The sequence below is a fragment of the Macaca mulatta genome, chromosome 3, assembly GCF_049350105.2.
Source record: "Macaca mulatta isolate MMU2019108-1 chromosome 3, T2T-MMU8v2.0, whole genome shotgun sequence".
Lineage (NCBI taxonomy): Eukaryota > Metazoa > Chordata > Mammalia > Primates > Cercopithecidae > Macaca > Macaca mulatta.
Window position 1 is genome coordinate 72,799,247 of NC_133408.1, and position 72,089 is coordinate 72,871,335.

Sequence of the window (72,089 nt, forward strand, 5' to 3'; positions counted from 1 at the left end):
ATTCTCCTGCCTCAGCCTCCCAAGTAGCTGGGACTACAGGCACCTGCCACCATGCTCGGCTAATTTTTTTGTATTTTTAGTAGAGACAGGGTTTCACTGTGTTAGCCAGGATGGTCTTGATCTCCTGACCTCGTGATCCACCCGCCTTGGCCTCCCAAAGTGCTGGGATTACAGGTGTGAGCCACCGTGCCCAGCCTCCCTTAAGAATTTTTTGTAACACTTCTAGCAGTAATGAATTATCTTAGAATCTGCTTTTCTGAAAAAGTTTCGTTTTTCTACTTTACTGATGAAGCTTGGATTGGCAGCATATGAAATTCTTGGTTGAAGTGACTTTTTTTATTTTAGGATGCTGAAAATAGGTTCTCACTTTGTTCTGATGTGTAAGAACATCAGATTTTTTGTTGAAAAATCCACTGTTAGCCTGATGGAGTTCCCATTGTATGTCATCTGACCCTTTCTCTAGCTGCCTTTAAGACTTTTCTTTCTGCTGGGCGTGGTGGCAGACGCCTGTAATTCAAGCACTTTAGGAGGCCAAGGTGGGCAGATGACCTGAGGTCAAGAGTTCATGACCAGCCTGGCCAGCGTGGCAAAATCCCGTCTCTACTAAAAATACAAAAATTAGCTGAGTGTGGTAGCAGGTACCTGTAATCCCAGCTACTCGGGAGGCTGAGGTGGGGGAATTGCTTGAACCTGGGAGGCGGAGGTTGCAGTGAGCCGAGTTGCGCCACTGTCCTCCAGCCTGGGTGATAGAGCAAGACTCTGTCTCAAAAAAATAAAAAATAAAAATAAGAACTTTTTCTTTCACTGTACTCTTGGAAAGTCTGATTGACTTTGTGTCTTATACATGTGATCATCATGTATAGTGTTTTGTCTCCAAAGCTTTATTTAAAGAGTGATTATTTACTTGATATTTTGGTTTCTCTCTGAGGTTGAGGCATTTTTTACTGCATCTACTTCGCCATCTTGTCCCCACTAAAAACATCATAGATATTTTAACAGAGATCGCATTGAATCTATAGATCGCTTTGGGTAGTATGGTCACTTAACAGTATTAATTCTCCCAATCCATGAGCATGGCGTATTTCTCCATTTGTGTGTCCTTTTCACTTTCTTTCATCGTGTTTTGTAGTTTTTCTTGTAGAAGTTTTTCACTTTCGATTAATTTGTTCCTAGATATTTTATTATTTTTTTAGCAGTCATAAACAGGATTTCTTTCTTGATATCTTTTTCAGCTAGTTTGTTATGGGTATATAGAAATATTTCAAATGCTCTTGGCTTTATTTTTATATGTTGATTTTGTATTCTGCAACTTTGCTGAATTCATCAGTTCTAAGAGGTTTTTTTTTGGTGGAGTGGTTAGGTTTTTCAGTATATAAGATGGCGTCATGTGAAAAGAGGGATAATTTGACTCCCTCTCTTTTAATTTGGATGCCCTTTCTTTCTTTTTCTCACCAGTTGCTCTGGCTAGGAGTTCTAATGCTGTGTTGAATAAGAGTGGTCAAAGTGGGTAACTTTGTCTTGTGCTGGTTCTTAGAGGAAAGACTTTCAGCTTTCCTCATTCAGTGTAATGTTAGCTGTGAATTTGCCATATATTGCCTTTATTGTGTGTGCTGAGGGATGTTTCTACTATGCCTAGTTTGTTGAGAGTTGTTACAATGAAGAATGCTGAATTGTATCAAATGCTTTTTCTGTGTCTATTGAGAAAATTGTATGGTTTTTAATCTTCCTTCTGTTGATGTGACACATCCCATTTATTTACTTGTATATGCTGAAACATCTTTGCATCACTGGGATAAATCCCATTTGATCATGGTGTATTATCTTTTTGTGGTGGTGTTGGATTGCTTTTGCTAGTATCTTGAGGTTGTTTGCATCTCTGTTCTTCAGGGATATTGGTCTGTAGTTTTACTTTTGTGTTGTTGTCTACTTTTGGTTTTGGGGTCGTGCTTACCTTGTAGAATAACCTAGGAAGAAATTGGAATAATTTGAGAAAATTGGTGTTAGTTTTTCTTTAAAAGTTTGATATAATTCAGCATTAATGTTATAAAGTTTTGGACCTTTATTGGGAAAGCTTTTGTTGCTGATTTAATATTATTACTTGTTATTTGTCTGCTCAAGTTTTCATTTATCTTCGTTCATTCTTAGTAAGTTATACAGTTCCCGGGATTTATCCATTTTCTCCAGGTGTTCCAATTTGTTGGCATATAGTGTTATGCCCAGACTGTTTGTTCCCCAAAGAAGACCACCAGAGTCCAGAGTCAAAGCCAAGCGGCAAGGATCTTTACTACAAGTTCGAACTTGGTCCCTCCTTTACACAGTATACAAGAGGGCCCTGAACAATGCGAGCGTTTGCTTTTTATAGCCCGAAAGTTGTAGGGGAACAAAGAAATTCTTTTGGCTCCTGCGCTTTCAGTAACCTTGAACGGCTGTCTCCTTATCGGAGACTTTCCAGGTGGTGTTTGTACTGGGCCCAGGGAGTTTGAGAGATATATGGTGGTGGGATGGGAGGACGGGATGTGTTTGTGCTTGGCTCAGGGAGTTTTGAGCCCGGGGCTGAGGAATGTGCCCAGCTCCTTTCATTCCCCCCTTCTTTTCAGGTATCTTTAGAGCCAATCTTGGGTCTTATAAGTCTGATTCTGTTTCAGCATTTACAGGTTGGTATTGGGCTCTGAGGACCATGAGTTGTACGGTGTCAAATCTCTCCCTAACAAATTGTAAAATTCTGTTAACAACACAAGGTCCTACGGTAAGCAGAAATAGTAGACTTAGCAGGGGTCCAAGGAAGGGGGCTAACAGAGAAAACATAGAGGAATTCCACCATTGGTCTGCAGCTGAAGCAAACTGCCGTGTTTTTACTTCAGTGCTTAACTTGCGTAACTGTTGGACCCGGTCCTCTACAAGTCCTGATTCATTTATGTAGAAACAACAGTCTTCTTTTAGAAATATACATGTACCACCTTTTTCTGCAGTGAGTAGGTCTAGGGCCCTCCGGTTTTGCAAGGTTACCTGAGCTAGGGACGTGAGCTGCCGCTGAAGGGAGGCAAGGGACTCAGCCGACTCCTCCATAGTAACGGCAAATTGTTGGTATAACTTGTTACTTTCTATGAGGGTGTGACCTAGGGCTCCCCCTGCCAGTCCGACCGCAATGAAGGATGCGGTGAGGGAGATTCCTGCAATGAGGGGGAGAAATATGGCTCGTGCAGGTCTTGGTCTAGGGTCTGGGTGAATAACAGCACTAGTCCAGTTACCGGTATACCTTAGGAACTCGCCAGCAGTTAGTAGAGTCAACCGGGGAACTAATGTGACAGGGAGACACAGTAGGTTATTAACAGAAGGACTAGGTAGGTTCTTAGATAAGGTTCCATTACACCAGAAGAATATGCCTGATGGAGCATTTAAGGTGATATTAGGGGGCGTTGCAGTGATGCTGCAGAGGCTGGAATTGGTTTCTGAGAAACAGTAGGGAAACTTCTCCTGACTGGGGTTTAGGTATAGGGGCACGTTCAGGATAGGAGCATACGAGTGGTTTCGGAGGTTGTTAGCTTGGGCAAAGGTAGAGGGTCCCTATGGCAGAGGGACAGCTGTTAGCGGTGGACGCCCTAGAGTGGCGCACAGGAAGCAGCCAGACAGGCTATGAAGTCCTGTAAGGTTAGCAAGTTCTAGTCCTTCTTGTAATAACTTTAACCAGGAGAAAGGACGTAAGTCTTGTGTTAGTCTGTTTTCCTGTCGTTGGATATTCCCGTGGACCAGGGGCAGTACTTGTACTAGGCCTCGCCACAGATAGAGGTGACTGCTAGGCCATGTGGAGGAGGGGGAGTAGTATACAGCCCCATGTTGAGGTGTGGTCCAGCGGGAGTTCCAGGGGTCTCTAACTATCCATGTATATGGAAAGTCTCTATCCCGTTTACGATAGAAGGGCCATTTAGGGTCTAACTGTTTTCTCTCTCCCCAATAACGGGGTCTGTGGATGTTACAATAGTTATAAGGACAGCCAGCATTTTGGTGCCACCAATAGTGTTTACAATTGTATTTAGTCTGATCAAACTTAAAGCATATTATTGGTGTCATAGGTTTGGCTATTTGAAAACCAGTAAAATTTAGTAGAATTGGGCTGTTGCACCCTGAGGAAGGGCAATCAGCACTGGCCAATAATTTTCCGGGCTTATGAGGTTGCCCAGGGTGGGTTCGGTTTTCATAAAGCCAGAATCTCCAGACAAAGGGATTATGAGCTGGTTTTGTGATTTCTCTAGCGGCCACTAGGGCGACTAACGTTAGGGTTAGACTACCTAACTGCATGTTTGCAGTGAGCTATGCTGCCGGCGCAGGGTGAGTTTTAAGGGGTTGTTCCTAGCTCTGTCCACAGTCCACGTGTCCGGTGCTTCAGCCGCTGCCGTGATTGGTCCTAGAAGATCGGAGGTTGGGTCCACTGGCTTGACATGGGTGTAGTGGATCCACGATGCGATGCCTTCTACCTTCAGGGCGGTGGGTGTGGTTAGGAGTACCTGGAGTGGTCCTTTCCACCTGGGTTCTAGGGTCTCTTGTCGGTGTCGCTTGACCAGGACCCAGTCTCTCGGCTGGTACGGATGGGGTGTCGGCGGGGGACCGGTCTCATATAGTTCCTTCAGCTTGGGCCAGATTTCTTGATGAATTTTCTGCAAGGCTTGTAGGGAAAACAAGAGTTCAGAGACATTTTCTGTTTCGGACTTGAGCAGATTATCTTTTAGGCCGGGAACTTAGGGTGGGGGTCTGCCATACATAATTTTATAAGGAGTAAGGCCCAGTCTGTAAGGGGTATTACGGGCCCGGAACAGAGCGTAGGGGAGAAGGACTACCTAATTAGCGCCAGTCTCCATAGTCAATTTAGTTAAGGTCTCTTTTAAGGTCCGATTCATTCTCTCTACCTGTCCTGAACTCTGGGGCCTGTAAGCGTAATGTAGTTTTCAATTTGCCCCAAGGATGGAAGCCAAATCCTGACTTACCTTAGCGACGAAGGCCGGCCCATTATCTGACCTTATCTGGACGGGGAAGCCATACCTGGGGAGGATATCTTCCAGGATTTTCTTTGCTACAACCTGAGCAGTTTCTTTCTTGGTGGGGAATGCTTCAGTCCACCCTGAAAAAGTATCTACAAAGACAAGTAAGTACCGATACCCGTATTTTCCTGGCTTTATCTCAGTAAAATCTACTTTCCAGTAGATACCGGGCCTGGTTCCCCTGAGCCTTGTTCCCGTTGCAGCCTGGGATTGGGGATAGGCGTTGTTAAGCTGGCAGACTTTGCAACTTGTCACGATGTTGCTGGCCATCTCGGCTGTATGTCTGAATTTGAGCTTGGAGCGTCTGATCAGGTCTATCATCCGCCGAGCACCCAGGTGGGTGGTTCGGTGGATGTGTTCTAACACTTGTTGTCCTAATTTTTCTGGTAGGATAGTTTGGTCATTAGTATCAGTCCACCACCCATTCTGGATCTGTTTTAGGGGAAGCTTGTCAATCCACTGGAGATCTTGTTCTGAATAATCAGGGAAATATGGCAAGTCCCGGGGGCCCGGGTCAGGGAGCTGGAGTGCAAGGAGTTGACTGGGAGCCTTCGCTACCTTTCTTGTAGTTTGGTCCGCCAGAAAGTTGCCTTGAGCAGTTGGAGTAGTTAGTTTTTGATGCCCTGGGCAATACACAATGGCTAACTTTTCTGGCCTCCATAGGGCTGTTAGCAGGGCTAGGATTTCTTGCTTGTTTTTTATTTTTTTTCCTTCAGCCGTCAGTAACCCCCGCTCCCTGTAAATGGCCCCATGTATATGCGCTGTTGCAAAAGCATATCGGCTGTCTGTATATACCGTCAGCTTTTTCCCCGCCCCTAAGGTAAGAGCTTGGGTGAGCGCTATCAATTCGGCCTTCTGGGCCGATGTCCCCGGGGGCAGGGGTTCCGCCCAGATTACCTTAGTTTCTGAAGTCACTGCTGCTCCAGCGTACCTCTGGCCCTGATGCATGAAGCTGCTCCTATCAGTGAATCAGACGAGGTCGGCGTCAGGAAGTGGGCGATCCTGCAGGTCTTCTCAAACTCCGTGCACCTGAGCTAGTATCTCGGTGCAGTCGTGGAGTGGGGCGTCCAGGTCCGGGTTGGGCAGCAGCGAGGCAGGGTTTAAGGTCGTTGGGGGCAGGAAAGTTATCCCAGGTCTTCATGGAGGGCCTCATCGAACAGGGTAGGAGAGTTTTTGAATCCTTGCAGCAGTCTGGTCCATGTCAGTTGGCCACTTATGCCCTTATCAGGGTCATTCCACTCGAAGGCGAAGAGCTTTTGGCTCTGAGGGGCTAAAGGCAAACTGAAGAAAGCATCTTTTAAATCTAAAACAGTGTACCATTGATGTTTAGGGTTTAGGGTACTCAGGAGGGTATATGGGTTAGGCACAGTTGGATGTATGTCCACAACCCTCTTATTGATTTTTTTTAAGTCTTGTACAGGTCTGTATTTTCCACTATTAGGTTTTCGTACCGGCAACAATGGAGTATTCCAGGGTGAGTGACATGAGCGGAGGACCCCTTGGTCAAGGAGCCGGCGGATATGCGGGGCAATTCCTTTCTTGGCCTCTAGGGGCATCAGGTATTGGCGTACCCGCACGGGGTCTGCCCCAGGTTTAAGTTCAACAAATAAAGCAGGACGGTGTTTTGCTAGTCCTAAGCCCCCCGTTTCCACCCAAGCTTCTGGATATTGCTGGAGCCAGGTTGCTATGTCCTGGTCAGGGGCCGGTTGCTCCTGGTGGAGCCGGTACTCATCTTCTAGGGTTATAGTTAGGACGGACACGGGTTGATTGTGGGAGTTGGTCACGATGGGCCCCTCAGGGAGGAAATGGATCTGTGCTCCCATTTTAGTTAGCAGGTCTCTCCCTAATAGGGGACAGGGGCTTTCAGGGATAACCAGGAAAGAATGGGTTACATTCTTGGCTCCGAGGTTTACTGTTCTTTGTGTTGTCTATGGGTATTTTTTTTTAACTCTTGTGGCCCCTTGTACCCACGAGGACCTGGAGGATAATTTTCCATTAGTTTTAATTAAGACTGAGTGCTGTGCTCCTGTATTGACCAAGAACTGGACCGGGGACCCCTCCACTTGCAAAGTTACCCTAGGTTCGGGGAGGGGATCCGAACCCCGTCTTTCCTAGTCTTCATCTTGAGTGACTAGTACGGGTGTAGACCTAGGGGGTCCCTGTCCTCGTTGTTTCTTTTTGGGGCAGTCTCTTACCCAGTGGCCAGCCTCCTTGCAGTAGGCACATTGGTCTTTTTTCAGATTATCATGCCTGGGGGGCCGCCTGGGTTGGGTGTACTCTGGCTGTAGATGCTCTTTCTGTACTACTGCTGCCAGGACCTTGGTCATTTTTTCAGTGGCCTTAAATTGCCTTTCTTCTGGAGTATCTCTGTTATTGTAAACCCGCTGGGCTATCTGAAGGAGGTCCTGAATCCGCTTTCCTTCCAAGTCTTCTAATTTCTGGAGTTTTCTTTTAATATCTGGGGCTGCCTGATTTACGAATGACATTACAACAGCTGCCTGACTTCCTGGAGCCTCTGGATCTATGGGGGTGTACTGTCTAAAAGCTTCCATTAATCTTTCTAAGTAGGTGGCTGGGCTCTTTGTCTTTTCTTGCAGAATAGAATATACTTTAGCCAAATTAGTGGGCTTGCGAGCAGCTGCCCGGAGACCTGCCATTAGAGTCTGGCGATAAAGGCGTAGCCGTCCCCTACCTTCTGCCGTGTTGTAGTCCCATGCCGGCCTGGTCAGAGGAAAGGTCGTGTTTATGAGGTCGGGGTTGGCAGTTGGTTGACCGTCGTCCCCCGGGACCAGCTTTCTAGCTTCTACCTGTATTTTCTCTCGCTCCTCCGTGGTAAACAAGATTCGGAGGAGCTGCTGACAATCGTCCCAAGTGGGCTGGTGGGTGAACATGACACTATCCAGTAAAGCCAGTAGATCTTTGGGGTTGTCTGAAAACCGAGCACTCTGAGTTTTCCAGTTATACAGATTACTGGTGGAGAATGGCCAGTACTGGAGCCTGGGGATTCCTGTGTCATCTGGGGGTCCTATTTCCCGGAGGGGTAAAGCCACTGTGGAGTCAGGCGGCTGGGGGGGGGCTAGTCCGCGAAGTACGCCTTTGCGTCCGCCCCGCCGGCCCCTCAAAGTTACTTTCCCTTTCAGCAGGCCCGTGAGTGCCGGCTGCCTCCCCTCTGCCTGCTCTCTCCTGCTCTTTTATTCGCGCGCGCTCTCTTTCTCTCTGTCATCCTGTGTCCTTTCTCCTTCACACTCAGTCTCTTTTTCTTTCTGTCTCTCTCTCTGACTCTCCACGTCTGCCGTTTCCTCCCCTTTCTCTTTCCGATTTCCCTTCTCACTTTCTCCCTCTCCCGTCTCTTATGGTCTCTCTCTCACTCATTCTCTCCCTCTCCCCAGTCTCACTTTCTGTGTCTCTTTTTGTAAAGGAATGTGGGTTAGAATCCCTGTAAAGGAAATCTGCGCCGGAAGCCGGGAGCCCGGGGACCGGGGCCGCGGGTGCGGCGCCGGAAGCCGGGAGCCCGGGGACCGGGGCCGCGGGCGCGGCGCCGGAAGCGTGCGCCGGAAGCCGGGAGCCCGGGGACCGGGCCGGGAGCGCGGCGCCGGAAGCCGGGAGCCCGGGGACCGGGGCAATTCAGACAGCGAGCGCACACCCGGGGACTGGGGCAATTCAGACCGTGAGCGCGCACCCGGGGACCGGGGCAATTCAGACAGCGAGCGCGCACCCGGGGACCGGGGTCAGATTCAGACTGCGAGCGCGCACCCGGGGACCGGGGTCAGATTCAGACTGCGAGCGCGCACCCGGGGACTGGGGTCAGATTCAGACTGCGAGCGCGCACCCGGGGACCGGGGTCAGATTCAGACTGCAAGCGCGCACCCGGGGACCGGGGTCAGATTCAGCTGTTGCCCGGATCGCGAACACGCTCCCGGCAACTCAGATCGCAATTTAAATCAGAAGAGAGCCAGGGGACGTCTCCCACCGGTCTCCACTGGCCGTCCTATAGCGCGTCCGCCAGGACTGTGCCAGCCTCAGTTTCAGACCTCGCGAGTCACAGATTCAGATTCAGAACAGACACTCAGACACAGACAGACAAACGGAGATGAGCCAGCTCACCTATCAGTAGATCGATCTTAGCAGATCCGTTGACCAGGGGTCTGGTGGGCTTGGGGAATCCCGGACGGGCCCCCAGATGTTATGCCCAGACTGTTTGTTCCCCAAAGAAGACCACCAGAGTCCAGAGTCAAAGCCAAGCGGCAAGGATCTTTACTACAAGTTCGAACTTGGTCCCTCCTTTACACAGTATACAAGAGGGCCCTGAACAATGCGAGCGTTTGCTTTTTATAGCCCGAAAGTTGTAGGGGAACAAAGAAATTCTTTTGGCTCCTGCGCTTTCAGTAACCTTGAACGGCTGTCTCCTTATTGGAGACTTTCCAGGTGGTGTTTGTACTGGGCCCAGGGAGTTTGAGAGATATATGGTGGTGGGATGGGAGGATGGGATGTGTTTGTGCTAGGCTCAGGGAGTTTTGAGCCCGGGGCTGAGGAATGTGCCCAGCTCCTTTCAATAGTTATTCATAATCGTCTTTCATGACCCCTTGTATTTCCCTGTTATCAATTTTAATATCTCCTTTCTTGTTTCTGATTTTGTTTCCTTGGTTTTTTTCTCTTTTTTTCTTGTGTAATATTAGCAGTTTATCAACTTTGTTTATCTTTTCTAAAACCAACTTGTTACCAAAATCCTTTGTATTTTTATTTTAGGCTCTACTTCATTGAGTTCTCTTCCTTTATCTTTTTTTTTCCTTCTACTAAGTTTGCATTTGATTTGTTCTGGCTTTTTTTTTATTCCTTTGGGTGCATTTTTAGGGTGTTTATTTGAAGTCTTTTTAATTTTAGATGTGTTAGTTACTGTAAACTTCCGTTAACAGCTTTTGCATTTTTTCACAGGTTTTGATGTGGTGTTGTTTCCATTTGCATTTGTTTCAAAAAATTGATTTTTTTCTTAATTTATTCATTGACTCTGGTCATTCAGGAGTATGTTAGTCTGATATGGATTCCCTTTTATCTGACTTGGTGTTTTCCTCTTGCTTTTTTTAGAATTCTTTCTTTGTCTTTGACTTTTGACATTTGACTGTGATGTGACTAGAAGACCCTTTTAAATTGAATTTATTTGGGCTCTTTTGAATATCTTTATCTAGATGTTTATATTTCTCACAAGACATGGAAATTTTTCGGCTATTATTTCATTAAATGGATTTTCTATGCTTTTCCCCATCTTTTGTCCTTCTGAACCCCAGCATTCAAAAAAATTTTTGCCTCATCGTGTCCCTTACGTCATGTAAGCTTTCTTCATCCCTTTTTTTTTTTTGAGACAGAGTCTTGCTCTGTTGCGCAATCTTGGCTCACTGCAACCTCCGCCTCCTGGATTCAAGGGATTCTCTTGCCTCAGCCTCCCGAGTTGCTGGGAATACAGGCACGTGCCACCACACCTGGCTATTTTTTGTATTTTTACTAGAGACAGGGTTTCACCATATTGGTCATGATGGTCTTGATCTCTTGACCTAGTGATCCACCTGCCTTGGCCTCCCAAAGTGCTGGGATTACAGGTGTGAGCCACTGCACCCAGCCTCTTCATTCTTTTTCGATTTTTGTTTTTCTGGCTTGGTATAAAGATCTGTCTTCAGGTTCAGAAATTCTGTCTTCTGATTGATCTACTCTACTGCTCAGCTTCTCAGGCATTTATTTTATTTATTGAATTCTCAGTTCCTGGATTTCTGTTTGCTTCTTTTTAATGCTATCTATGTCTCTGTTCAATTTCTTATTTAGATCATGAATTGTTTTCCTGATTCCTTTGTATTATCTATGTGTGTTATTTTGTGTCTCACTATGTTTCCTTAAGATCATTACTTTGAATTCATTTGTAGGCATTTTGTAGACTTCCTTTTCTTTGGGATCTGTTACTGAAGAATTACTGTGTTCCTTTGGAGTTGTCATATTTCAGTGCTTCTCTTCCTGTTTTTCATGTTTCTTGTGTTTTTAAGTTTGTATCTGTGCAGCCGTGGAAATAGTCACTTTTTCCATGTTCGGGGCCGGCTTTCATAGGGAAAGACACTTTTTTTGTAGCTGAATCTATATTGTTGGTTGAGTATGGTGTTTTGGTATTGAGTATGGTAGTGGTGACTGTATGGTGGGCACATTGGTGTAGTCTCTGTTTGCTTATGCTTTGAAAAAAGCTGTAATCAATGTCAGCAGTTTCCGTAAGTTCCTCAGTGGCTCAGGCTGCTACTTGGGGGAGGCTGTGGTGAGGCCTCGATAGGCATGGGGAGTTCAGCAGTCTGGTCCTCAGGCATTTTGGTGGCATGCATGGGTACTAGTACTGGCAGTACCAGGCCAGGCATGCCAGTCCTTGGTAGCAGTGGGTTGCCTTGGTGGGTTGGTCCTGGGGCCTCCAGGTAGTGGGTGCTGGGATAGGAGGTGGCAGTGGCATGACAGTCCTAAGGACCCTGGGTGGAACTTGTGTTACCTACAATGACAATAGCAGTGAGGGGCCAGATCCTGGGTAGCATGAACGAGCACTGGTAATGGTGACAGCAGTGTGGCTGGGCGTTTTCCTGGGCCCCTGTGTGGCACATTGGGGTGGGTTTCTACAGCCATGGGTGGGGCAAGTTTGTTTATGGGTTCACTGAGTGCACATGCAGGAGCCTTTGTCAGTGGCTGGTGGGGGAGCCCTGTCCTCAGGCTCTGGAGGCATGTGTGGGTGCCAGTGGGGCAATGGAATTGTTCTCAGGCCCATGGACAGTGTGTATGGACACTTACAGAAATAGGGATGCCAATCCTCAGGCCCCCAGAATACAGGCACTTGTGGTGATAGTGGCCGATGGGGCAGGCCTGTCTTCAGGCCCCAGAATGCACGTAGGCCTGGGGGGGATGGGCTCATCCTTCAGGCCCTGGACGGCATATGTAGGCAGTGGCAGCAATAGTGGCAGTGGCAAGCAAGGTGACCTTGTCTTCAGGCTCCCGAATATGGCTCACACAGGCACTGCCCCTGGTGGGTTGGGCAGGCTGGCTTTCAGGATTTAGGATGGTGCACATGTAACAGTCAGTCCTCAGGCCTCCTGAAGGTATGCACGGGTGTGCAGCAGTGCTGCCCCTGGAGGGGACAGGGTTACTGTTGGTGGCAGTGGCCTCAGTCAGGTGGCTCTCAGGCTCTGGGAGCACACACTTACGATTCCTTTGTCCTAGAGTAGCTTTTCTGGTGTAGGGTGCTGCAAGGTTAGGGTTTTGGGGACCCAGCCACACCAGCTGTTGTGGGTCCAGCTGGTGCATGATGCCACAAGTCCTCTCTGTGAATACTGTGAAATGTCACCGGGGCTCCACTGAATGTGGAGATGCAGCAGCTGTTGGGTCTCTGGGCAGGATGTAGTCTGGTTGGGGGGGGGTGGGTTGGGCTCTTAAACAGATGCTGATTTAGGTGCTGCAGCTTGAGTCTTAGGGTGAGTGGGACAGGCTTCCAGTAACAGTCTCTTTGAAGCCCTTTCAGCGTTCATTCTTACTCTTCTCTAGGTCCTTTCAGCTTCTACCTAGCTCCTGGCCCAACGGTATCCTGCCGTGTTTTAGTAGTATCTATTAATGGCAGTAACCCATAGTTAGTGTCAGTATCTCTATGTTACCTATTGCCGTGTAATACATCACCTTAAAATTCAGTGTCTCCAGACAGCATCTATTTTGTTCACTATTTGCAGTTTTAGGAAAGGCTCAGTGGGGCCAGCTCACTTTCTCTGGTATCAGATGAGGTGACTTCAAACTCTCCAGTTTGAAGAATCATTGAAAATATTAAAGTCCTGTTGATTTGCCTGTGTGGCAGTTGAAGCTGGCTTTTGGCTGGGAAGTGAAGCTGGGGCAGTCAGCTGGAACACCTACATGAGGATTCATCATGTGGCTCAGTCTTCCTCACAATATGGTGGCTGGATTCTAAGAACAAGCTTCCCTGGAGAGAAAGTCAGGTGAAAGCTTTATTATAATACATTTTCTTATCCAGCGTTAGAAGTCACACCCAGTTCTGCCATATGATGTTCACTAGAAACCAGTTACCAATGCCAGCTTGTATTCAGGAGAGGGAATTTCATGGGAGACATGTCCAACAATTAGTAGTGGTGCGACTCCACTTACCTTTTTTAAATAAAATATTCATTCCATCTAAAGGAAAAATTATTCTTTCCAATTCAGTAGCATTGAAATTTTAGCAAGATCTTTTGTTATCATTGTTTAGTATGGCGCCCTTACTTTGTGTAAAGTAACAGAGGATTATTATAAGATCGTGCTATTGAATTCAGACATTTTTGTTCAGAAAAATTGTATGGATCATCATGCTGCTGAACTTTTATACTAGGAGATATAATTGCTGCTTAACCCCAAGAATCATTACTCCTTGAAATGTAATTCAAGTTAGCATAAAACATTTATAGTTCAGAAAAAGGCGTATAACATTGGAATCCACATTTACAGGATTTACAAATTAGAGTCTTATTTTCAAAGTTTTATTTTGGGAGCCATGTATTGACTGAGACCTAAATCATTCAATATGATTTCCCTGAAACCTCTTTGGAAATTATGGAGAATGACAATGTAGGGGAAAGAGTAAAAGTCTTTGTAGTAAGGGGTGACATAGAGGCATTATAATAGAAAAAGAAGTGTAAATGTTGTATGGCACAAATGATGACAGTAAAGAATATATTTTTGTGACTCCTAGTGGTTTTAACTTTCTTTTTGATTTTGTGAATAACTCAAGGGTCCAAATATTATGAATCTACTACAGTATATATAACATTTTATTGCAGCTGAATTTCTTTCAAAAGTGGTTATTGGTTTTGTGTTAGACCATTCTCGGCCTTCCTCCTTCATTACCAAACTATTTTATTTCACTCATGCAGGATGATCTTCCAGAAGCATGGAAAACCACATCTTCAAAATGTCTACATCTGGATGCAGAGAATGAAGTTCTTCAACAGACGTTAAACAATATAGAAGAAATAATGAAGACAATACAGAATATGAAAACAATGCAGAAGAAATATGAAAACAATAAAGGAGAATTGTGAAACACTACAGAAGAACAATAGGCAGTTAGCACAGGGAGTATTAAACCTCAAAAGTTATATGGAAAGAAATATGTTAGAACAGGGTAAAGCTGAACAATATAAATGAGAGACAAAAGAAAGAGCAAGACAGGAGATTGTAGAAAAGTTAAGTCAATCTCTTCTTGCAGGTTGTTGTGTTTACCTGTAATGTGCTTTCATTCATTTCACTGCAAATTATATTTTGGATATACACATTGTATGTGTTTTCCCTACTTACCTTTATAGCAATTTGTTTGGTAGATTTTAAGAAGGATGGTAGTAGCTGTTTCTTCCTTTAAATAATTTTAGTTCCCATCATTATTATAACTAAGTTGATCTGCCATAATAATGATTCTTACTAGAGGATCCTTTGATTACTAAGACCAATTGGCATAAAACAAGATGAAGAGAGAAATAAAACATTTGTGATTTAGAAATTAAACCATATTCTTGGATTGTTCTTAAGTTATATTGTTCAAATTTTTAAATTTAAAATTCATTATATTATGCTTTGGAATATCACATTATATAAGTACTACCATAAGAATGACTCAGTTTTTTTTTTTTTTTTTTTTTTTTTTTTTTTTTGAGACGGAGTCTCGCTCTGTCGCCCAGGCTGGAGTGCAGTGGCCGGATCTCAGCTCACTGCAAGCTCCGCCTCCCGGGTTTACGCCATTCTCCTGCCTTAGCCTCCCGAGTAGCTGGGACTACAGGCGCCCGCCACCTCGCCCGGCTAGTTTTTTTGTATTTTTAGTAGAGACGGGGTTTCACCGGGTTAGCTAGGATGGTCTCGATCTCCTGACCTTGTGATCCGCCCGTCTCGGCCTCCCAAAGTGCTGGGATTACAGGCTTGAGCCACCGCGCCCGGCCAGTTTTTTTTTACAATTCAGATTAAGTTGTGAATTCAGTTGATACTCATGATAAATGTATTAAACTTTAGCTTCTTTTTAAAAAATACCTAAAATCACTCTCTGAACCACTGACTGAAAACTAAATGAAGCAAATACACAATAATTATTCAACTGATAATTACTATTAAAATGTCTCTTTTAAATGCTCGTTTTAGACAAAAGCAGCATCTCAAGAAGAGTTAGAGCAGTTAAGAGAAGACAGTGTTACTTCACTAAAAAGTCAGATGAAACTCAGAGTTAAAGATCTGGAAGCCAAACTCTCCAAAATGAAAACTTCACAAGCAGACTTTAATAACAGTGAATTGGTGAACTATAAGCAGCTGTATCTGGAAGAATTAAAAATTAGTGGATCCGTTCAGGCGCAGTGGCTCACATCTGTAGTCCTAGCACTTTGGGAGGCTGAGGCAGGCGGATTATGAGGTCAGGCATTTGAGACCAGTCTGGCCAACGTAGTGAAACCCCATCTGTACTAAAAATACAAAAAAATTAGCTAGGCGTGGTGGCGGGCACCTGTAATCCCAGCTACTTGGGAGGTTGAGGCCAGAGAATTGCTTGAAGCCAGGAGGCAGAGGTTGCTGTGAGCCAAGATCGCTGCAGTCCAATCCAGGCAACAGTGCGAGAATCAGTCTCAAAAAAAAAAAAAAAGTTAGAGGATCCTTGTCAGGTGAACTAAATAAGTCAAGACACAGAATCACTGAAAATAAATGAAGCTCATTAATTTGCCTTCAAAACATAACTTTTTGTGAGACAGGTTTCTGAGATTCGTGGGAAGTCAAAGCTAACTAGATTCAACAATTTTCAAAAGTGATGTTAGTAGATGAACTTACCTTTAAAATGTTAGTCCGGGACAGTTCATGTGTCTCCCCTGTTTTGAGGTTTTATCTGGCATTTTTTCCTTAATATTTCTCATGTGGTTAACCTGATCTATTAGGTTTTCAGCTAAGTATTTTTTATCTTTATAATTTAGACAGTGATAGTATCATAAAATTGTTAGTCATCATTCCCCTAAATAGAAATATCAACAAATGTAATTATTTTCTGAAAGATGACAAAGCAAGAGTCAAGTAGTACTACTATTCTGGGCACATTCTGGCACTCAGTAAATTTCCTTTCCTTGGTTGTGATCTATCTTGGGTATTATCATTAGAGGGTGCCTTGAGACAACAAATACTGTATAGTTTTTCCACTCCACATAAAGGCATACTTCTGAAATAGGGAATGATTAACATTAGGCAGAAGGGAAGTATAATCCACAAAGTGGTGAAAAATAACACCTTGGTCAGCCTGAGGGGGTGTGTGGAAGACAGAAAGGGCAGGCCCCACCTCTGATGTCTGGGCCACAGTGTTAGGAGCTAATTGCCTTTGGAGCTGCTTTAGTTGTCTTTGATCTCAGCTATCTCATTCTCCCCCAGGAGTTGTTGCTCTGTGATATGGTTTGGCTGTGTCCCCACCAAAATCTCTACAGTTCCTGTAATCCCCATGTGTCGTGGGAGGGACCCAGTGGGAGGTAACTGAATCATGGGAGCGGTTCCCCTGCCCCAGCTGTTCTCCTGATAGTGAGTGAATTCCCCTGAGATCTGATGGTTTTGTAAGGGGCTTTTCCCACTTTTCTCGGCACTTCTCTCTCCTGCTGCCCTGTGAATCAGTGACTTCCACCATGATTGTAAGTTTCCTGAGGCCTCCCGAGCCATGCAGAACTGTGAGTCAATTAAACTTCTTTTCTTTATAAATTACCCAGTCTTGGGTATTTCTTTTTTCTCCGTATTGAAAACGGAGTAATACACTCTGAATAATTCCTCAGTGGCAAACCCTTAATTTTTCCCAGACAATGGGTTAAATGTAAAAGGCTGGTGAAAATGATTGCTCAGCAATGTCTTTGAGGGATAGTTTTCTAAAATCTCACTGGTTTACTAAATACAAGTATTTCTAGCTTTTTTGAACTTTTTTATCGTATAATTTAAGAAGTACAACGTGATGTTTTGATATGTTTATATGCACAGTGACATGGTTATTATAGTCAAGAAAATGAACATATTCATCACTTCACATAGTTGCCCTTTAAATGCAAGCATTTTTAATGGCATCCCTAAGAAGCTCATAGGTAGAGCCATTCCAGAAAGCAGGAAGTGTTATCTGTTAAGCCATACATTATTGAAAGCCTTTTCCCTCCTCTCCCTATTTTGAATTACTTGTTTGCTATAAAATCCCCCTAGAAATATTCGTACTTCTTCAGAACAATTTAAAAACTATAATTGCATACAGTAGGCATGCTCTAACACATTTTTGGAGTTAAAACATGACTTATGGTATATTCCACTTACTCTTATGGCAACTTTTAAAATGCTGCAAGTCATTTAGGAAAAAAATGAAATACTAAGCATTTGTCTTTTGCAATCTTCACAGAACTAATGACATGCTAGCAAACGTCAGCACCCTACTTCCTGTGGAGAAAGAGCAGACCAGATCTTTAGTCACTGTTCATATTAGGAGGCCAGTCTTAGAGTCACTGTGTGCCGGAAATCTTAATGATAGTTTGGGTCTCAACAAAAACCATATTCCAAGAGAAAACTTAAGGATCTCTGCCTCAAGCTCACAACACAGAGAACTGTTTGTTGAAGGTCAGTTATATTATCTTTTATCCTTTGGCTTTCAGATTTCTGATATAATTCTTGCATTTTATTTGGAGAGCTGTTTGTCTTATGCATGAAAGTAGAGGTCATAATTATCTGTGTTAATAGAAAGAGGAAACAAATTTTTTTTTCTTTTTTTTTTTTTGAGATGAAGCCGTGCTCTGTTGCCCAGGCTGGAGTGCAGTGACGCGATCTCGGCTCAGTGCAACCTCCACCTCTAGGGTTCAAACGATTCTCATGCCTCAGCCTCCTTAGTAGCTGGGGTTACAGGCACCCACCACCACACCCGGCTAATTTTTTTGTATTTTTAGAAAAGGCAGGGTTTCACCGTGTTAGCCAGGATGGTTTCAAACTCCTGACCTCATGATCCGCCCACCTTGGCCTCCCAAAGTGCTGGGATTACAAGCATGAGCCACAGCACACGGCCAAAACCAGAGATTTTACAGTTATATTGAAGTCCCTGGAACTGTCATTTGCCAGAGATACCCATTTAACTTTATTCAGTAATTGTAACTGAACTGACACATTTTAATTTGTGTTGAAAACTCCATTTAAGTTACATTTTAGAAATGGAATGTTATTGCCTAACAGCTAAAGGTATACTTTGGGATGCTTACTTTGTAGTTGATTTTAGTTTGGGGTTTATAACACCTTTAAAGTTTTCCTGCACCATCTCAAGTTTTCTACCTCAAAAATGTGAATGAATGGTATCCAAAATTTAACCACATGCAATGTTCATTATTTAAAGGAATCCAAGATAATATTTTTATGAATTACATGAACCTGTATTACTAAAAAAGATTAATTTCTATTTTTTTAAGTTAAGCTTTGTGTCTTTCTTACAAGTGTATCCTTAATTGCTATTGTATTTACATTTTACTTCCAATTATGTGGTCAATGTTAGAATAAGTGTGATGTGGTGCTGAGAAGAATATATTCTGTTGATTTGGGGTGGAGAGTTCTGTAGATGTCTATTAGGTACACTTGGTCCAGAGCTAGTTCAAGTCCTGAATATCCTTGCTAATTTTCTGTCTCACTGATCTGTTAATAGTGACATTGGGGTGTTAAAGTCTCCCACTATTATTGTGTGGGAATCTAAGTCTCTTTGTAGGTCTCTAAGAACTTGCTTTATGAATCTGGGTGCTCCTGTATTGGTTGCATATATATTTAGGATATTTAGCTCTTCCTGTTGCATTGATCCCTTTACCATTATGTAACACCTTTCTTTGTCTTTTTTGATCTTTGCTGGTTTAAAGTCTGTTTTATCAGAGACTAAGATTGCAACCCCTGCTTTTTTTTGCTTTCCATTTGCTTGGTAAATATTCCTCCATCCCTTTATTTTGAACCTATGTGCGTCTTTGCACGTGAGATGGGTCTCCTGAATATGGCACACCAATGGGTCTTGACTCTTTATCCAATTTGCCAGTCTGTGTCTTTTAATTGGGGCATTTAGCCCATTTACATTTAAGTTAATATTGTTATGTGTGAATTTGATCCTGTCATTATGATGCCAGCTGGTTATTTTGCCTGTTAATTGATGCAGTTTCTTCATAGCATTGATGGTCTTTACAATTTGGCATGTTTTTGCAGTGGCTTGTACCAGTTGTTCCTATCCATGTTTAGTGCTTCCTTCAGGAGCTCTTGTAAGGCAGGCCTGGTGGTGACAAAATCTCTCAGCATTTGCTTGTCTGCAAAGGATTTTATTTCTCCTTCGTTTATGAAGCTTAGTCTGGCTGGATATAAAATCCGGGTTGAAAATTCTTTTCTTTAAGAATGTTGAATATTGGCCCCCACTCTTCTCTGGCTTAGAGGATTTCTGCAGAGAGATCCTCAGTTAGTCTGATGGGCTTCCCTTTGTGGGTAACCCAGCCTTTCTCTCTGGCTGCCCTTAACATTTTTTCCTTCATTTCAACCTTGGTGAATCTGACGGTTATGTGTCTTGGGGTTGCTCTTCTCGAGGAGTACCTTTGTGGTCTCTGTATTACCTGAATTTGAATGTTGGCCTGTCTTGCTAGGTTGGGGAAGTTCTCCTGGATAATATCCTGAAGAGTGATTTCCAACTTGGTTCCATTCTCCCTGTCACTTTCAGGTACACCAGCCAAACTTAGGTTTGATCTTTTCACATAGTCCCATATTTCTTGGAGGCTTTTTTTCATTCCTTTTCATTCTTTTTTCTCTAATCTTGTCTTCACACTTTATTTCATTAAGTTGATCTTCAATCTCTGATATCCTTTCTTCTGCTTGATTGATTTGGCTATTGATACTTGTGTATGCTTCACGAAGTTCTTGTGCTATGTTATTCAGCTCCATCAGGTCATTTATGTTCTTCTCTAAACTGGTTATTCTAGTTAGCAATTTCTCTAACCTTTTTCCAAGGTTCTTAGCTTCCTTGCATTAGGTTAGAACATGCTCCTTCAGCTCAAAGGAGTGTGTTATTACCCACCTTGTGAAGCCTACTTCTGTCAATTCATCAAACTCGTTCTCCGTCTGGTTTTGTTCCCTTGCTGGTCAGGAGTTGTGATCCTTTGGAGGAGAAGAGGTGTTCCAGTTTTTGGAATTTTCAGCCTTTTTGCACTGGTTTTTCTCATCTTCATGGATTTATCTACCTTTGGTCTTTGATGTTGGTGACCTTTGAATGGGGTTTTTGTGTAGATGTTCTTTTTGTTGATGTTGATGCTATTTCTTTCTGTTTGTTGGTTTTCCTTCTAACAGTCAGGCCCCTCTGCTGCAGGTCTGCTGGAGTTTGCTGGAGGTCCACTCCAGACCCTGTTTGCCTGGGTATCACCAGTGGAGGCTGCAGAACAGCAAAGGTTGCTACCTGTTGCTTCCTCTGGAAGCTTCATCCCAGAGGAGCACCCACCAGATGCCAGCTAGAGCTTTCCTGTATGAGGTGTCTGTTGACCCCTGTTGGGAGATGTCTTCCTATTTGGCCATCTTCAGAAGCATTTTTTACAGTACAACTTTATGGCATTAAGCACATTCACAATGTTGTCACATTCACTGTCATATTCTGATTTTTTCCCGTCTTTTTAAAAATTTCATTTTATTTTAAATTTCAGGATATGTGTGCAGGACATGCAGGTTTGTTATGTAGGTAAACGTGTGCCATGGTTGGTTTGCTACACTTATCAGCTTATCACCTAGGTATTAAGCTCCACATGAATTAGCTATTAATTTTTATGCTCTCCCTCCCCCTGCTCCCCTGATAGGTCCCAGTGTATAGTGTTCTCCTCCCTGTGTCCATGTATTCTTATTGTTCAGCTCCCACTTATAAGTGAGAACATGTGGTATTTGGTTATCTGTTCCTGTGTTAGTTTGCTGAGAATAATGACTTCCAGCTCTATCCATGTCCCTGCAGAGGACATGATCTCACTCCTTATAATGGCTGCATAGTATTCCGTGGTGTATATGTACATTTTCTTAACCAGTTAATCATTGGTGGGCACTTAGGTTGATTCTGTGTCATTGCAATTGTGAATAGTGCTGCAGTGAACATACACGTGCATGTATCTTTATAATAGAATGATTTATATTCCTTTGGGTATATACCCAGTAATGGGATTGTTGGGTCAAATGATATTTCTGGTTCTGGGTCTTTGAGGAATTGCCACACTGTCTTTCATAATGGTTGAACTAATTTACATTCCCACCAACAGTGTAAAAGTGTTCCTATTTCTCCACAGCCTCACCAGCATCTGTTGTTTATTGACTTTTTAATACTCACCATTCTGACTGGCATGAGATGGTATCTCATTGTGGTTTTGATCTGCGTTTTTCTAATGATCAGTGATGTTGAGCTTTTTTTCATATGGTTGTTGGCTGTATGAATATCTTCTTTTGAAAAATGTCCATTCATTTCCTTTGCCCACTTTTTAACAAGGTTGTTTGTCAATTTGTTTACATTTCCTTGTGGATGCTGGATATTAGACCTTTGTCTCAGATGGATAGATTGCAAAAGTTTTCTCCCATTCGGTAGATTGTCTCTTCACATTGATGATAGTTTCTTTTCCTGTTCAGAAGTATTTTAGTTTAATTAGATCCCATTTGTCAATTTTTGTTTTTGTTGCAATTGCTTTTGATGTTTTCCTCATGAAATCTTTGTCCATGTCTATGTCCTGAATGATCTTGCCTAGATTTCTTCTAGGGTTTTTATAGTTTGGGGTTTTACATTTAAGTCTTTAATCCATCTTGAGTTAATTTTTCTATAAGGTGTAAGGAATGGGGTCCAGTTTTTCTGCATCGGGCTAGCCAGTTTTCCCAGAACAATTTATGAAATAGGGAATCCTTTTCCTATTGCTGGTTTGTGGAAGATTTGTGGAAGATCAGAGGGTTGCAAATGTGCAGTCTTATTTCTGAGTTCTCCATTCTGTTTCATTGGTCTATGTGTCCTTTTTTGTACTAGTACCATGTTGTTTTGATTACTGTAGCTTGGTAGTATAGTTTGAAGTCAGGTAGCATGACGCCTACAGCTTGTTTTTTTTGTTTTGTTTTGTTTTGTTTTTGTTTTTTGTTTTATTAGGATCGTGTTGGCTATATTGGCTTTTTTTGGTTCCATATGAATTTTAAAGTGGTTTTTTCCAATTCTGTGAAGAATGTCAATGGTAGTTTAATGGGAATAGCATTGAATCTATAAATTACTTTGCTCAGTATGGCCATGTTCAGGATATTGATGCTTCCTATCCATAAGCATGAAATATTTTTCCATTTGTTTGTGTCCTCTTTGATTTCCTTGAGTAGCAGTTCGTAGTTCTCCTTGAAGAAGTCCTTTACTTCCTTGTTAGTTGTATTCCTAGGTATTTTATTCTCTTTGTAGAAATTGTGAATGGGAGTTCATTCATGATCTGACTCTCTGCTTCTCTATTGTTGGTGAATGCATATGCTTGTGATATTTGCACATTGATTTTGTATCCTGAGACTTTGCTGAAGTTGCTTTTCAGCTTACGAAGTTTTTGGACTGAGACAATGGCATTTTCTAGATATAGGATTATGTCATCTGCAGACAGAGACAATTTGACTTCCTGTCTTTCTATTCAAATACTATTTCTTTCTTTCTTTTGCATTTATTGCTTTGTACTGCCCTGACCAGAATTTCCAATACTATGTTGAATAGGAATGGTGAGAGAGGGCATCCTTTCCTTGTGCTGGTGTTCAAGGGGAATGCTTTCAGCTTTTGCCCATTCAGTGTGCTATTGGTTGTGGGTTTATAATAAATGGCTTTTATTATTTTGAAGTATGCTCCATCAATACCTAGTTTATTGAGAGTTTTTAACGTAAATGTTGAATTTTATTGAAGGTCTTTTCTGTATCTATTGAGATAATAATATGGGTTTTGTCTTTAGTTCTGTTTATGTGATGAATTATGTTTATGTGTATTCATTTGCATATGTTGAACCAGCCTTGCATCCCAGGGATGAAGCTGACTTGATTGTGGTGGATAAGCTTTTTGATGTGCTGCTGGATTCGGTTTGCCGGTATTTTATTGAGAATTTTGGCATTGCTGTTTATCAGGGGTATTTGCCTGAAGTTTTCTTTTTTTGTTGTATCTCTGCCAAGTTTTGGTATCAGGATGATACTGCCTCATAGAATGAGTTAAGGAGGAGTCTCTCCTTTTCAATTTTTTAGAATAGTTTCAATAGAAATGGTACCAGCTCTTTTTTGTGCCTGTAGTAGAATTCAGCTGTTAATCCGTTTGGTTCTGAGCTTCTTTTTGTTGGTAGGCTACTTATTTCCACCTCAGTTTCAGAACTTGCTATTGGTCTATTCAGGAGTTTTATTTCATTCTGGTTTAGTTTTGGGACAGTGTATGTCTCTAGGAATTTATCCATTTCTTCTAAATTTTCTAGTTGATTTGCATAGATGTGTTTATAGTATTCTCTGACCTTTGCTTGTTTTCTTCTCGGCTCAGTGGTGACATCCCCTTTATCTTTTTTATTGTACTTATTTGATTCTTCTCTCTTTTCTTCTTTATTAATCTGGCTAGTGGTCTGTTTTATTAATTTTTTCAAAACACCAGCTCCTGGATTCAATACATTTTTTAAGGATTTTTTGTTTCCCTATCTCTTTCAGTTCTGCTCTGATCTTGGTTATTTCTTGTCTTCTACTAGCTTTGGGGTATGTTTGCTCTTAGTTCTCTAGTTCTTTTAATTGTGATGCTGGGGTGTCGATTTGAGAACTTTCTGCCTTTCTGATGTGGGCATTTAGTTCTATAAATTTCCCTCTTAACACTGTTTTAGCTGTGTCCCAAAGATTCTGGTATGCTGTCTCTTTGTTCTCATTGATTTCAAAGAACTTCTTGATTTCTGCCTTCATTTCATTATTTCCCCTGGAGTCATTCAGGAGCAGGTTGTTTGATTTATATGTAGTTGTGTAGTTTTGAGTGAGTTTCTTATGTGAGTTCTAATTTGATTGTGCTACAGTCTCAGAGACGTTATGATTTCAGCTCTTTTGAATTTGCTAAGGAGTGTTCTAGTTTCAATTATATTATCAATTTCACAATAAGTGCCAAGTGGTGCCGAGAAGAATGTATATTCTGTTGCCCTTGGGTGGAGAGTTCTGTAGATATCCATCAGGTTCACTTGCTCCAGAGCTAAGTTAAAGTCTTGAATATTCTTGTTAATTTTCTGTCTTGATGATCTAATATTGACATTGAGGTATTAAAGTCTCCCACTATTATTGTGTGAGAGTCTAAGTCTCCTTGTAGGCCTCTCATATGAATCTGGATTCTCCTGTATTGGGTACATATATATTTAAGATAGTTAGCTCTTCTTGTTGAATTGATCCCTTAACCATTATGTAATGCCCTTCTTTGTCTTTTTTGATCTTGTTGGTTTAAAGTCTGTTACATGAGAAACTAGGATTGCAACCTCTGCTTTTCTATTTTTTTAATTTGCTTTGTAAATTTTTCTCCATTTCGTTGTTTTGAGCCTATGTGTGTCTTTGCATGAGATATATCTCTTGTGTACGGCACACTGATGTGTCTTAACACTTCATCTAGGTTGCCATTCTGTGTCTTTTAACTGGGGCATTTAGCCCATTTGCACTTAAAGTTAATATTGTTATGTGTGAATTTGATTCTGTCATCATGATGCTAGCTGGTAATTTTGCAGACTTGTTAATGTTATTGCTTCATAGTGTCATTGGTCCCTGTGCTTCAGTGTGTTTTTACAGTGGCTGCTACTGGTTTTTCCTTTCCATATTTAGTGCTTCCTTCAGGAGCTCTTGCAAGGCAGACCTGGTGGTGACAAATTCCCTCAGCATTTGCTTGTATGAAAAATATTTTTTTAATCCTTCACTTATGAAGCTTAGTTTGGTCAGATATGAAATTCTGGGTTGGAGATTTTTTTCTTTAAGAATGTTAAATATTGGTCTCCAATCTTTTTTTTTTTTTTTTTTTTTGAGATGGAGTCTTGCTCTGTTGCCAGTCTGGAGTACAGTGGCGTGATCTCAGCTCACTGCAACCTCTGCCTTCTGGGTTCAAGCGATTCTCCTGCCTCAGCCTCCCGAGTAGCTGGGACTACAGGTGTTCACCACCATGCCCAGCTAACTTTTTGTATCTTAGTAGAGACAGGGTTTCACCATGTTGTCCAGGATGGTCTCAATCTCCTGACCTCATGATCCGCCCACCTCGGCCTCCCAAAGTGCTGGGATTACAGGCTTGAGCAATTGTGCCTCGCTGGCCTCTAATCCCTTCTGGCTTGTAGGTTTCTGCTGAGAGATCTGCTGTTAGTCTGATGGGCTCCCCTTTGTAGTTGACCTGGCCTTTCTCTCTGGCTGCTCTTAACATTTTTTTCTTTATTTCAACCTGGAAGAATCTGATGATTATGTGTTTTGGGATTGATCTTCTCATGGAGTATCTTACTGGGGTTCTCTGGATTTCCTAAATTTAAATGTTGGCCTCGCTTGCTTGGGGAAATTCTCCTGGATGGTATCCTGAAGTATGTTTTCCAACTTGGTTCCGTTCTCCCTGTCTCTTTCAGGTATCCCAATCAGTTGTAGGTTTGGTCTTTTTACATAATCCCATAGTCCTCAGAGGTCTTGTTTGTTCCTTATCATTCTTTTTTCTCTAATCTTCTCTGCCTGTCCTATTTCAGCAAAATGGTCTTCAGGCTCTCAAATTCTTTCCTCTGCTTGGTCTATTCTATTCTATTATTGATACTTGTGTTGCATTGTGAAGTTCTCACGTTGTGTTTTTCAGCTCCATCAGGTTGTTTACGTTCCTCTCCAAACTGGTTATTCTGGTTAGCAGCTCCTGTAATGTTTTATCGTGGTTCTTAGCGTTTTTGCATTAGGTTAGAATATGCTCTTTTAGCTCAGTGAAGTTCATTATTAACCACTTTCGGAAGCCTACTTCTGTCAATTCATCCATCTCAACCTCTACCCAGTTCTGTGCCCTTGTTGGAGTGGTGGTGTAATCATTTGGAGGAAAAGAGGCATTCTGGCTTTTTGAGTTTTTAACATTTTTTTGTTGATTCTTTTTCATCTTCATGAGTTTATCTAGCTTTGATCTTTGTGGCTGCTGACCTTCAGTTGGAGTTTTTTGGGGGACTTTTGTGTTGATGCTGTTGTTGTTGTTTTTGTTTTTCTTTTAATAGTCAGGCCCCTCTTCCATAGGGCTGCTGTGATTTGCTGGGGGTCCACTCCAGACCCTGTTCACCTGGGTCCCTCCCACAGCTGGAGGTGTCACTAGTGGAGGCTGCAGAACAGCAAAGATAACTACCTGCCCCTTCCTCTGGGATCTCTGTCCCAGCGGTGCACCTACCTGATGCCAGTGGGAATGCTGTTGTGTAAGGTGTCTGACAACCCCTGCTGGGGGTCTCACCTAGTCAAGAGGCATGGGACCAGGGACCTGCTTAAGGAAGCACTCTGGCTGCCCCTTGTTGGAAAAGCTGCACTACACTGGGGAGAATCCCACTCATCTGTACTGCCCAGATTCCTCAGAGCCAGCAGGCGGAAATACGAAATCTGTTGATCCATGGAGACCATGGCTGCCCCTCCCCGCAAGGCTCAGTACCAGGGAGGTCAGAGTTCTGTCCCTAAACCCCTGGCTGGAGCTGCTAAAATTCTGCAGGGAGGCCCCACTGTGTAAGGAGGGATGGATCAGAGTCTGGCCTAAAGAGGTAGTCTGGCCACAATCTGCCACAGCTGCTGTGCTGCATTGTGGGGAATTCCTCCTGGGTCCAAACTACCCCATCTCCCAGCACCAGCAGGGGAAAATGGCAGACTGGAGCTGCAGTGATGGCTGTCACCCCTCCTCTGAGGGAGCTCAGTCATCTTCAGTAGCACGGCAGGTGCCGTGATAATGGCCACCCCTTCATTATTATTGTATGGTTCAAAACTAAACCCTGCTAGGTCTGGGTCTCTATCACTCCACTCCTGTGTTTGACACCGCAAAAGTCGATTTAGTATCCCCCTGTCACTGAGCCACCTCAGGAGGACACAGAGTAAGATGTTAACCTCCACCGTAATGGTTCTCAAAGGGCGTAGTGGCGTTTCCTGAGTTAGGAAAAGTAGGGGAGTGATATTTTGCCCCAGACAAATGGAGTTTCTTACACACACACTCCTCTCCTGTTCTCTGCAGTGTGAAAGCCTCAGCCTATGGGAGGGATTGTGAAATGAAGTTTTTAAGCCCTAGACCATAGATGTCATCAGCTCTGACAAGATGAGAGTTTTCTGCCTTTGAATGAAGCAATAGAATGGGGTGCGTTTGAACAGATTTGCTGAAGCAAATCAATTTGGGAGCCTAGGCTAGGAGTTTTCTCTTACTTGGTGAGCTAGGCCCCATTCTACAGAAAATCTTTCAGAAGAGAAGCATAATTTGGTATTTTGGGCAAATGGTCACAGTGGCAAGGTTATGTGAGGAAGAGATGAGACTTGTTCTGGAAGTACCTTCTCACATACCTCTGGGTCTTTCCCTCATGACTTTGGCCTGAGAGGGGGACAGGGAAGGGGTGATGGTGGGAGAACCTCTGCTTTGGTCATTTGGGGATATACACCCTTTCTCCATGAGAAAGCTTAATTTATTCTTTTTTTTTTGAGACGGAGTCTCGCTCTGCCACCCAGGCTGGAGTGCAGTGGCCGGATCTCAGCTCACTGCAAGCTCCGCCTCCCAGGTTCACGCCATTCTCCTGCCTCAGCCTCCCGAGTAGCTGGGATTACAGGCGCCCGCCACCTCACCCAGCTACTTTTTTTTTTGTATTTTTAGTAGAGACAGGGTTTCACCGTGTTAGCCAGGATGGTCTCGATCTCCTGACCTCGTGATCTGCCCGTCTCGGCCTCCCAAAGTTCTGGGATTACAGGCTTGAGCCACTGCACGTGACCAAGAAAGCTTAATTTATTCTAAGAAAATTATGTGACTTCTAAGGCACCAGTACTTTTGTTCTACTTTAGCATAGATGCACCATGCATTTCACTCACGCATGGCAGCAGCCTGCTGGAATGATTTCATCTGCCTCTTCACCACCAAAAATTGGCAGATAGACAAACATGAACAAACCCAATAGAAGGCACCCTGGAATGACAAGTTGTTTTGGCAAAATAAGTGGTGAAGGGATAGAGAGGCTGTCAAATTGTGTATATTCAATTATTATTCTGTTTTTAAACATTTTTAGGGTTGCCAATTATTTTGTCTTACACTTATTGCTGCAAGAAGTATCTTGGTTTATGTATTTTTGTGTAGTAATGTTTTTAATTATTTATTTTTGATTTTATAAAATTGTGGTGAAATACACATAAAATGCACTGTCTTCAATTACAATGTTATGCCACCATCACCACCATCTGCATTCCTCTTTTCACCTTGTAAAGCCAAAAAATTGTAAGCATTGAATAATAACGCCCCATTCTTCCAACTCTTTCCTCCTTGTCCCCACCCACTCCCTGGCAACCACTATTTTTCTTTCTGTCTCTATCATTTTGACGTCTCTAAAAATTTCACAGCATTTTTCCTGTGGTTTAAAAAAATAAAAAAGACCAAAAAATCCCATAAATTTTACCATGTGTTAAAAAATGATTCTATGACCCTTTTAAAACGTGGCAAGGAAGACTTTATTCAGAGCCATTCTGATAGGTACAGGGATCACTGTATGTGAGTCTTACAATGGGGAAGAGAGATGGGGCTCTCTCCAAATTCAGCATGGGCAGTTGGAAATTGATAGCTGCCATTAAGGAATGGGGGGTGGGTACAGTGGATGGAGAATGACAAAGAGTAAACATCAGTAGTGAAGGGGAGGCAAACTGTTGGACCCTGTCACACCAGATGAATGAATCATGCTTGTCCCCAAAATAGGGCCCAGTTGGTGAAGTAAAGTAGGTCCATCATGGCGATATGAATTGTGCTTGTGTGTAATTCAGGAACCTAAGGAAAGCTCTGAGGCCCTAGACCATGCATGTGGTCTTGGGCCAAAAGCAATGTTAGCTTTCTATCTAGCTGTGGGGTCACTAAGACTAGGCTAAGAACTGTATGGCCACGTAAGCCAAAAAATACCCCATCTCTCTTGTTCTTAGAAGCTCAGAGAGGTAGTGACCAAATAGGACTTGAAATAAAAGAACTACCACGTCCCATAGGCTTTTGGCTTTCTTATTTGACGTGAAACAGCCAGTCAATTCTCTCTTTGCTCTCCTAGGGCAGGAGGAGGATTTCTCTCAAATGGCAAAGGATGAAATGGCCTTCACATCTGAAGTCAAATAAACAGCTACATCTTTTACACGACTGAGAAAACAACACTCAGTGAGATCTCAGTGTTTTGAAGTCACTGATCTCAAGAAACGGTATAGCATAATTGGTCAGTCTAAAGTGCTTCACCCATACATGACACACAAGCAAAGATAAAATGGCAAATAAATATATATATACATACATAAATGCATATATTTTTGTGTATGAAGAAATAGGTACCATATATGAATATACACAACACATAAATGAATAAAATTAAAATAGAATTATTTATATATATAGTGTTATAGAGTGGTCTGCCAGTTGGTGGTGGTATTTCTCCATACAAGAGAAATAAAAACATATTTTTTCATAAATATATATTTAAAAATAAACATAGATATTACCTATAATGACAGATATATACATAATAAACGTATATGTGTATATAAAATATATGTATAAGATACGTATAGTGCAGAGAAATACACAGACACACTGAAACGCACACAGATGCACTTACATCTAAACTAGATGCCATAAGGTTGTCTCATCACCTATTGGCAATAAAAGAAGCCAGAAAGACACAGGAGTCTTTCCATGCAGGTTTCATGTGACCCTACACTAATGGCATACACCAGGCCAGAGACTTAAACCAGATCCAGCCCAAGCAGCATCACCCAACAGTGGGAAAACTGTCCGCTTCTAGACAACCTCTTGATCAGGATAGGTGCCCTTCTTTGGGACATCTGAGGTGGGTGCATCCAGTGGTGTCCCAGTATGACACTTCACTCTGTGAAGGAAAAGCTTTTCACAGAGAGTTGGAAAGGCTAGATCGAGACCCGAGGATGTGCTGGGATGAGATGATATCAAGCCAGAGCAACCCCAGGCCAGGGTTGAACTGAAATGCGAGACACTGGGAGCTTTTCAGAGCCAGGAAAATGGCCGCAGAAGCCAAAGGCTTGAGTAATTCTATTCTGGCTGTTCCCAGCTGATTCTAGAGAACCCTACAGGGTAGTACTAAAGAATCTCTGAATCAGAGACACCTGAAAAGCCAGGTGTCTGAGGCCTCCTCCACAAGTTTCAGAAGCAAGAAATATAGATGTCTGGCTTGACAAACACTTCTGGATGCTAAAGTAGCTGTTAGAAAAAGAAAACTAGGTTAGAGGCAGACTGTTGGACCCTGCCACCCCAGGTGAATGAATGATGCCTGTGCTCAAACTAGAGTAGGTGAGATGAGTCCATCACGGCAGGTAAGAACTGCGCATGCACAAGCCAGAAAGCTACAGAGGGCCTGGAGTTTCTGAGCCAGGCATGCAGCCCTGGTTCAGAAGCGCTGGTCAGTGTCCGACCAACCTTTAGGTCCTCAAGGGTATTCTGAGAAGTGTATGGCCATATAAGCCAAAAAACTTCTGCATCTTTTCTGTTCTTTTTTTTTTTCAACAAACCAGTGTTTATTGAGCACCTACTATGTGCCAGGCACCATTCTAGACCCCCCAGAAGAGAAAAAGACAAAACACAAGATAGAAACAGCAAACACAAATTCTGAGGGAGAGGAAAGGAGCAGTTGAGTAAGACAACTAAGGGGAACTGAGAAGCCTGGGGTGATGGGGGGCCTTTGCCTTAGGCCTCTTCTTCAGCCTCCTTACTGAAATCCTCCTTCTCTTCTGTGGTAGCGTCCTGGTACTGCTGATACTCAGTGATGAGGTCGTTCATGTTGCTGTCAGCCTCAGTGAACTCCATCTCGTCCATGCCCTCGCCTGTGTACCAGTGGAGGAAGGCCTTCTGGTGGAACATGGCAGTGAACTGCTCCAAGATGCGCTTGAAGAGCTCCTGGATGCCAGTGCTGTTACTGATGAAGGTGACAGCCATCTTGAGGCCATGAGGTGGCTGTCACAGACAGCTGTCTTGATGTTGTTGGGGATCCATTCCACAAAGTAGCTGCTGTTCTTGTTCTGCATATTGAGCATCTGCTCATCGACCTCCTTCATGGACATCTGACCACGGGAGACAGCAGCCATGGTGAGGTATCGGCCGTGGCGGGAGTCACAGGCAGCCATCATGTTTTTGGCATCGAAGACCTGCTGGGTGAGTTTGGGCACTGTGAGAGCTTGTTACTACTGGCTTCCATGGCTGGTGAAAGGGGCAAAGGCAGGCATAAAGAAATCGAGACATGGGAAGGGAACCATATTGACTGCCAACTTGTGGAGGTCAGCACTGAGCTGGCCAGGGAAGTGGAGGCAGGCAGTGACACCTCTCATGGTGGCTGAGACGAGGTAGTTCAGATCCCAGTCGGTTGGCGTGGTCAGCTTCAGAGTGTGGAAGCAGATATCCTAGAGGGCCTCGTTGTCAATGCAATAGGTCTCATCGGTGTTCTCTACCAACTGATGAATGGAGAATTGTAGGGCTCGACCGCAGTGTCATATACCTTGTAGGAAGGTACCACACTGAAGGTGTTCATGAAGCAGTCAGGATACTCTCCTTGGATCTTGCTGATAAGGAGAGTGCCGATTCCAGAGCCTGTGTCCCAGCCAAGTGAGTGGGTCAGCTGGAAGCCCTGCAGGCAGTCACAGCTCTCCGCCTCCTTCCATACCACATCCAGGAACGAATAAACCAGCTTGGTTCCCTGTGTGTAGTGGCCTTTGGCCCAGTTGTTGCCTGCCCCAGACAGATCAAAAAGAAAGTTGTCTGGTCTAAAGATCTGGCCAAAATGACCTGAGTAAACAGGTTCTAGATCCCAGGTTCTAGATCCACCAGGATGGCACGAGGAACATATTTGCCACCTGTGGCTTCATTGTAGTACACGGAGATGCGGTCCAGCTGCAGGTCGCTGTCCCTGTGGTAGGTGCTGGTGGGTCGATGCCATGTTCATCACTGATCACCTCCCAGAACCTGGCACCGATCTGGTTGCCACAGTGACTGGCTTGGATGTGCACAATTTCCCTCATGGTTAAAATTTAATTTTTTTGCTCGCCACAAGGTGTGTATGGAGCAAGAAAATATGTAATTTTTTTCTCTGCTAGTCGCAGGCTGAAAGGATGGAATGCGCCCCAGAGGCTGGAGCAGTGAGGTGCGAGCACCGTGGCAGGAAGGCTCTGAGAGCTTTTCTGTTCTTAAAATCTCAGAGAGACGGTGTCCAAATAGGACTTGAATGGAAGACTGCCTAATATTGCCAGGTTCCATAGACATTTGGTTCCTTCGTTTGCCCTGAAACAGTCAGCCAACTTTCTCTGCTCCCTCCTATAGGAGAAGTGAACTTTTTCTAAATGCCAAGGGAAGAGATGGCCCTGACACGTGAAGTCCAATGTGTAGCCGCATCTTCCCACTTAGACCAGAAAAAGCCTCAGTAGGATCTCGGGGTTTTGGAATCGGTAGTCTCAGGAAACAATGTAACACAATCGATCAATCTGGAATGTTTAAGCATACAGGGCACAAGTAAAACCATAACTGGAAATTAATATATACATACACATAAATGCATACATTTTAAATGAAATAGGAAACATTTACAAATATATCATCAACATATAAATAAATAGAAATCAAAATACAAATATTTATACATACAACATTGTAGCACTGTCTGCCAGTTTGTGGTGGTGCCTTTGCATGCAAGCAAGAAAAAATTCATATAGATTATAAATAATAAAATATAGATCTTATATGTAATAACACAAAAATATACATTTATGCATACATACATAAATACATATTTGTATAAATATGCATGTAATAAACATAATGCAAACACACACACAGACACACACACACACACAGTTGCGCTTATAGTTATACTAAAGGCCATAGGGCTAGCTTTTCACCTACTGGCAGGGAAGGGAACCAAAAAGGCAACAGTAATCTTTCCCTGCAATTTCTATGTGACCCTACACCTACAGCAAGCACTAAGCCAGAGAATTTTAATCAGAGCAGCCCAAATTCTGTCACCTTCCACTGGGAGAGTTGTTTACTTTCACAGATGTGTCGATCGGGGTAGGTGCTTTTCCTTAGAACACCTAAGGTAAGTGTGTAAAATGATGTCCCTGTATATCTGGGTAGAGAAAGGTCTTTCTGCAAAGAGGAAGAAAGGCTAGATCTGAGCCTTCAGGATGCCCTGGGGTCAGTGTGAGTATTGGTGAGATAAGATGGTACTGGGCTGGAAAAACAGGTAGGCTAGGGTAGGACCAGCTCCTCTAATACCCTCCAATATGTCCCATGAGGTGAGACAAGATAGTATCTCCTGTGAATGGTCCCAGAATAATGGGATAGCTAAATATTCACCTCCAATTTTTTTCTCCCTCTGAAAAAATAACGTGGTTACTGGAAAACACTGTGTGTATCACTGTGCAGTTTGGGGAAAGGAGCAACTTGGTCAAAGTGAAATCATTCCTCGTACACTTATGTGTGGCTATTGGTCTGTAGTTTGAGAAGACATCTCAGATTCACTCCCAAGTTCTGGGATATTTACAAAGGTATCCTAGTCTGTGGAAAATTGTTAGTTGAATTTTTATGGAAGCAAGTAGAGTGAGATAGTTTCTATTCTAACAACTTGCTGACATCACCGTCTCTGGTAACAAATATCTTTAAAGAAGCATATTGAAACACGTTATTACATACTGTACAGCTTGGTAAACACTTAAATTTACTGAATACAGTTAACAACACATCTTTTAAGTAGCATTCTTAGATTTTTCTTTCAACATATAAGCACCTCACTACGTATATTACATACGTTAGATCCACTCATTAAAATAAAAGCTTTTTGCCATAGAATGTTTCTTACCCAAAATGCAATGGTAAGAAATATCTTTAAAAAAATATGCTTGGCTGGCCATGGTAGGGTGGCTCCCACCCGTAATCCTAACACTTTGGGAGACCGAGGTGGGGCAGATCACCTCAGGTCAGAAATTTCAGACCAGCCTGGCCAACATGGTGAAACCCCATCTCTATTAAAAATACAAAAATTAGCGGGGTGTAGTGGCAGTCACCTATAGTCCCATCTATAGGAGGCTGAGGCAGGAGAATTGCTTGAATCCAGGAGGCAGAGGCTGCAGCTAGCCATGATCGCACACTGCACTCCCACCTGGGTGACAGAGTGAGACTCTGTCTCAAAAAAAAAAAATGCTTAAACGCTTTACACATATATGATAGCTTATTAAACACTTAAATTCCCTGAATTAATCCAGTTAACAACATATATTTTAAGTGACATTATCAGTTTTATCTTCTGAACACGTGCCTGCAAACCTAGTGAGTAGGTGTATGTAGTGAAATATTCGATGTACTCTCTAATATAACACTCTTCACAAGAAAGATTTTTAAATGTATAATTTTAAAAATCTATAAATAAGAATGTTTAAGAACTTCGTTACATACTTTACAATTTGGTAAACACTTGCATTTAATTAATACTTACATTCATTGAATTAACACTATTATCAACTAATCAGTAACATTTTTAGAATCATCTTTTAAGCATATGCTTATAAACATTTTACAGTGAGCCACATTCACTCACTGATGTAACAATTTTCAGAACAAAGCTTTTAAAATGTGTGGAAAGAGGCCGGGCACCGTGGCTCACACCTGTAATCCCAGCACTTCGGGAGGCTGAGGCAGGAAGATCACCTGAGGTCAGGAGTTCGAGACTAGCCTGGCCAATATGGTGAAACCCCGTTTCTACTAAAAGTACAAAGAAGATTAGCTGGGCCTGATGGCACCTACCTGTAGTCCCAGCTACTCAGGAGGCTGAGGCAGGAGAATCGCTTGAACCTGGAGGGCAGAGGAACTTGCAGTGAGCCAAGATTGCACCATTGCACTCCTGCCTGGGTGGCGGAGTGAGACTCCATCTCAATATATATGTGTGTGTATATATATATATATATATAAATGTGTGGTAAGAAAAATCTTTAAAGAACCATGTTTAAACACTTTATTACATACATTCCAGTTTGGTAATACTTGCTTGCATTCACTGAATTAACATAGTCACCAACTCATTTTATCAATAACATACTTAGGTCATCTTTTAGGCGTGTGTCTACTAACTATTCCCTGCATAGTATTATATCCACTCACTGAAATAACACTCTTCATTACAAAGCTCTTAAAATGAATAACAAAAGCATCATTTAAAACATGTTTAAACACATTATTGCATGCTTTATCATGTGGTAAGCACTTACATTCAATGAGTTAACATAGTTACCAACTCATCTAATAAATAGCATTATTAGAATTATCTTTAATGTAAGTGTCTACAACCTCACACTACATATCCACTTACTAAAAGAACACTCTTCACAACAAAGATTTTAAGATGTATAGTAAGGAACTTCTTTAAAGAAACATATTTAAACATTTTATTATATATTTGCAATTGGGTAAACACTTGAAATCACTAAATTAATACATTTACAAATTCATTTTATCAACAACATCTTAGAAATATCTTTTAAGGGCCGGGTGCGGTGGCTCACGCCTGTAATCCCAGCACTTTGGGAGGCCAAGGCAGGTGGATCATGAGGTCGGGAGATCGAGACCAACCTGGCTAACACGGTGAAACCCCATCTCTATTAAAAAATACGAAAAAATTAGCCAGGCGTGGTGGCGGGCGCCTGTAGTCCCAGCTACTCGGGAGGCTGAGGCAGGAGAATGGCATGAACCCGGGAGGCGGAGCTTGCAGTGAGCCGAGATCACGCCACTGCACTCCAGCCTGGGTGACAGAGCAAGACTCCATCTCAATTAAAAAAAAAAAAGAAATATATTTTAAGTGTGTGTCTTACAAGTACCTTACTACATGTTACTTATATAACACCCTTCACAGTAAAGCTTTCAAAATTCATAAGGACAGTGACATCACCAAAAAGGCTGAGTAGAAGCAAGCTGGTTTCCACTTCCTGACTGACAGAAAACCTTAAACAAATTCAAAGATTATCATCAGCAATATCACAGAACTCAAATATGCAAATAAGATAGTTACTGAAGTAATGGAGAAGTGAAAAAATCCATGCAGATATAAAAGAGTAAGACTTTTATATTCCTGACATCCTAGCACACATCTGCCGGACACCAAGTGTGCAGAAAATTTTTCGCCTATTAAAGCTTACTAGACCAAAATAAAAAAAAAAAAAGGTGAAGAAAAAGAAGATTCAGGAAGACAACAGCTTTCCCGCCATCTTGGGATTCCAGACAGAAGACACCCACAAGAAGTATAGCCAGTGCCTTAAGGGAGGAAAAACTCCTGAGGACACCCAGAAACAAAGAGATTAGGTAACAGGTATCCCCAGCCTGGGAAATGTAGCTATTTAGCCAAAGGAGATGCCAAATCACAGTGGCTGTTCGGTAACACCATGCTGTAGGAGCTATGTTTCATAGGTTCTCAGATAACAAATCCCTAGCTAGCCTTGCCAAGCTTCCCTGGTATTCCCTTTAGGACCTCCCTCATCTGGCACAAGAGGTGCTCTGAATGGTTGCTAGAGCTGAGGCAAACCTGGGATTAAGGTGCCATCTAGTGCCAAAAAGGAGGTAGTGACACAGCAAAAAGGATATTCAAGGTAAATTGCAAACTCTCTCTAACAAACACACCCAATACAAAATAAAACAAGCCAGACAGAGAAGATTTGAATGAATAATACTTTAATGCAGACACATAGATGTACATTCATAAGAGAAAACAGCAGACAAAAAAACCATAATCTTCCCAAGTGGACAAAGCAAGAAGCCACTGGCCAACACTAACTAAACAGTGATAGTTAGTCTCTCTGATCAAGAATCCAAAATAGTAATTTTTTTTTTGAGATGAAGTCTTGCTCTTGTCACCCAGGTTAGAGTGCAATGGCATGATCTCGGCTCACTGCAACCTCTGCCTCCTGGGTTCAAGTGATTCTCCTCCCTCAGCCTCCCAAGTACCTGGGTTTACAGGCACCTGCCACCACACCCAGCTAACTTTTGTATATTTTTAGTAGGGACGGGGTTTCACCATGTTAGCAAGGCTGGTCTCGAACTCCTGACCTCATGATATGCCCACCTCAGCCTCCCAAAGTGCTGGGATTATGGCGTGAGCCACTGCGCCCAGCCCCAAAAATAATATTTTTAAGGAAACTCAGTGATACACAAAATAATACAGAAAAGCAATTCAGAAATGTATCAGAGAAATTTGAGGAAAAGATTGAAATTATTTTTTAAAAACATCAAAGGGAAATCCTAAGACTAAGAAGTATATCGGCTGAACAAAAATTCATGAGAGGCTCTCAATGGCAGATAAATCAAGCAGAGAAAGAAATCAGTGAGCTTAAAGACAAGCTGATGGAAAATACACAGTCAGATGAGATAAAAGAAAAGAATGAAAAGTAGTAAAGAATGCCTATAAGATATAGATAATCACATCGAAATAGTAAATCTAAGAATTACTGATATTCAAGAGGAAGCTGAGCAAAAGCAAGGAATAGAAAGTTTATTCAAAGAGGCAGGGTGCAGTGGCTCATGCCTGTAATCCCAGCATTTTGGGAGGCTGAGACAGGTGGATCACTGAAGGTCAGGAGTTCAAGACCAGCCTGACTAACGTGGTGAAACCTTGTCTCTACTAAAATTACAAAAATTAACCAGGTGTAGTGGTGTGCAGCTGTAATCCCAGCCACTTAGGAGGCTGAGGCAAAATAATTGCTTGAACTTGGGAGTCAGAGGTTGCAGTGAGCTGAGATCATTCCTCTGCACTCCAACCTGGGTGACAGAGTGAGACTCCTTCTCAAAAAAGAAAAAGAGGAAAAAAAATGAAAGTCTGTTCAAAGAAATAATAACAGAAAACTTTCCAAAATTTGGGAAAGATATAAATCTCCAAGTATAAGAAGGTCAGAGATCACCAGACAGAGTAAAGCCAAATAAGATTACCCTAGGACATAGGATAATAAAACCCTCAAAGGCCTAAGACAAATAAAATACTAAAAGCAGCAAGGGAAAATAAGTGAATAATATAAAAGAGCTCCAAATGACTGGCAACAGACTTCTAAATGGCAACTGTCCAACCCAGGAGAGAGTGGGAGTATATGTAAAGTACTGAAAGACTAAAATTGTCAACTGCGAATACTGTACCCAGCAAAGCTATCCTTCAAACACGAAGGGGAGATAGTCTTTCTCAGACAAACAAAAGTTAAGAGAATGCATCCCATCAGACCCCTCTGACAAGAAATGCCAAAGAAACTTCTTCAGTCTGAAAGAGAAAAACACAAATGTGCAAAAAAGAAAACATCTAAAGTTATAAAAACCAGTGGTAATAATAAGCCCACAGACAAACTCAAAATTTTGTAATTGTAACTGTAGTATGCAGTCCACTTATCATTTTAGTATAATGACTAAAAGACAAATCTATCAAAAACAAAAGTATCTACAGAACCTGTTAAGAGAGAAGAAATACAAAGATACGTAAAGTGACATAATAAAATTCAAAATGTGGGGAAGTGTAGAGCTTTCTTAGTTTTTTTCTTTGTTTATATTATTTTGTGATTAAAGTCATCACTTTAAGATATTTTTGTAATCTTCATAATCACAAAACAAAATGTTCTAATAAATACACTTAAAATAAAAAGCAACAAATTAAAACACAGTACCATAGAAAGTTAACCACAAAGAAGAGACAGTGAGAAAGAGAGGAGTTACAAAACAACAAAGATACAAGTCACAAAATGACAATAGTACTTATTTATCAGTACTTATTTATCAAAAGAATGAACTCATTTCTTCAATTGAAAGACACCGAGTGGATGAATGAATAAAGAAACAAGATTCATATACACACTGCCTACAATGAACCCATTTCATCAGTAAAGACACGTAGAAACTGAAAATGACAGGATGAGAAAAAATTCCATGCGAATGGAAACCAAAAAAGAGCAGGAGTGGCAATACTTATATCATATAAAATAGACCACAAGTAAAATGTAAAAAGATAAAGAAGGTCACTATGTAATGATAAAGGGGTCAATTTCGAACACCCCAGTGGAGAAGCTGAGGTCAACATCATATTTTAAGTATTTAAGGTGGATACAAAACTATTTCAGCAATACAGACAATTAAGTGTGTTGTTGTGGACGATGATGCTGTTGGTAAAACAAGTCTCCTGATATCCTACACAACAAACAAATTTCCATCGGAACATGTGCTGACTGTTTTTGACAATTATGCAGTCAGTTATGATTGGTGGAGACCCATATACTCTTGGGCTTTTTGATACTGCAGAGCAAGAGCATTATGACAGATTACTACTACTGAGTTATCCACAGACAGATGTATTTCTAGTCTGTTTTTCAGTGGTCTCTCCACCTTCATTTGAAAATGCGAAAGAAAAGTGGGTGCCTGATAACTCGCCACTGTCCAAAGACTCCTTTTTTGCTTGTTGGGATCCAAATTGGCCACAGAGATGACCCCCCTACTATTGAGAAACTTTCCAAGAACAAACAGAAGCCTATCACTCCAGAGACTGCTGAAAAGTTGGTCCGTGACCTGAAGGCTGTAAGGTATGTGGAGTGTTCCGCACTCACACAGAAAGGCCTAAAGAATGTATTTGACGAAGCAATATTGGCTGCCCTGGAGCCTCCAGAACCAAAGAAGAGCCGCAGGTGTGTGCTGCTATGAACATCTCTCCAGAGCCCTTTCTGCCCAGCTGGTGCTGGCATCATACTAAAAGCAGTGTTTAAATCAAACTAAAGATTAAAAATTAAAATTCATTTTTGCAATAATGGCAAATGCCCTGCACCTACCCACATACACTCACGTGAGATAAGGCCTTTAGGTATGGCCCCTTCCCCCTCCCAGGACTAGGTGACTTTGAGTAATTGTGTATTGTCAGAAAAGTGATTAGTACTAGTTTTTGTTTTGTAGCTTGAAAAAATAATTTTTTGTTTGTTTAAAAGCAAGGTATACAGACTAACGAATTGTTGAAGCTGCTCCCTGGTTCCACTCTGGAGAGTAATCTGGGACATCTTAGTGTTTTGAGTTTTTTTTTTTTCTCCTCTTTTTTTCGAGGATTGTGTGTGGGGTTTGTTTTTAGTCTTGTTTTTTAAAATTCATTAACCAGTGGATAGCCCTTAAGGGGAGGAGGATGGATTGATTCCACCTTCCACTTCCTAGATCTAGTTTAGAAAACATGTTCCTCATCTGGTGCTCTTAGGAAGGAGTAGAGTAAATGCCTCATTTAGTAACATGTGGCTTTTTGAAAGCTGCCTTTTCTCCCCACCCTGGAGTAGATCCAGTATTGGATGAAACTCATGAAAGTGGGTGGAGCTTGTCTTGCCCCTTCTCTTTTCTAGGACACACTATATGTGATTGTGACTTTCAAGGACATTTGTTTGCCATTTGCTGATTTTTTGGGGAAGTTAATTTCTAACTTCTCTCACTGATAAATGAAGAAAAGTATTGCACCTTTGAAATACACCAAATGAATTGAGTTTGTAATTAAAAAAAATTTTTGGCCGGGCGCGGTGGCTCACGCCTGTAATCCCAGCACTTTGGGAGGCCGAGGCGGGCGGATCACAAGGTCAGGAGATCGAGACCACGGTGAAACCCCGTCTCTACTAAAAATTACAAAAAATTAGCCGGGCGCGGTTGTGGGCGCCTGTAGTCCCAGCTACTCGGGAGGCTGAGGCAGGAGAATGGCGTGAACCCGGGAGGCGGAGCTTGCAGTGAGCCGAGATCGCGCCACTGCACTCCAGCCTGGGCTGGGCGACAGAGCGAGACTCCGTCTCAAAAAAAAAAAAAAAAATTTTTTTTCCCTGTCTAAAAAATGGAGTCAATCTAGCAAGAAAATATAACAATTATAAATATATACTCAAGAGCACCCGAGTACATAAAGCAAACATTAATAGATCTAAACAGAGAGAAAACTGCAATATATTAATAGTAGGGTACTTCAACACTCTGAGGAAAGAACAGCTCATTCTGACAGTAAATCAACAACCACCACAAAATTGGAGTTAAGCTACACACTTGACCAAATGAGCCTGACATTTATAGAACATGTCAGTCAGTAGCTTCAGAGTACATATAATTCTCATTAACATGTGAAACATTCTCCAGGCCTATATATTAGGCTACAAAATAATCCTCAACAAATGCAAAAAAAGTCAAAATTATATCTTTTTTTTTAACCACAAAAGAAAAAAACTTGACAACAATAACGAGGAACCTTGGAAACTACACAAACACATGGAAATTAAAGAACATGCTTCTGAATATTCAGTGGTTCAGTAAAGAAGAAGAAAATTTTAAAATGTTTGGAAACAAAAATAGAAATGCAATATACAAAAAAACTGAAGAATACAACAAAAGCAGTGATGAGAGGGAAGTTTATTGCAATAAGTGCTTACATTTAAAAAAAACAGAAAAGTTTTATATAAACAACATAACAATATACTAAAGTAACTAGAAAAGCAAAAACAAACTAAATCCAAATTTGGTAGAAGCAAAGAAATAATAAAGATGAGAGGAAAAATCAGTAAAATTGAGACTAAGAAGGTATACAAATGACCAACCAAACAAAAAGTTGAGGATTTGAACAGATAAAAGAGACAAATCTTTAGCTAGACTAAAAAAGGATAGAAGACCCAAAGAAATAAAATCAGAAATGAAAAAGGAGACATAACAACTGATATCACAAAAATGCAAATAATTATTAAAAACTATTCTGAACAACTGTATAGCCACAAACTGGAAGACCTGGAAGAAGTGCGTAAATTCCTGCACACAAACAACCTACCAAGACTGATCCATGAAGAAATAGAAAATATGAAAAAAACCAGTCAGAGTAATGAGATTTAAGGCATTATAACAAGTCCCCCATCATCAAAAAGCCAAGGATCTGGCTTCAATGATGAATTCTACCAAACGCTTAAAAAGGAACTGATAACAATTCTATTCAAATTCTTTAAAAAAAAAATTAAAAAGAGGCCGGGCACGGTGGCTTACGCCTGTAATCCTGGCACTTTGGGAGGCCGAGGCAGGTGGATCATGAGGTCAGGAGATCAAGACCATCCTGGCTAACACAGTGAAATCCCGTCTCTACTAAAAAAAAAAAAAAAAATACAAAAAATTAGCCAGGAGTGGTGGCCTGTAGTCCCAGCGACTTGGGAGTCTGAGGCAGGAGAATGGCATGAACCCAGGGGCTGGAGCTTGCAGTGAGCTGAGATCACACCACTGCACTCCAGCCTGAGCAACAGAGCAAGACTCCGTCTCAAAAAAAAAAAAAAAAAAAATTAAAAAGGAGGGAATACTTCCAAACACATTCTGTGAGATAGCATTTGCCTGATACTAACCCCAGATAAGGATATAACAATAGCAAACTACAGGCGGGACAATATCTTCAACGAACATAGACAAAAATGTGCTCAACAAAATACTAGAAAATCCTCACTCAATCCATATTGAAAAGATCATTCACCATGATTAAATAGGATTCATCCCAGGATGCAAGCATGATTCAACATACATGAATCAATAAAATCTCATATATCACATTAACAGAACCAAAACCAAAACCATATTATTATTTTAATTGATGTTTAAAAAGCATTCGACTTCATAGTAAAATAAATAGAGTGTACAGTAAATACAGTATAATTAAAATCCAACTTTATAGTAAAACATTCAACAAACTGTGTAGAGAAGAAATGTACTTCAATGAAATAAAAGACTAAATATGACAAACCCACATCTAACTGCAAACTGGAAAGAATTGGAACTGTTTTCTCTAAGTTTTGGAACAAAACAAGGATACCCACTTTCACCACTTTTATTCAATATAATATTAGAAGTCCTATCAGACCAATCAAGCAAAAGAAAGAGAAATAAAGGGCATGTAAATTGGAAAGCAAGAAGTCAAATTATCCTCGTTCTCAAACAACATGATCTTGTATTTAGAAAACGCAAATATTCTACAAAAAAATTGGTTAGAACTGACAAATGAATCAGTAAAGTTAGGGATACAAAATCAACATATAAAAATCAGTAGCATTTATGTATGCAACAATGAATACTCTTAAAAAGAAATAGGCTGGAGGTGGTGTGGTGGCTCACGCCTATCATCCCAGCACTTTGGGAAGTCGAGGCGGGCAGATGGTTTTTAAAAATATTTTAAAGGAGTATCTTTAAACACTTTATTACATATATTATGGTCTGCTTGCCACTTATACTCACTGAATTCACATTGTTAGCATCAGTTTTAAGAAAATTATTAGAATCATTTTAAATGTATCTACAAACACTTCATACATAATATGCATAACTGACATAACCCTCTTCACAACAAAGAAGTAACATATATAAGAAAAAGTTTTTATTAAGGAAGTATGTTTAAACACATACATACTTTAGACATTGGTAAACACTTTTATTGATTGAATTAATACTATTTATTAATGCAACTCATAAGTAACATTCTTAAAATTATCTTTTAAACATAGGTGTAGTCACACTTCATATATTACATTGATTCATTGAAGTAACACTTTTTTATTATTATTATACTTTAAGTTCTGGGATACATGTGCAGAACGTGCAGGTTTGTTACATAGGTATACACGTGCCATGGTGGTTTGCTGCACCCATCAACCTGTCATCTACATTAGGTGTTTCTCCTAATGCTATCCCTCGCCTTGGCCCCCACTCATCGACAGCCCTGGTGTGTGGTGTTCCCCTCCCTGGGTCTATGTGTTCTCATTGTTCAACTCCCACTTATGAGTGAGAGCATGCAGTGTTTGGTTTTCTGTTCTTGTGTTAGTTTGCTGAAAATGGTGGTTACAAAGCCTGTAAGCCTCATGCTACAAAATATCTTTGAAGTAAGTATGTTTTGGATATCACTACAGATATTATAACTTGGTAACCATTTACAATGAGTGAATTAACACTGTTAACAATACAGCTAATAAGTAATATTGTTAGATTTATTAAATGTGTCTATAAAATCTTTACTTTACACATACATGCATTCACTAATATACTACTACTTGCAGTGAAGCCTTACATAGTAAGATACATCTTTCAAACAAATAACTTCAAACCCTTTATTACATACATCAGAGTATAGGGTCAAACTGAAATAATCAAAAAGTTCAGAGTCTAGTTAAAAGAGAACTTATTCAAGTATAAAGATTAAGGATCAGCCAAGCATGGTACCTCATGCGTATAATCCCAGCACTTTGAAAGGCCAAGGTGAGTGGATTTCCTGAGCTCAGGAGTTCAAGACCAGTCTGGGCAACATAGCAAGACCCTGTCTCAACAGAGAATACAATAATTATCCTGGCATAGTGGCTCAGGCCTGTGGCCAGAGACATTTGGAAGACTGAGGTGGGAGGATCACTTAAGCCTGGGAGGCAGGTCATACCACTGCACTCCAGCCTGTGTGACAGAGTAAGACGTTGTCTCAAAAAAAGGATTAAAGATGGTCACCCAGGAGCCTAGATTCAAGTTGCCCTTAATTTACATTCTGATTAGTAGTCCTTACAACTGGATTTTTTTTAAAGAAGTGGCAGGCGGCCAGGCGCGGTGAATCACACATGTAATCCCAGCACTTTGGGAGGCTAGGTGGGCAGATCATAAAGTCAAGAGATTGAGACCATTCTAGCCAACATGGGAAACCCCATCTTTACTAAAAATACAAAAATTAGCTGGGCGTGATGGCGCATGCCTATAGTCCCAGCTACTTGTGAGGCTGAGGCAGGAGAATAGCTTGAACCCAGGAGACTGAGGTTGCAGTGAGCAGAGATTGTACCACTGCACTCCAGCCTGGCAACACAGTGAGACTCCGTCTCCGAAAGAAAGAAAGAAAGAAAGAGAGACAGAGAGACAGAGAGACAGAAAGAAAGAAAGAAAGAGAGAGAGAGAGAGAGAGAGAGAGAGAAAGAAAGAAAAAGAAAGAAAGAAAGAGAGAGAGAGAGGAAGGAAGGAAGAAAGAAAGAAAGAAAGGAAAAGAAGTGGCAGGCTTGGTGTGGTGGTTCATGCCTATAACCCCACTATATTGAGAGGCCAAGGTGAAAGGACTGCTTGAGACCAGGAGTTCATAACCAGTCTTAGCAACATAGTGAGACCCCATCTCTACAAAAATAATGATTAGGGCTAGAATCTCAACACAGGTGTTCTACAATTTTCTTCTGAAACATAATTTTGCTCTCCCAAGTTCTCCGTTTCTACCAAAGATAAATTTTAGTAGTACCAAGTTATTTGTAAAATAAGTTTTATAGTCTTACTATACTTGTCTTATTATTTGCATAAAGTACAGCAAGAATAGTGATCCGCCATAAAGGTTCTCGTAAGTTGGCTTTGCTGGTACTTTTTCATAAGGAATATCAGATTAGACTTTTAAAAGCCTCTTGGGGCTAGAAGGCCAAGCCAAGGATTCACCATCGGACTGTGCCTGCAATGCCTGTATGAATTGGGTAAACTCTTCTCAATGTCCCGAAGTATTCTGAGGTTCATGGACCTGTCAGAAGGTGGCATTTTAACTTACCATAAGGTCACAAACTTTGTAAGGAAACTGTACAGACAAAGTATTGGGCCAGTCTTTCCAAGGGCCCTTTTATCAGTTTGGTAAAACCAACCTCCACTCCTTAAAGCAATCTAGTCATATCTGAAAATATGCCTTTCCAGTCCAAGCTTTGGTAAAATTATCAGTGTCTCCAATGTGTCCTCTTATAAAAGAAAACATTATTGATGAACTTAGGCAAATAACTACGTCGTTATAAATTAAAAATACTTAGATAGTTTCCAAATTCTGGAAAAACCAGATAAAGAGAAATATAAATGTTTCAATTTTGCTCACAAAAATATGCTTTATTCAATTTTCATAAGCTATAAATAGCCCCCAAAAAAATTGACTGTAGAAAACAAAACATCTTATTTACCAAAAACATACTCAAGTCATGTATACTAAGAGGCATTTGAGTTACTTTCTATTTTTCTGATAAGATGTTTAGTTTAAGCACCTACTTTTTCTTTAAGCCAATTAATTAGAGTTCTTTCATATATTTTGGTGGTAAAATATAACATACACATGACACATATAGACATACAGACTCACAGACAGGAGATTTTATAGCTTTATTAGGTTTCTCATTTTCCCGTTTTCAAATGATTTCTCTCCCCAATTTAAACTGCCAAGCCCTAAACAATTGTTAGCTAGGCAATCCTAAATTTGCACTTCTAATAGGATGGTTCCTTAAGTGAAAATTTACATCCCAAAGGCACACAACCTAAATCTAAGCAGTGTTATTCGTGAGACAAGAAGAACACAGGTAAAGGCTCTGTCAAAACAAGATTGACAGGGAAAGTATCTTAAACATAGGTAAGGCTTGCTATGTAAATATTAAGCAAATGTCTTTTCTATCTTAAAAGTTTCTAGTGGTTTGAATGCAGGAGAAAGATGCCTTTACAAATAGAAATTTTCTTTATAGATGTAAATTTATTTTACAAAGAGTTTCAAAATAACTAGGTAAACTCCAGCAGTCATGTTTTGGAGACCAATATGGTTAGAGAGATGGTCTTTTCAACTTAACCTGTTTCTTGATTAGATTGTTGACTTCAGGGTGGATCCCCTTAATGAATAAGGCAACAAAAGCGTGCCCTATGCCTTGACTCAGGATATATGACTCTGAAAAAGCAGCTAGCCTACTTTACTTGTGAAATTATCTTTTATAAACACTGTAACCAGCTTTTTTTTTAAAGGTAACTTTTCTAGTAACTCATCAAAACCAATAAACCTTACCTAATGTTGTGACTTAACCAAGGAAGGTTGAACTAGAAATCTCCAAAGAGGTGAAAAGCAATCCTCTGAAGATCCACAATCAAACCAGAGGCAGCTAGAAGAAAGAAAAGTCTCACTAGCTACAAATGCAATGACCTGTATTTCTGTCCAGCTGTGTTTTCTAGGATCTCAGTTTCCCAGCTGAGTGCTTACACCTGAAGACCAAAAAGACTGGCGTGTCCCATAGTTGGAAAGAGAGGAAATCACAAGATGTCCACAGAAGAAAGGAGAATCAACAAATGGGTACCCCCTGTGAAAGGAAAATATCTTGGGCCCCTTCAAACTGGGAACTCTTCAGGACAAATCGGCCTCCCATTCTATTCAAAGTCATCCTTCTGCTCACAGAGGTAGATGCATATTCTGATTAGCTCCTTTGGAAAGACTTATCAGAAACTCAAAAGAATGCAACCATTTGTCTGTCACCTACCTGTGACCTGGAAGCCCCCAGCATTGGGGGTTCCTTGCTTTGAACCCTCCCTACCTTTGGGAGGGAACTAATATACTTCTTACATACATTGATGTCCCATGTCTCCCTAAAATGTATAAAACCAAGCTTTGCCCTGACCACCTTGGGCACATGTTGTTAAGACTTCGAGACTATGTCATGGGCTCATCCTCAACCTTAGCAAAATAAACTTTCTAAAATAACTGAGACATGTCTCAGATTTTCAGGGTTCACATTTTGGTAGCCACGGGGGGATTGTGAATGGAGATGCCCCTGACTTTTGACAAATCTCCTATTGGTGCTTGGTACCAGCATGAGCTAACATTATGGCTCAAACCAAAAAGACAGTTTGCTGAAGTCTGAGAGCACCCCCTCCAGAGAAGCCCTGATCTCCCAAAATTTGGTCAGGATCTAAAGTGTATTTTGCTGTACAACTCCTCTTTTCCTTGGAGGTTTACTTGCTTCCAACACAAGTAAGGCAAGTTTTTCCTGCTTCCATAATGATGAAAGGCAGGTAACTCCTTTGTGGAGTTTGAGCTCACTTCCAACAGGGAAGATGAGTTTGTTTTTTCTGCTTCTAGGATGGTAGAGAGTAGTCTTCAGCCTGAGACCCATCCCTAGGTAAGTAACTGAATTGGGGTTTGTCTTGGCCAAAGTTAAGATAACAACCAGCTAGTCTTAATTTCTCCTTACGATTAGAGCACTCAGTGATCAATTGTTGGGTTCCTTTCTTGTTTGTTCCCTTCTGAAGTTGTTTAAGGATCCTAATTCTAGTTCAGAGATGCGTTCTAAAGGGTCATCTATTGCTTTTTCTCCCAAATTTAATCTTAATTTGGTTTTTCTGTGTGACTTTGCATGAGGAACTGAATTGTTGTTGCCATATGTTAATGAAACTGAGTTTTCTCAGCTGTGAAAAGGAAGGGCATTTTTGCCCCTCCCAGCCAAAAGGCACCCCTGGGCCTCATGGGAGTGTCTGAGGGGTTGATCCCCCATGACATGCAGTGGCCCTGCAGGGAAATCCCTCCAAAAACTTAATTTTAAAAATGACTCATCCAGGAAACACATATGAGGGCTGATCACTTGGCATTTTGAGCCCTCTCTGAGGTCACAGACCTTTGGAGAGAGAAACTGAGGCACATAAAAGGGTGGAAACAACTCAGTGGTGACACAGTGTAGAGTCCTGCCCACAAGCAGCACATGTCAATCCACCACACAGAAACCTTGACCACAGCTCAGTTCCTCCTTTTAAGAAAAAAAGCAGGCCGGGCGCGGTGGCTCAAGCCTGTAATCCCAGCACTTTGGGAGGCCGAGACGGGCGGATCACGAGGTCAGGAGATCGAGACCATCCTGGCTAACACGGTGAAACCCCGTCTCTACTAAAAAATACAAAAAACTAGCCGGGCGAGGTGGCGGGCGCCTGTAGTCCCAGCTACTTGGGAGGCTGAGGCAGGAGAATGGTCTAAACCTGGGAGGCGGAGCTTGCAATGAGCTGAGATCCGGACACTGCACCCCAGCCTGGGCGACAGAGCAAGACTCTGTCTCAAAAAAAAAAAAAAAAAAAAAAAGCAAGAAACAAGTGAAGAAAAAACAAGGAGAAGGACCTCCTTTTGAGCACTCTGTAGATTTAATGGCACCTCTGCTTGCCAAAGTTTATGGAAATAATATGGTCTTTGTGCACATTTACATTAAGGAAAAATAGCCCTAAAGTAGACCTGCAAACTAGAGCGTTCGTAAGTTCCCCTTTTCTCTATTTCTTCTTTTCTGCCGCTCTAAATCTGCTGTTATTTTTCTATTAAGATAAAAACCACTGTTTAGATCCAACAAGTTTTTTATTTTTTTGTAAGCCGGTAAATTTGTATTTATCTCATGGCTAAAAGTTCTGAAGTAAAAGCTATAGGATTTTTGTGTGTGTGTTTGTATATATTTTAAAGGACTTTATAATTCCTATAATCCAACCTTTTTCTCTTTGTATTTTATAAAGTAAATGTTGCTATTTGACTTTCACCTGAGTTGCTTCCTTTAATATGCATATTTAAGGCTATTTAGCTGACAATTGCCCAGGGTTGTAAAACAGGTTATCAAGAATCTAAAAGTCTAATATAGGAAAAAAAGGTTTTTATGAATCTATAAAAACATTAACATACCTAACCTATGTATTTATGTGTTGTGTACACAATGTTTCACTACTAAAAATATATAAAAGAGTTCTAATTGGCTTACAAAAAATAAAAGCACTTAAATCAGATACTAAGAAAGAAAACGTTATACAAGTTCATATAACTTAATTAAAATATTTAATAAATAAGCTAGCTGTAAAATTATTGGTAAAGTAATATTAGAAATGTCTTGGCCGGGCACGGTGGCTCAAGCCTGTAATCCCAGCACTTTAGGAGGCTGAGACCGGCGGATCACTAGGTCAGGAGATCGAGACTATCCTGGCTAACATGGTGAAACCCCGTCTCTACTAAAAAATACAAAAAACTAGCCAGGCGAGGTGGCGGGCACCTGTGGTCCCAGCTACTCTGGAGGCTGAGGCAGAAGAATGATGTAAACCCAAGAGGCGGAGCTTGCAGTGAGCTGAGATCCAGCCACTGTACTCCAGCCTTGACGACAGAGCCAGACTCCGTCTCAAAAAAAAAAAAAAAAAAGAAATGTCTTAAGAATTGCCAGCATACATTTTTGTTTGCATTTATTAATCAAGCAGTTTCATACTTATCCCAGCGAAATACTGTAAGGTGTCAAAAATGTGGCATAGGGGTTACAAAACTATAAACCTGGCCCAAAAGAGAATGATCTTTGCTTGTGTAATGTCTTTTTTTTTTTTTTTTTTTTTGAGATGGAGTCTCACTCTGTTGCCCAGGCTGGAGTGCAGTGGTGTGATCTTGGCTCACTGCAACTTCTGCCTCCTGGGTTCAAGCAATTCTGCCTCAGCCTCCCAAGTAGCTGGGACTACAGGTGCCCACCACCACACCTGGCTAATTTTTTGTATTTTTAGTAGAGATGGGTTTCCACTGTGTTAACCAGGATGATCTTGATTGGTTGTGTAATTTTTAATAAATAAGACATCAGTATAGGTTTAATGAATATAGCTGCATCTTAAATTTAGTAAGATTACCATAACTTCCAATCTTGTGGCTTTAGGCAATCTAGTCCACAGGCAACAAGGAGGTTTGTTTTGGGAAAGGACTGTTACCATCTTTGTTTCAAAGCTATAAACTAAGTTCCTCCCAAAGTTAGTTCAGCCGATGCCCAAGAATGAACAAGGAAAGCTTGAAGGTTAAGAGCAAGATAGAGTCAGTTAGGTCAAATCTTTTTTCACTGTCTCAGTTATAATTTTGCAATGGTGGTTTCATAACTTTGAATCATGACCATCACAGTTTTCATAAATAATCTACATAAACAATTAAAATTAAGTAATTATGTAAATGTAATGGGATAAATACTTGTAGCCAAACCAGTCATAATTTGGAATATAAAGCTATACTGAATTAAATAACAGATATTTCATTATTTGGGTATTTCTCAATAAATATATACTGTAGGAAAACATTGTTGCAAAAAAAAAAAGTGTGTCTTTTAAAAAAAATGTGAACAAGTTTTGTCTCATTCAAAGCTTATTTAAAGGTTATGTATAAAACAAAAGGAACCAAAAAAAAAAAGAAATATAAAGAAAGTTATAAAAATAAAGAACTATTTTGTGGTAAGAAAGCTTTAAGAGAAATAATTTTATATGAAAAACAATCTTGTATGGTAAATTTAGTCCTAAAATAAAATGACTGGTTGTTTAAGAAGGAGGAATGTTCAGACAAACCAGAAAGTCCAAGCATGTCATGAACAGTTGGTGCAAGTCACAGTAAGAGGATTTATGTTTAAAAAAAAAAACTTTGGCGCCAGGCGTGGTGGCTCACTCCTGTAATCCCAGCACTTTGGGAGGCCGAGGCAGGTGGATCACAAGGTCAGGAGACCAAGACCATCCTGGCTAACACAGTGAAACCCCGTCTCTACTAAAAATACAAAAACAAAACTAGCCAGGTGTGGTGGTGGGCACCTGTAGTCCCAGCTACTCGGGAGGCTGAGGCAGGAGAATGGCATGAACCCAGGAGGCAGAGCTTGCAGTGAGCCGAGATCGAGTCACTGCACTCCAGCTTGGGTGACAGAGTGAGACTCCGTCTCAAAAAAAAATAAAAAAAGAACTTTGATATGATCAAATTGTCATATTTAAGTTTTGATTTCCTTAGAAAAAGAATTGAGAGAAAAATATTTTTTAATAAAGGTTATTACATCTATGTATCTTCCTGTATGTGCTTTTAAAGTCCTTGTGACATTAAGTTACAGGGCTTTGATTCCTAGGTCTAAAAGGGACATCAAGTCCTGCTAAATCTTAAACATTGACACCAATCAAAGCCTCATTTCAGGCTGCATAGAAGATGCCAATAAAAAGAAATTGCATTCCTGAGACACAGGGCAATAAATTAAAGCTATTGAACTCCTTGAGGCCCAGGGACTATTACAGAAGAGGTGGGCATATAAGACTGTAAGGGTCAATTTTAAAAGATAAAAAAGTTCAGTTTCTCTATAAATTAATTATTAATTTCAAAGACACACTGATACAAGACCAGCATATGGGCCCCTGTGTGGGATTAACAAGGTTTTTTTGAAGCACTAACCAACTCCTTAATAAACATTACAAAAGGCTTATGGGGCCGGGCATGGTGGCTCATGCCTGTAATCCCAGCACTTTGGGAGGACAAGGAGAGTGGATCATGAGGTCAGGAGTTTGAGACCAGCCTGACCAACATGGTAAAAACCTGTCTCCACTAGAAATAAAAAAATAAGCCAGGCATAGTGGCATGCTTCTATAATCCCAGCTACTCAGGAGGCTGAGGCAGGAGAATCGCTTGAACGTGGGAAGTGGAGGTTGCAGTGAGCCATGATCACGCCACTGCACTACAGCCTGGGCAACAGAGCGAGACTCTGTCTCAAAATAATAATAATAATAATAATTTTAAAAGGCTTATGGAAGCTATATCTTATGGTCAAGAATAAATTTTTTTTTGAGATGGAGTCTCACTCTGTTGCCCAGGCTGGAGTGCAGTGGTGTGATCTTGGCTCACTGCAAGCTCTGCCTCCTGGGTTCACACCATTCTCCTGCCTCAGCCTCCCAAGCAGCTGGGACTACAGGTGCCCGTGACCATGCCCAGGTAATTTTTTGCATTCTTAGTAGAGATGAGGTTTCACTGTGTTAGCCAGGATGGTCTCGATCTCCTGACCTTGTGATCCACCTGCCTCACCCTCCCAAAGTGCTGGGATTACAGACGTAACCCATTGTGCTCGGTCAAGATTAAAATTTTATAGATTGTTTACAAAATTTTGAAAAACAAATTTAACTGGCTTGTAGCTATTATTATTAAGGCTTATTTGGAAAATTAAGTCTCCTCTCTCAAAGAATAAAGGTTTTCACCTTTAAAAAAAAAACTTTGAGTTATCACTTTGGTTAAATAAATGACTTATTTTACAAAGACCTGTGGTCCTGTCTTGTGATATCAAGTGTTTAAAACCTTTGATATTTGACAAAATTTCCAACATCAACTTATAAATTATGTCTTTTTCTGACCTAATTAGTCCTTTAACATATTGGGTTCCCTAAAGTCCAAAAAATAGCATAGTTTGATTTATTTGGTACAAAAATTATACAGGAAGCATTGTCAAATATGAAATGGTGTTGGGTTTTCTTTGGGCTTTATTTGTATAAATATGTTATTGGTATCTGTCCCAAAATTATGGGAAACTCCTATAATTCTGATATAACTTAGAGTACATTATCAGTAATTATAATAATTGTTATGTTAAAATTATTGGGTGCCACAGAGGTAACAAATTTCCTCATCAATTGTGTCTTTGACTATGGCTGCCCTAAAACTTTTGTCATCTGTAGACAATTGTTGTCTTGTTTTGGTCCTCTTTAGAAGATGGTTTTATAATCAAATATAAAACTCTAACAGGTGCTCTTGAATGCAAGTTTCTGATAACTTTGGAGACTGTAACATCAGAATAGAGGAAAAACTTTCAGGACTCATGGAGTACTAAAATGTTCATGAATATCAAGCAGAACAGGAATTAACTGCATGGACTGAACTAATCTTCTTGACTTCTTGCTTAAAATATTTGCTGACCCTTTGTTTTGTTTTTCAGTGTCTTGAAACTTTTCTTTTCAGCTATTGACATCTTTTAACAATTCAGTATACTCCTATGAACAAAATTTGGAGCATATTTCTTTCTCTCTACCTGATTTCTCTAGAATTTGGAAATGATTTGTGAGTATTTTTAACTTATGGCAATACAGTTATTTGCATAAGTATAGTAAGAATCTGTTTCATTTTAACAGGACACAATTGGAGAAACTGGTTATTTTACCAAGGCTTTTACTGGAATGGTGTGCTTTCCTTTAAGGAATCAAACTTGACTTATGGAGCCAATAAAGCCCCTGGAAAAACTGGCCTCATATTGAGAGGTGACAATGTGCTAGCAGCCCTCACTCTCAGTGCCTCCTTGGCCTCGGAGTCCACTTTGGCGGTGCTTGAGGAGCCCTTCAGCCTGCCACGGCACCGTGGGAGCCCCTCTCTGGGCTGGCTGAGGCCAGAGCCTCCTCCCTCTGCTTGCCGGGAGGTGTGGAAGGAGAGGCGTGGGTGGGAACAGGGACTGCACTCATGGGCCGGTGTGAGTTCCAGCGGGCACGGGCGTGGGCGCGGGCTCAGCGGGCCCTGCACACAGAGTGGCTGGCCAGCACCGCTGACCCAGGGCAGTGAGGGGCTTAGCACCCAAGCCAGCAGCTGCGGAGGTTGGGCCGGGTCCCCCAGCAGTGCCAGCCTACCAGCACCGCACTCAAATTCTTCCTGGGCCTTAGCTGCTTCCCTGTGGGGCAGGGCTTGGGACCTGCAGCCCGCCATGTCTGAGCTCCTCCCCCTGCAGTGGGCTCCTGCGCATCCTGAACCTCCCCCACGGGCGCTGCCCCATGCTCCGTGGCACCCGGTCCCATCGACAGCCAAAGGGCTGAGGAGTGCAGGCGTGGCTTGGGACTCGCGGGCAGCTCCGCCTGCAGCCCTGTTGCAGGATCCACTGGGTGAAGCCAGCTGGGCTCCTGAACTGGATGGGGACTTGGAAAACTTTTATATCTAGCCAGGAGATCATATGTGCACCAATCAGCACTCTGTGTCTAGCTCAGGGTTTGTAGATACACCAGTCAGTACCCTGTATCTAGCTAACCTAGTGGAGACTTGGAGGACTAGCACTCTGTGACTCTGTGTCTAGCTCAAGGACTGTAAACGCACCAATCAGCACTCTGTGTCTAGCTCAGGGTTTGTAAATACACCGATCAGTACTCTGTGTCTAGCTCAAGGTTTGTAAATACACCAATTGGTACTCTGTATCTAGCTAACTCTGTATCTAGCTAACTAGCACTGTGTGACTCTGTGTCTAGCTCAAGGATTGTAAGCCCACCAATCAGCACTCTGTCAAAACGGACCAATCAGCTCTCTGTAAAGTGGACCAATCAACTCTCTGTAAAATGGACCAATCAGCAGGATGTGGGTGGGACCAGATAAGGGGAAAAAAGCAGGCTCCTGGAGCCAGCAGTGGCAACCTGCTTGGGTCCCTTTCCACACTGTGGAAGCTTTGTTCTTTTGCTGTTTGTAATAAATCTTGCTGCTGCTCACTCTTTGGGTCCACGCTGTGTTATGAGCTGTAACACTCACTGCGAAGGTCTGCAGCTTCACTCCTGACAGCGAGACCATGAACCCACCATAAGGAAGAAGCTCCAGACACATCTGAACATCTGAAGGAACAAACTCTGGATGCACCATCTTTAAGAAATGTAACACTCACTGCGAGGGTCCGCAGCTTCATTTTTGAAGTCAGTGAGACCAAGAACCCACCGATTCTCGACACAATATTTTGTGTACACAGTCCCTGTACAGGATTTTTGTTTGTTTGTTTGTTTTTTGAGACGGAGTCTCGCTCTGTTGCCCAGGCTGGAGTGCAGTGGCAAGATCTCGGCTCACTGCAAGCTCTGCCTCCCGGGTTCAGGCCATTCTCCTGCCTCAGCCTCCCAAGTAGCTGGGACTACAGGCACCCACCACAACACCCGGCTAATTTTTTTTGTATTTTTAGTAGAGACGGGGTTTCACCATGTTAGCCAGGAAGGTCTCGATCTCCTCACCTCGTGATCCACCCACCTCGGCCTCCCAAAGTGCTGGGATTACAGGCATGAGCCACCGCACCCGGCCAAGGATTTCTAACCTGTGTTAGTAAAGAATATCACTTTCTGACAGGCCCGGAAGCACCAGGATTATCTTAGGACCTCAAGAGGAGAGAAAATTCACCAACTCGTACATATTTGATGACACAAATCTGTGGCTGGCTCAGCTTTAAAAAGTCTTATCTGAGATTCCTCCTGTGGAAGAAGTTCCATCAAAGCCAATTTAAAAGCCTATATAAAAAAATATTATTCTTGATGTACTGTATACAAATAATTAGGCCTAGTAAAGCAAACCAGTCCTACCATGATTTATCTTTAGTACAAATAGGAAATTGGAGAGAGAAAAATTGTGTTTCAAAACTGTAGGATACCTGTTCTTAGATTCTAGTTTTGCCTAATGTTTTTTCAATTTTTTTAATTTTCTACATAACTGAATTTTTTATTTTCTAGAACTGAATTCTAATTTTTCTTTCTTTCTTTCTTTTTTTCTGAGATGGAGTCTCACTCTATTGCCCAGGCTGGAGTGCAGTGGCACAATCTCAGCTCACTGCAAGCTCTGCCTCCTGGGTTCACGCCATTCTCCTGTCTCAGCCTCCCGAGTAGCTGGGACTACAGGCCCACGCCACCACACCTGGCTAATTTTTTGTATTTTTAGTAGAGACGAGGTTTCACTGTGTTAGCGAGGATGGTCTCAATCTCCTGACCTCATGATCCGCCCACCTCGGCCTCCTGAAGTGCTGGGATTACAGGCGTGAGCCACTGCACCCAGCTGAATTCTAATTTTTCTTGGCTACAAGTCTTCAAAATAATGTTATCAATTTTTTTGCTTCTTTTTTTTCCCCAGGTTTTCTTAATTTGGACTAAAACTAAGCTATGCTTTCTTAAAGCCCTGCGAACTGAAGCCAGACAACTTAAACTTCAGAAGAAAATAACAGCAATTCATTTACATACATAAGCCACTTTCATACCTGCGTACTAATGTATAGACTTTCAGAGTAATGTGGCCTATATTATTTTTCCAGAATTGTTCTTTTGTTTGATGTTGCTTTTCTCACTTCCTCTCCCATTTTCTCTTCATAGGACAGGAGACTTCAACATGCTAAAAATGAGCTTTTAAGACCTACCCCTCTAGTAATAAACCACCCTACCCATGAGTGACCAGATGAAACCTGAGACCAGAGACTCATTTGCTTGTAAAATACTTTCTCCAAAAGATGTTAAAAAAAGAAAAGGGGAGAAATGTGAAAGGAAAATATCTTGGTCCTCTTCAAGCTGGAAACCACTCAAGGCAAATCTGCCTCCCATTCTATTCAAAGTCATCCCTCTGCTTGCAGAGATAGATGCATATTCTGATGGGCTCCTTTGGGTAGACGTATCAGAAACTCAAAAGAATGAAACCATTTGTCTCTCACCTACCTGTGACCTGGAAGCCTCTGGTGTGGGGGACTTGCTTTGAGTTGTCCCCAACTTTCTGGACACAAATAATGTACTTCTTACATCTATTAACACCTCATGTCTCTTTAAAATGTATAAAAAAGCAAGCTGTGGCTGGGCATGGTGGCTTACACCTGTAATCCCAACACTTTGGGAGGTTGAGGCAGTCAGATCATTTGAGGTCAGGAGTTTAAGACCAGCCTGGCCAACATGGTGAAACCCTGTTTCTACTAAAAATACAAAAATTAGCTGGGCATGGTGGCACAAGCCTGTAATCTCAGCTACTTGGGAGGCTGAGGCAGGAGAATTGCTTGAACCCAGGAGGCAGAGGTTGCAGTGAGCCCAAACCACACCACTGCACTCCAGCCTGGGTGACAGAGTAAGACTCCATCTCAACAAAAGGAAAAAAAAAAAAAGCCACAAGCTGTGCCCCGATCACCTTGGGCACATGTTGTCAGGACTTCCTCAGACTGTGTCACGGGCACATCTTCAACCTTGGCAAAATAAACTTTCTGAATTAACTGAGACCTGTCACAGATTTCCTGAGTTCATCCCCCAAAGGGTAAAGAGTCATACAAATAATGTAAGACAAGTGGCATTGATCCCCTGACCAGGAATCAAACCTGGGCTGAAGTCGTAAAAACACAACATCTTTGCCACTGTGCCACAGGGTGGTGTGTAAACTCAACAGGGGTCCAAAGTAGGCAGCTTGAACTTTTAAAGGACTTTATAACTTTTTTAGATTAGATTTTTGCTCTTTAATTTTGTCAAGAGAATTTCTGAGGCTAGCCATGACACTATTATGTCTTTCTTTTAATTTGATCTTCCCTAAATACAAATAAGGGGATTGTTTAGAATGAGATGTCTAAAATCTTGTCTTTTTTTTTTTTTTTTTTTTTTTTTTTTTTTGAGACGGAGTCTCACGCTGTTGCCCAGGCTGGAGTGCAGTGGCGCGATCTCGGCTCACTGCAAGCTCCGCCTCCTGGGTTCACGCCATTCTCCTGCCTCAGCCTCCTGAGTAGCTAGGACTACAGGCGCCCGCCACTGCGCCCGGCTAATTTTTTGTATTTTTAGTAGAGACAGGGTTTCACTGTGGTCTCGATCTCCTGACCTTGTGATCCGCCCGCCTCGGCCTCCCAAAGTGCTGGGATTACAGGCTTGAGCCACCGCGCCCGGCCCATAATCTTGTCTTAATTTAGGAGTCATTCTAATGTAAAGGATCCATTTCTTGGTCACTGATATTAGAATTTCTAGTGGTGTATTTAGTCCAATAGCAACTCAATATCTCATTCTCACCAAGAAAGTACACCAGAGTCACTACATCCAAGATGAGTCATACAAGTCCTTTTTTACATATTAATAGGAAATTTTGCAAGGAAAAAGAGATGAACAGTGATTTTTCCTTTGATTAGATTCCACAGAGAGACTGGGAACCTGACTACTGAGAAATTCTTACCCTTTCTGCTGGCTTCTCTGGTTCTGGGTTTTATTCACTATGAATTCAATCAGAGCAGCTTTGGCATCTTGCTCACAGTGCCAAGCTGTAGCAGCCAAGAGATGCATTCTCTTACCCTCTGAAGTTTATGCTGAAAAAACCAACTGACAAAATATTAATAATCTTTTGTTATCCTCTTGCAAAAAAATTACTTATTTAGAACCTTCTTGTTAGAAGCTTCTAAGTACATTGAAAATAGCTCTCTTGGTTATTCTGTTTTATTTTAGCCAGCTTTTTCTTCCTGAACATACCAACAAATCAGTTTAGGCATTTCAAAGGTACCCTATTTTGGCCATTGTAACTTGGGTTCTCCATGAGTTATGCAGGAGAGTTTTTTCTAAATATATACATGAAGAGCCACTGCTGTCTGTGAATCCAGCTGGAGTTTTTAAAGGTGAATCACTCCTTTAGAAATACATTTCCCCATAATTTTGATTTTCTTTTTGAATGACCAAAAAAGCCTAGTCGGAGGAATTTTGGTCACTCAAGAAGAAAGTTTTGATTTGTCAATTGAACTTGTTACAGGTAGTTAGATAGGCATGAGCGGGGCAGAAGGCTCTTTTCCCCCTACCTACTAGAAATGTCATGTGATGGTTCAACAGTCATCACACTGCCTCTCTAAAAATGATAACTCAGCAGATAGTGCCACGGAGAGTCAATCTCTTGATGATCCACAGTTGTTAACTTTAAAGTATTAATTGAATGCAGATGCCAGGGAGAAGCAACTTCCTAGGCATGTGCATTAAGAGACAAAATGGTAAAATATGACCTTCCTGGGAAGCCCCACCAGAAAAGGGATGAACATGCGTACAACTTCCTAAACACACTGCACACGCTCAATTCCCAAGGGTAAGGAGAGCACTGCATGCGGCAGCCTACCTTAAGAGAAGAATCATAGGAAAGAGGTGAGCCTATAAAGTCATAGAATCAAGGATAAAAAGCACTTCTTCAAGTCACCCGCTTGGGTCTCTTTCAAAGTGTTCCTTCTTTACTGTTCTAAAAGCCTTTTTAAATAAACTCCCACTCCTCTGAAACGCACCTCAGTCTCTTCTGCCTTATGCCCCTCAGTTGAATTCTTTCTTTTGAGGAGGCAAGAATTGAGTTGCTGCAGACCTGTATGGATTCACTGCCAATAACTTGGACACCTTCCACTAGTAACAAACTGAGTTTCAGAATCTGGCCAGTTTTACAGATTACTTCTTGGTTTTTGTTTTGTTTGTTTGCTTTTGTTCTTGTTTGCATGTTTGTTTTTGGTTAAGCTACAAAGATTTCAGTTTCTCCTTTGGAAAAAATTTGTTTTCTCCTTGACCAAATTTTAAACAAAAGATTGCAAGCTCTAACAAGTAAGGCAAACAAAACCTTAACCTCAGAGAAAAGTGAAAATCACAAATCTTCAGTCCACAGAATCTCTAGAGAATAATAAGAAAACTTCTACCTTAAAGTCTTAAAATAGATCTTCAGTTTCAGCCCCATCAAGTGTGGAATTGGATTTGAATAAAGTCTGGATCTCAATCCAAAAATCAGAGAGGGTCACACTCCAAGAAGAGACGCCTTAAAAGAGACCAGGGAGGCTCAGCAAGGTAGGATAAATAAAAATGTGTTTGTGCTGGTACCAAGTTCTTGATTGTTGGTGAAACGGAGGAATCTCTGGAAGTTCACTTTGGACCCTTTTGTGGTTACCAAAATGTTAACCTAAAATAATCTAGAACGTTTATTTTATTCAAGTTGTTTTTTCAAGAGAGTTTATTCAAGCACAAAGCTTCAGGATAGCTACTGTGGGGTATAGATTCAAGTTGATTGAATGATTTAAAATTCAAATCATAATTTGTATGATACAAATTACACACTCCAATTAGCAATAGTTACAAGGGAATTTTTGAGGGAAAGAAAGGCAGCTCCCAAATTTTTAAATGTGTTTTTATTTATTTTTTATTTTTTTTGAAATGACCTCTGTTGCCCAGGCTGGAGTGCAGTGGTGTGATCTTGGCTCACTGTAACCTCTGCTTCACAGGTTCAGGCAATTCTTCTGCTTCAGCCTCCCAAGTAGCTGGGACTGCAGGCTCACGCCACCATACCTGGCTAATTTTTGTATTATTAGTAGAGACAGGGTTTCACCATATTGGCAAGGCTGGTCTCAAAATCCTGACCTCATGATCCGCCCATCTCGGCCTCCCAAAGTGCTGGGATTACAGGTGTGAGCCACCATGCCGGACCAGCCTCCAAATTGTTTACCAAAAATAACATAATTTTTTGATTGGCTGTACATTGTTCTTTGTATCAAAATTTTCGGGAATATGAGTATAGTGGGTGGGTCAGCTAGTAAGGAGCAAAAATGCCTTTAAACAGTTGTCCCTGGGCATGGGTGTTAGGGATACAACTGAAGCCCCATACTCATGTCTCTCTGGGCCTAGTAAATTTTGCATAGCTCAGACTATTCTGAGATATTAGTTTTCTTTTCTCAATAGTAACAACTTAAAATCACAGAATTAACACTACTAACAAATAATCTTAAGAGTAACAGTCTTAGAATCAGGTTTCAAACGTGTCTACAACCACTTCTTGCAAATTTTATTTTATTTTATAATTTCATCTCATTTTAGAGTTGGAGGTACATGTGCAAGTTTGTTACATGGGTAACATGTTTGTTACATGGTGTGGTGCTGAGGTTTAGAGCATGAATGATCCCATTACCCAGGTAGTGAGCATAGTATCCAGTAGGTAGATTTTTAGCCTTTGCCCCCAACCAAGTAACCCCCAGTGTCTATTATTCCCATCTTTATGTCCCTGTGTACCCAATGTTTAGCTTCCATGTGTAAGAGAGGATATGTGATATTTGATTTTCTGTTCCTGGATTAGTTCAGATCATGGCTCCAGCTGTATTCATGCTGCTGTACAAGACATGTGTATTGTCCATTTTCACACTGCTATGAAGAAATACCTGAGACTGGGTAATTTATAAAGAAAAGAGATTAAATTGATTTGCAGTTCCAAATTGCTGGGAGGCCTCAGGAAACTTACAATTATGGCAAAGACACCTCTTCACAGGAGAGAGAATGAGTGCCAAGCTAAGAGGGAAGCACCTTATAAAACCATCAGATCTCATGAGAACTTACTCAGTGTCACAAGAACAGCATGGCGGGAAACTGCCCGCATGATTTAATTATTTCCCACTGGGTCCCTCCCATGACATGTGGGGATTATGGGATTGCAACTCTAGATGAGATTTGGGTGGGGACACAAAGTCAAACCGTATCATTCTTCCTATGGCCCCTCCCAAATCTCATGCCCTCACATTTCAAAACACAATCATGCCGTTTCCAACAGCACCCCAAAGTCTTAGCTCATTCCAGCATTAACCCAAAAGTGCAAGTCCAAAGTTTCATCTGAGACAAGGCAAGCCCCTTCCACCTATGAGCCTGTAAATTTAAAAGCAAGTTAGTTACATCCTAGATACAATGGAGGTACAGACATTGGGTACATACACCTGTTCCAAATAAGAGAAAGTGGCCAAAATAAAGGGGCTACAGGCCCCACGCAAGTCCAAAATCCAATAGGGCAGTCAAAACTTAAAATTCCAAAATAATCCCCTTTGACTCCACATCTCACATCTATGTCATGCTGATGCAAGAGGTGGGCTCCCACAGCCTTGGCAGCTCCACTCCCAGGGCTTTGCAGTTTACAGCCTCTCTCCTGGCTGCTTTCATGGGCTGATGTTGATTGCCTGTGGCTTGTCCAGGCACGTGGTGCAAGCTGACAATGTATCTACTATTCTGGGGTCTGGAGGATGGGGTCCCTCTTCTCACAGCTTCACTAGGCAGTGCCCCAGTGGGGACTCTGGTAGGGCTACAAGCCCCACACTTACCTTCTTCACTGCCCTAGCAGAGGTTCTCCATGAAGGCTCTGCCCCTGCAGCAGCTTCTGCCTGAACATCCAGGCATTTCCATACATCCTCTGAAATCTAGGTGGAGGTTCCCAAACCTCAATTCTTGTCTTCTTTGCACCCACAAGACCAACACCACATGGAAGCTGTCAAGACTTTGGGGCTTGCGTGCTCTGAAGCAATGGCCTGAGCTGACTTTGGCCCCTTTTAGCCATGGTTACAGCTGAAGCAGCTGGGACACAGAGCCCCATGTCCCGAGGCTGCATGGAGCAGGGGGGCCCTAGGTCCCTACAAAACCATTTTTCCTTCCTAGGCCTCCAGGCCTGTGATGGGAGGGGCTGCTGTGAAGGTCTCTGACATGCCCTGGAGACATTTTCCTCATCGTCTTGGTGATTAACATTTGGATCGTCATTACTATGCAAATTTCTGCAGCTGGCTTGAATTTCTCCCCAGAAAATGGGGCTTTCTTTTCTATGGCTTTGTCGGGCTGCAAATTTTCCAAACTTTTATGCTGTGCTTCCTCTTGAATGCTTTGCACCTTAGAAATTTCTTCCACCAGACACCCTACATTATCTCTGTCAATTCAAAGTTCCACAGATCTCTAGGGCAAGGACCCACCAGTCACAGAGTCACCTTTACTCCCATTCCCAATAAGTTCCTCATCTCCATCTGAGACCACCTCAGCCTGGACTTCATTGTCCATATCACTATCCACACTTTTGTCAATGCCATTCAACAAGTCTCTAGGAAGTTCCAAACTTTCCCATATCTTCCCATCTTCTGAACCCTCCAATTCTCTAGGAAGTTCCAAACTTTCCCACATTTTCTTGTCTTTTTCTGAGCCCTCCAAACTATTCCAACTTCTGCCTGTTACCCAGTTCCAGAGTCCCTTCCACATTTCCAGGTATCTTTACTGCAGCACTGCACTCTCTGTGGTATCAATTTACTGTATGAGACCATTCTCATACTGCTATGAAGAAATACCTGAGATTGAGTAATTTGTAAAGAAAAGAGGTTTAATTGACTCATAGTTTCTCATGGCTGGTGTGGCCTCAGGAAACTTACAATGATGGCAGAAGGCACCTCTTCATGGGGTGGCTGGAGAGAGAACGAGTGCCAAGTGAAGGGGAAAGCCCCTTATAAAACCATCAGATTTCATGAGAACTCACTCACTGTCATGAGAACAGCATGGAGAAAAACTGCCCCTGTGTTTCAGTTACCTCCCGCCGGGTCCCTCCTGTGACACATGGGGATTATGGGATTACAGTTCAAGATGAAATTTGGGTGGGGACACAAAGCCAAACCATATCAACATGATTTTGTTCTTTTTTTCTGGCTGCATAGTATTCCAGAGTATATTTATATCACATTTTCTTTATCCAGTTCACCATTGTTGAGCACCTAGATTGATTCCATGTCTTCACTATTGTGAATACTGCTGCAATAAACACACAAGTACAGGCTTCTTTTTGGTAGAATAATTTATTTCCTTAGAGTGTAGACCCAGTTATGGGATTGCTGGGTCAGATGGTAGTTCTGTTTTATGTTCTTCCTGTGAAAAAATTATCAACATTACTAATCATCAGAGAAATGTGAATTAAAACCCCAATAAGGTATCATCTTATCCCTGTCAGAATGGCTACTATTAAAAGAGAAAAAATAACAGGTGCTAGTGAGAATGCAGAGAAAAGGGAATTCTTATATACTTTTGATGGAAATGTAAATTAGTACACTTCTATGAAAAACAGTATGGCGATTTCTCAAAGAAATGAAAATAAAACTGCCATTTACTATAGCAATCCTACTACTATTAATCCACCTCTTAATTTAAAAAACTCAATAAGATTTTTGATTTGTACAGGTATTTTTTACAGGTATTTTTAAGACCTGTACTTGTATCAAAAAATACAAGTACAGGTATCTTTTCAATAGAAGTTAGGTTGATTCCTTATCTTTGCTATCGTGAATAGTGTTGCGATAAATTTATGGCAAGATATGCAACCAACCTAAGTGTACAAGTACAGGTATCAAAAACCTGCACTTGTATGTTTATCACGCTATTCACAATAGCAAATATATGGAATCAACCTAAGTGTTCATAAGCAAGATAAATCAATAAAGAAAATGCGGTGTATTTGTACAATGGTATACTATTCAGTCATAAGAAAGAATGAAATCATGTCTTTTGCAGCAACATAGCTGGAACAGGAGGCCATTATCTTAAGTTAAGATCATTATCTTAAGATAAGATCATTAAGAAACGATCCAGGCACAAAAAGACAAACACCATATGATCACACTTATATGAGGAATAGAAATAAGTTGATTTCATAAAAGTATAGAGTAGAATAGTGGTTACTAGATCCTGGGAAGGATGGAGGAAGGACTAGAACAGGTTAGTCAACTGGCAAAAGGTCAGACAGGAATAATAAGTTCCGGTGTTCTATTTCACAGTAGGATGACTGAAAACAATTTAGTGTAAATTTCAAGAAAGAATTATTTTGAATGTTATCACCAAAAAGAAGTGATAATTGTTGAAAGTGATAGATATGGTAAGTTAAGTACACTGATTTGATCGTTATACAATGTATACATGCATTGAAACGTCACATTATACTCCATAAATATGTATTTTTATGTGAATTATAAATTATTTAATTAAAAATGGAACTACCATGTGATTCAGCCATCCCACTACTAGGTCTATATCAAAAGGAAATTAAATCGACATGTCAGAGAGACACCTGTACTCCCATATTTATTGCAGCACTGTTCACAAGGGCAAAGATATGGAATCAAACCAAGTGTCAATAAATGGAGGAACAAATGTTCAGAATGTAGTCTATGTGCATAATGTAATACCATTTGGTTACAAAAAATAATGAAACCCTTTCATTTTGACAACATGGATAAACCTAGAGAACATTATGTTAAATGGTATAAGCCAGGCACAGAAAAACGAATACCACATTATATCACTTACATGTGGAATCTACAAGAGTTGATCTCATAAAAGTAGAGAGTAGAATGGTAGTTACTAGAAGCTGGAGTGTTTAGCGGGGAAGAGAGAATGGGGGATGCTGGTAAAAAGATATACGATTACAATTAGATAAAAGGAATAAATTTCAAGAGATCTACTGTACAGCAAAGTGACTATGGTTTAGTTGATGATATATTTTATTCTTTCATTTGTTTTTTTGAGACATGTTCTCACTCTGTCACCCAGGCTGGAGTGCAGTGGCTCAATCACAGCTCACTGAAGCCTCAACCTCCTGGGCTCAAGTGATCCTCACGCCTCAGCCTCACGAGTTGCTGGGATTACAGGTATGTGCCACCATGCCCAAATAATTTTTAAAAATTATTTTGTAGAGATAGAGTCTATGTTGCCCTTGAACTCCTGTCCTCAAGGGATCTCCTGCCTTGGACTCCCAAAGTGCAAGGATTACAGGCATGAGTCATCCTGCCCAATCAATTATTATATTCTTGAAAAAATGTAAACAGAACTAGTGTTATATGCTCTTACCACAAAAATAATAACTATGTCAGATGATGCATTTAATTAGCTAGATTTGGATGGGTGCACTCCTGTAATACCAGCACTTTGGGAGGCTGAGGTGGGCAAATCACCTGAGGTCAGGAGTTTGAGTCCAGCCTGGACAACATGATGAAACCTGTCTCCATAAAAATACCAAAATCAGCTGGGCATGGTGGTGCATGTCTGTAAACCCAGCTACTCAGGAGGCTGAGGCACAAGAATTGCTTGAATCCAGGAGGCGGAGGTTGCAATGATCCAAGATCAGGCCACTGCACTCCAGCCTGGGCAACAGAACTACACTTTCTCAAAATTAATAATAATCATAATCATAATAATCTAGATATACCCATTTCACAATATATATGTACTCCAAAACAATATTGCACATGATAAAAACATACAATGTCATCTGTCAATTAAAAATTGTCAGTTAAAAATATTTTTATCTGTCAATTAAAAATACATATTTTTATCTGCCAATTAAAAATAAATAAATATATGTTAATTAAAATAAGCATTTATCTGGCCAGGCACGGTGGCTCACGCCTGTAATCCCAGCACTTCAGGAGGCCAAGGCACATGGATCACGAGGTCAGGAGATCGAGACCATCCTGGCTAACACAGTGAAACCCTGTCTGTACTAAAAATACAAAAAACATTTAGCTGGGCGTGGTGGCGGGCACCTGTCCTCCCAGCTACTCGGGAGGCTGAGGCAGGAGAATGGTGTGAACCTGGGAGGCGGAGCTTGCAGTGAGCTGAGATCCAGCCACTACACTCCAGCCTGGGCGAGTGAGACTCCACCAAAAAAACACACAGAAAAAAGCATAAAGCATTTATCTGTCAATTAAAATAAAAAATTTCACCAACCTGATGCTAAAAAGAAAAAAATAAGTCAATAAATAAATAAAACTTTTCTAGATAAGCTGCACTCTAGCCCTCTTAGAAACATCTTTTAAACCTGTGTCCTAACAGAATGTATTACAATAGTTAAGAGTAGTTAACATATCCCTTCCCTGAATTCACACCATTCTGAATTACTTGCACAACTTACCAAATTAGACACGTGTTTAATATATGTGTTTTAAGTCTACTAGATGGAGTTTGAGTGATGAACACTTCTATTTACTGAAATAAAACTGTTGTAAATCAAGCATATAACTCATACCCTCAGAAACATTTCTGGTAAGTGTCTTAAGAGAATGTATTAAATGAACTTAAGAATGGTGAACACTTCTAATCAATTAAAAAAAATTGTTTTGAGTCATGCAGGCAAGGACCTGTGTTAGAAACTTATTTTGTACATGTGTCATACCACAATAGTATTAAGTGCCTCAAACACATCTTTAAGCTGAAATTACACGGTTCTTAATCACGTGCACAACCAGCACTCCTAGAAGAAAGTTTACACATGTGTCATAATGGAATGTAGGGAATGTGGTAGATTGCGTTTTGAGTGTTGAGAGCTTCTTTTCAGTGACCGTGTTGTTCTGAATCACTACGCAGCTAGAAACTTAGAAACATCTTTTGTGTACTTACCTTAAAAGAGTATTAGATAGACGGCTGGGCACGGTGGCTCACGCCTGTAATCCCAGCACTTTGGGAGGCGAGGCGGGCAGATAACGAGGTCAGGAGATGGAGACCATCCTGGCTAACACGGTGAAATCCCGTCTCTACTGAAAATACAAAAAATTAACCGGGCGCTGTGGCCGGCGCCTGTAGTCCCAGCTACTCGGGAGGTTGAGGCAGGAGAATGGCGTGAACCTGGGAAGCGGAGCTTGCAGTGAGCCGAGATCGCGCCACTGCACTACAGCCTGGGTGACAGAGCGAGACTCCGTCTCAAAAAAAAAAAAAAAAAAAAAAAAAAAAGGAATATTAGATAGACATAAAAGAGTATTAGATAGACATGAAAGTGAACACTTCCATAAAATAAAAATGTTCTGAATTGTGTACAACTAACACTCTTAGAGATATATTTTATACATTTGTCATAAGAGCGTATTAGGATATAAAAATGGTAAACATTTCCATTCACTGAAGCAACAGTGTTCGCAATCACACATGCAGCACTCCTAGTAAAGTCCTTTACATATGAGTGTTACTAAGTATTTTACATGGATTTAAGAGTAGTTAACACTTTCATTGAAATAACACTTTCAGAATCACATGTGCAACTAGAACTCATGAGAGTACTTTTCATATATGTGATTTAACATATATAATAAATTTTAAGATTTAAGAGTGGTGAATACATTGAAATCAAAGTGTGCTCAATCACTCATGCAACTTGCATTCTTGGAAACATAGTTTACGGATATGCCTTAACAGAGCACTTTTATACAGAATTGATGGACATTTCATTCCCTAAAATAACACTGTTCTGAATCAGTCATGCAACTAGCAGTCTTAGAAATGTATTTTGCACATGTGCCTAGCAGAGTATATTAGATGACATAAAAGTGGAGAGACCTTCCATTCACACAAAATAACACTGTCCTGAATAATACATAAAATAGAATTCGTAGAAATAGCTCATGTCTTCACAGAGTGTATTAAATACAGTTGAGTGATGAAAACATCTATCCATTGAATTAGCATTGTTCTTAATCATTTACACAAGTAGTACTCTTACAAATAGCTTTCATACATGATTCTTAATAGAGTGTGTTAGATGGAGTCAACAGAGCTGAATACCTTCATTCATTGGATTGATACTGTTCTGAACCAAGCACACAATGAGTACTCTGAGAAATGCCTTTATACATGTGTCTGCCAGGATGTATTAGAATGAGATGAGCAGCAAACTAAACCATTCACTGAAATGACACTTTTATCTGTCATGCATAAATTAGCAATCTTAGAAACATCTTTCATACATGTGTTTTAATGGGGAATTTCAGATGGAGTTAAGAGTGGTGAACACTTTCATTCACTCAAAATTGTTCTGATTCATGCATCCAATTAACAATTATAGAAACATCTTGTATACATGTGTTTTAGCAAGGTATAAAAAATGAAGTTGGCTGGGCGTGGTGGCTCACGCCTGTAATCCCAGCACTTTGGGAGGCCTAGGCAGGCGGATCACGAGGTGAGGAGATCGAGACCATCCTGGCCAACACGGTGAAACTCTGTCTCTACTAAAAATAAAAAAAAATAAAAAATAAAAAAATTAGCTGGGCATGGCAGTGCACACCTGTAGTCCCAGCTACTCGGGAGACTGAGGCAGGAGAATGGTGTGAACCTGGGAGGCAGAGCTTGCAGTGAGCCGAGATGGCGCCACTGTACTCCAGCCTGGGTGACAGAGGGAGACTCCAACTCAAAAAAAAAAAAAAAAAAAAAAAAAAATTAAGAGTGGTAATAACACTGTTCTGAAACACCACACAAATAGCTCCTTTACAAACATATTTTGTACATGTGTCTCACTACAGTGTATTAAATGGAGTTGAGCAGTGAACACTTTCATTGAAATAATATTGGAGCACACATGAAGCTAGCACTCTTATAAAGATCTTCTCTATGAAAGTGTGTTACATGGGCATGAAAGTGGTGAGCGCTTCCATTAACTGAAATACTTATTTGGGTAGCAAGCACACTGTCAATTGTACAAACATTTTTACACACTTGTCTTAAAGGAGTATACACATACTAGGTGAAGTTAAGAATGAAGAACACTTCCATTAACTGAAATAATACTTTTTTGAGTTACATACCTGAACTCTTGGAAACATCTTTTATACATGTGACCTAAGAGATTTTATAAATGGTGTTTCGAGTGGTGAACTGCTTCATTCACTGAAATTACACTATTCTGAATCAACTGTGCAACTTGCATTCTGAGAATATCATTTATATTTATGTTTGAACAAAGTATACAAATGGAGTTAAAAATGATGAAATGATAGGGAAAAAAATCCTGCCCGAATCATGGAAATAACCAGCACTCCTAGAAACACATTTTATATATGTGCATTAACAGAGTGTTGGACACTGAAGGGCTAAACTCTGCTCACTGAAATAATGATGTTCTGAATCACATGTTCAACTTCCATCCTAAAAAACATCTTTCGTAGGTATCTTCTCAGAGCGCATTAAGTGAAGTTAAGAGGACTGAAAACTTTCATTCACTGAAGTAAGATTGTTTTGAATCACATGCACAACTACCATTCCTAGAAACTTTCTTCAGCCAGGCATGGTGGCTCACTCCTGTAATTCCAACACTTTGGTAGGCTGATGTGGGATGATCACTTGAGCCCAGGAGTTCGAGACCAGCTGGGCAATATAGTGAGACCCGGTCTCTTATGAAAAATAAATACATAATATAAAGAAACTTTTTAATACATGTAGATGAATTAAATGTAACAAATATTGAATTAAAAATATTGAACACTTCCATTTGCTGAAATACTGTTGTGAATTAAGCTTGCAAAAATCACTCTTACAAACATATTTCATACATGGATCTTAACAGAGTATATTAGAATTGTGGGTAAACACTCCATTTACTGAAATAACACTGTTCTGAAAGATACACTCAACTAGCACTTTTTAGAAACTTCTTTTATTATATGATGTTAAGAGTGTTGAACACACCCAGTGAGTGAAATAACACTGTTCTCAATCACCTGTGCAACTTACATTCTTAGAAATAGCTTCTATACATTGTTTTAAGAGTTTTTAGATGAAGTTAAGAGTAGTGCACCCTTCCATTTACTAAAATAATACTGTTTTCAGTTATAGTTGCAACTGGTACTATTAGAACAGTTTTTACATGTGTCTTAACACAGTGTATTAGATGGAGTGATGAGTGGTGAACATTTCCATTCAGTGTTGTGAATCACGTAAACAAGTACCCGTCTGAGAAACAACTGTCATAGAAGTGTCTTAGACAAAGGCACCAAGAAGACACAATAGGGAAAGGTTAGTCTCTTTCATATCTAGTGTTGGGAAAACTGGATATCCACCTGCAAAAGGATGAAATTGAACCCTTACCTTACATCAAAAGCAAAAGTCAACTCAAAACAGATTAAAGACCTAAACGTAAGACTTGAAACTGTAAAACACCTAAGAGAAAACATAGGAAAGAAACTGATACATATTGGCCTTGGCAATGATTTTTCTGATAGGACAGGCAATGAAAGCAAGAACAAACAAGTAGGACTACATCACACTGAAAAGCTCTACAAAGCAAAGGAAACAATCGATAAAATGAAAAGGCAATCTATAGAATCTATTACAGAAGCAGAGTGTAGTACTGTGATTATCAGAGGCAGGAAAGGGGAAAGGGGAATGGGGAGATTAAGTTAAAAGATATAAAGTAACAGTTATGAGGATGAATAAACCTACAGATGTAAAATACAGCATGAGGACAACAAGGCAATCTACAGATTAGGAGAAAATATTTGTGAACCACATATCTGATAACAGGTTACTATCCAAAATATTTAAGAAAATCAATAGCAAAAAGAAAAAAACACAAAAACCCAATTAAAAAAATAGGCAAAGTACCTGAATAAACATTTCCCAAAAGAAGGCATAAAAAGCAGCCAACAGGTATATGAAAAGGTGTTCAACATCACTAATCAAGCAAATGCAAAGCCTATTATCAAAGAGACAATAGATAACAAATTGGCAAGGGTATAGAGAAACAAAAACCCCTTTGCGCTGTTAATGAGAATGTAAATTGGTGCAGCCATTATGGAAAACAATACAAAGATTGCTGAAAAAAATTAAACTACCATATGACCCAGAAATCTCTCTTCTGGGTATATACCCAAAGGAAATGAAATCAACACCTTGTAGAGATATCTGCACTCCAATGTTCATTTCAGAATTATTCATAATAGCTTAGATAGGTAAATAATCTAATTGTCAAGAAATAAATGGATGAAAAACTGCGGAGGTTGTGTGTATATCTATATACAAAATTGAATATTATTCAG

General features: G+C 41.1%; 2 pseudogenes; one reads left to right on the forward strand and one right to left on the reverse strand.

The window, feature by feature from the left end:
- Positions 1 to 30,951: 30,951 nt before the first annotated feature.
- Positions 30,952 to 32,276, reverse strand: LOC704558 (tubulin beta chain pseudogene; annotated as a pseudogene).
- Positions 32,277 to 38,511: 6,235 nt separating this feature from the next.
- Positions 38,512 to 40,002, forward strand: LOC715984 (cell division control protein 42 homolog pseudogene; annotated as a pseudogene).
- Positions 40,003 to 72,089: the final 32,087 nt, after the last annotated feature.